Source organism: Mesocricetus auratus, unplaced genomic scaffold, assembly GCF_017639785.1.
Source record: "Mesocricetus auratus isolate SY011 unplaced genomic scaffold, BCM_Maur_2.0 Super-Scaffold_100003, whole genome shotgun sequence".
Classification (NCBI taxonomy): Eukaryota; Metazoa; Chordata; class Mammalia; order Rodentia; family Cricetidae; genus Mesocricetus; species Mesocricetus auratus.
The window spans coordinates 118,384,175-118,454,725 of NW_024429188.1; the positions used below are offsets into that span (position 1 = coordinate 118,384,175).

Sequence of the window (70,551 nt, forward strand, 5' to 3'; positions counted from 1 at the left end):
GTTGCCTTTGCCCTCCGCCTTGTTCTCCATGGTTGCCAGCACCATGTGCCTGCCCTTTTCTTTCAGCTCCAGGTGCCGCCTCAGCTGCCGCCAGGAGCCCAGAGGGAAGCGGGTGGAAAGAGACAGGGCCTAAATCTCCAGACAGGAGACAAGAGGAGCCAGGCCCTGGGGTTGGCTGGGGGAAGGGACACAGTGAGAAGTAGTAGGGCCAAGGCAGGAAATAGGCCTGGGTAGAGATGCAATTCAATCATAGCTCTGACCCTAAGCCTGTTTCATAATCTGTAAAATAGCAAGGGTCCCAATACCCTCAAATGCCCTTCTGGAGAGCTCCCAAGACACAGAAGTGCCCCATAAATTTCCCTAGCCCCAGGAGGGTTGGTCAGGAACCCTTTCTCCCCAACCCAGTTTGGTCCTAGATCTGAACAGAATGACCATGACTGCCCCTGACCCTAGTAGTCCCTGTCCCTCGGTAGAAAAAAGCTCTTCCTACTGTCTCTCCTATTCCACTTGCAGGCTTCTTCCCCGGACAACATCCCATGGCCTCCTCTATGGTCAACCAACGCCATACCCATACTTGTAGGCTTAGCAAGTGAGGGAAAGGGGGACTCTGACTCCTACCTCTATAGCCAAAAGGGCTGAAAATCAACCTTGGCCTTGCCTCCAGCTACCACTGCCCCTGGAGTCAGAGGTCTTAAGTAGCCCCCTTTCCCAAGTACAGAATCCCCTCTACTGCTGGAATTGCTGCCCTGGCCTGGTTGAACTCTTACCTCATCAGCCATCTGGGTAAGGTCCCTCTTCATGGCATACGCATCTTCGCCATCTGCATAGTATTTGGGCTCCACTTCACTGATCCTGGGGGTAGAATGGAGACACACCTGGTTGTTAGGCTACTAGGGTGGTTGTCATCTCCCTCTGCAAGGGGGAGGCAAAAGCCTGCGTGAATTGACTCTTTTCCAACAGCCATAATGGCTTTCTCTGCATTCTCCAGCAAAGCCAAGCAGCAATGTAGCATTCAGGGTACTTCCCACCTCTAAACTTGCCACCACTCTGTCCCTAGCCTGACTAGCAAGGACTTGTGTCTTTTGAGTGAAGCCCTTAATTCTGCCTCTTCCTTCCTCTCTCTGACCTGCTGCTCCCTGTCATTTATGGAACATATAGCTGGGTCCACTGCTAAGAAACAGGGTCGCTGTATTTGCATGTTGGTGGTCATTACAGATAACCTGGCTACTGCTGAGAGATGTGTGTGCACACTTGAGTAGCACTGACACTGGAAGGGAAGTCATTTGATAGCCTAGAAAGGTTTTTCTCAGCCTAAGACATTAAAGACAGAGAACTGGTATGTGTGTACATATCCTCATGTGCAATGTGGAAGCCAGGGCATCTTCTTCAACTGCTTCCCACTTTATATTTTCAAAATAGGGTCTCACTGAATCTGTACCTTGAACGTTCAACTAGGCTGACTGGTTAGTGTACCCAGGGATTCTCTTGTTTTAACCTCTTCAGCACTAGGATAATAGGTACAGGGTTCTGTATGTGGCTTTTATACATGGGTGCCAGGGATCAAACTCAGGTCCTCACAATTAAGCTATCTCCTTAGCATCCCCCTTTTGAGACAGTGTCTGCTGTGTGGATAAGACTGACTTGGAACTCCCTATGGCAGGCCCTTAACCCACAGTCCTCCACCTTCTGAGTGCAGAGATTAAGACACATGTACCACAATACCTAGCTGGGAATTGCTGCCTTGCATGTGAAGCAGTCCCCACCAAAGGCATACTTAACTATGTCAAAGATGTCCATGAATCTGGGTAGTGAACTCAGAAGGTCACTGCCCTGTCCCAATAGTCTCATCTTCACTCTATTGTGACTCAATGGGTCCTCCAATCAGTTCACTCCAGACCTACTTTCAAGTGGCAGCAGGCACTACCAGGTCCTTTCTCTAATCCTAGTCTCATGGAGATGCCTGTGTCCTGAGTAGAACTGCCGCCAATCATCAGGACATCCAGAACTATAGGTCCCTCATTGCTTTTCCTCATGGCCCTTTTTCTCTGCCATCCCCTTTCATCTGCTCTCACCCAGTGCTTCCTGGTGCCAGTCATTCTCAACCTTTGCTCATGCCCTAACCTATCTGTCTTTACTGTCTTTACTCCTAGACCAGCACTAAGAAGCCTTGTGTGTTCTTCACTACACTTCCTTTCACCAGCCTCACTAGTAACAACCCATGCTTCCTCTACCCAGCAAGATGTGTTGGACAACTCCTCTACCACACACAAAGAAAGCAGGTGCCTTCTCCATGTTAGCTTGTCAGTGAACAGTCATTGAGTATACAGAAGGCCCCCTAGCAATGACTGAAGTTCCGCCACCCCTTTCTCAGCTAACCTAAGCTAAATGGATGGATCATGCCACTTAAAAAATATCTTGATCTGACAGGAGGTGGTGGTGAGTTCAAGGCCAGCCTGGTGTACAGAGTTCAAAGATAGTCAGGACGGTTACACAGAGAAACCCAGTCTCTAAAGACAAAAGAAAACAACAAAAATCTTGATCTACTTACTGAAAGTTGAGGGTGTTGGAATAGAGATGCAGGGCAGCCCGGTTACTGCAGGGGAATAAGGCACTGCTGAGCTTCACAAACTTGGCCAGGCAGGTTGGCAGGCCATATCTAGGTCCTGCCTTTCTTCCCAGTCCTTCTTTCCCACTAATGCCACTTCCCATCTTCTGAAGGCAGTAAACCCCAGAAATCATATCAATCGGGTACCTCTTCCTCCCCACTCCCCAGCACTGCCTTTCCCCAAGTTTGTCTTTCACCTCTTTCTGACATGCAGGGAGACATATTTGGCATTGAAATTCTCTATCATGGCTCGAGAGGCCTGGTCCATCAGCTTCTGAGCCAGCCCAAGGCGCCTGTGGGAACGCTTCACAGCCTGAGAGAAGAAGGATGGGTACAAGTGGGACCTTGGAGGCTACTTTCAATTACCTCCAGTCCATCTCTGCCCAACCCTCAGTAACTCTACTCACCAGTGAGGTGATATGTCCATGGGGCACGTCATCTGGGTCCTCTTCCCTAGAGGAGAAAGCTAGAAAGGAGCCTGGTACAGGTCCAGTTTATCTGGGACACCTGTACACATCAAGTGCACAGACATGTGGTGGGCCCCACAGCACTTCAGATCCAGGCAGAGGAGAACTAGGAACTTCTGAATCAGAATAACCAATTATGCCTGCCTCAAAGCCCCCCATGCTACACCCAATAGATATGTGCAGTGTCAACAGAATATCACCCTGTGATCGACAACAAAAATAGTCAGCTTCCAAGACACAAAAAGTATAGCCCTGAATGGAAAGCACTAAGTGAAGGGAGCCAGGCTGAAAGAGCTATAAGTTCCTATTTCAACTCTGCAGCCTTCTGAAAAGGCGACCTTGTTGTGGGAGAGATGGAATACTCTAAAGGTGGATAGATACCATTCACTTGTCCACTTCAGACGGTGTGCAACCCACAGAAGCCCAACAATGAAAACATGAATCTAAACAAAATCTGTCTCGGTTTCTCACTTCTAATAAGTGTACCATGCATGGTAGTTGGAGAACAAATGTGGAGGAGGGGTGTGTGGAAACACTCAGTACCTTATGCTCAATCTTTCTGTCAATTTAGAACCACCCTACAAACAAGCTGTTAATTAAAAAACAATCCACCCCAAACTGGGCATAGTTAATCCCAGCATTCAAGAGGCTCAGCATTGAAGACTGATGCAAGTATGAGACCAATCTGGGCAAAAGAGAAGCCCTCTAAAACGAATCCACAGCGTGTTCACCAGATACAGATGGTGTTGGTTTCCCATTCCCTTCTCCAAAGCTTTTCCCTCAGCTACTCAATCCCCAGTCTTAGCATTAGGCTCTTTTCTTCCTCCTTGGTGACTCACATTTTGGCCAAGACGTACCCCACAATCTTCCCATTCTCATCCTCAGCAATGTAAGAGAGCTGGTAACAGAGAGGAAAAGGAAGTCAGGCAGAGCAGAGAACAGGCTAGAGCTCACTGCCAGTCTCCTGCTGTGTGTAGGATGGTGGGTCCTGTAAGCTGTTTACAAAAGGCAGTGGGAAGCAGCAAAAAATGAGTTGTGACAGCTGGTGGCCTGGAATGCAAGGGGGCCAGTTTCCCCACTCCACAGTTGTGCCCTGTCTTGGAAGAGCACAGACACAGGTGGGAATCCAATCTCCAACCTTTGTCTAGTCTACAATCCCTACATCGACCTTTTCCTTTGCCAGGCTGCCCCATTAGCCAGGGCGTCACGGTACCAAGGCACTGTACCTCACTGCCCACTGCTTTTAGCCCACTCAGATGTATGTGTTTCCCTCCTGTTGTCCCTTACACCCCTACAAAACGCAAAACCTGCCCACCTGTGGCCAAGAGAGACCATGATAGAAATAGTACTTCATCTGGTAGTTCTCGGGCAGGCAGAGGAGGTTGCAGTGCTGCATGTTCATCAGGTCCTCGGGCTGAATGACAGGACACGGTTAATCCAGGACTGCAGTAACTAAGAATGGCCTAACGCACGCGGGACCCCTGTTCTCTGTTAATCTCTGGGCCTCCCCTTCCCCGGGCAGGACAGGGTTGTGACTATATAACTTTGCACAAGCCTGATTTCTATGAGCCATGCAAAACGCGCCAACTCAAGGACCGAGCAGCAGCGCCTGTAGGTCGCGGAGCCCACTTGACGGAGCCCTGACATCAGGCAAATGCGGGATAGTATAATCGCGAAATGTCTAGAGCATGTTGCAGCAGCCTTAAGGTCCAGCGGCCGCAGACGTGGAGGGCAATAGCACCAGGTCCCTCGGTAGCATGCGCACGCGGTCACCCGGCAAGGCGCCCACAGGGTGTGCATAGGCTAGCTCCCAATCACCTCACCCTAGCATTGCGGATGTTCATCACGGCGGCGGAGCTCGCGGGTCCTCGTGGGTTCTGAACGCGCGCGCTCAGCGGCCACTTAGAAGAACCGCAAGGACTATACGGGACGGACCGGGACTGGGACTGGGGCCAGGCTCCCAGGGGGAGGTAGCGGAAGAGGAGGGCCACTCCAACCCGCTTGAAGAGGAAGTGAGTGGTACGGGAACCGCCTCCGAACCGCACAGCCAGTGAGCACGCCCAGAGCCAATGGGCGCGGTGGATCAGTGTAGAGATGGCGCCTTCAGGGAATTGAAGGCCCAGCAAAGCAGACATCGTGGGGGAGTAGCTGTTCACTCCCGCGGAGCCCACAGAGGTGCGCAAACAAGCAGATGGAGCAGGGTCAGATTTATTTTGAACCTCCATGGGTGGGTACAGCGGGCGACGACACGACGTAGGTAGGCCGAAGGTGACAGAGCTGGGCTTCCAGAATCTGCTCGCACATGGCCAGGCACCGTGGCACGTAGAAGCAACCTGTGAGGAGAATGGATGCCGGAGTTAGGAGGGCCTGGGGAGCTGGGTGCCACAAACCTTTGCAGTCCCGTTCCCTGCTCACCTCTAAAAGGACCTCCCTTGATGGTGAAGGCCACCTTTCCCTCTCGGTTCAGATAGCCAAACCATTCCCCAAACTCAGGATCACGAAACTAGAATAAGGAGACAATGACAGCTCGTGTGTCTGGCAGGACCCACCAGAGGTGTCCGGCTGAGGAAGGGGCCCTCGATGTCCCTTTTGCACTTCCACCAGTGGTCAGAGTTCAAGTGGCATGATTTCATTACTTTTAAAAGACCATGGTATCTCTCATCCTTGCTCTCCTCTATTCTTCCCCTGACTCAAACTACCTGCTCCCCCATGTCCTCCTCTCCCCTCTTCTCCCCTTCTCTTCTTCCCAGCTCCCCCCCCCATGCTCTCAATCTGCTCAGGAGATCCTGTCCCATTCCCCTTCTCTGGGGTAACATGCATTTCTCTCTTAGGGGCCTCCCTGTTTCTTAGATTCTTTGGCACTGGGATTGTAGACTGGCACTCTCCTGATCCATGTCTAAAATCCATATATGAGTGAGTACATACCAAGTTTGTCTTTTTGTGACTGGGTTACCTCACTCAGGATGGTTCATGAGTGAGGGAGTGGGAGGCTGGGGGTGTGCGGGAGGAGGGGAGGGAGAGGGACCTGGGATTGACATGTGAAGCAAGCTTGTTTCTAATTTTTAAAAATGTAATAAATAATAATAATAAAAATAAATACTGTAGCATTCATGGAAATGGAAAAAAAAAGAGAGAGACCATGTCCTGGAAAAGAATGAAAGCTGAGAGAACTGGCACTTTATTTGTAACTATACTCAAAGATTTAATTTCTAATAATTTAGAAATAAAGGGAACAGACCCTCACCCAGCCCCTGTTTTAGCAGCCATGACAAACTACAGAAAAGACACAGGGAAACTCCAGATCCTCTGGCCTCCTGGAGCCTAGGGCTAAAACTGAACACAAAGAAACTCCAGACCCCCACCCCCAGCCTCCTAGACACATGGTTCCTGGGAACTGTTTGGCCACAAAAGAAACTCCAGGGGAGGGACCAAAACCTCCCCTGTAGTCTCCAGGATATAGTTCTGAAAACTACTGGTATCTATGTGCAACAGGCCACCTGCAAGTAACAAGATAATGCCATAGACACCACAGAATGTTCCCTCTCAGCACTGACCAATGAAAATAATTGTTCCCAATTGTCAACCAATCAGAAACCAACATATACCTACTGATGTAATCCCTCTTTAAAATCTAGCAATAAACCGGGCATTGGTGGCGCACGCCTTTAATCCCAGCACTCTGGAGGCAGAGGCAGGAGGATCTCTATGAGTTCAAGAACAGCCTGGTCTACAAGCCCTAGTTCCAGGACAGCCTCCAAAGCCACAGAGAAACCCTGTCTGAAAAAAACAAAAAACCAAAACCTAGCAGTAGACAGGGAACTCCATTCCCTCTGGAGGCTGCTGTGTTAGTTTGCTAGATGGGTGGGTCCCTGTCATGGTTGGATGAACAATCAATACAATTAAAACTTTGCTTTTACAGTTTGGTGGATCTGTCTTCCTGGTGGTATATGGGGACTTTGTGACTTGGGTACAACAATTTGATTGTGGTGTGTTATCTAACACTATGAATTAAATACTTAAAAACAGACACACTTTTACCTAATCTCAATGAAAAAACAAAACAAACAAACAAACAAACAAAACCCCCGAAGAATCCTAGATTGACCTGCCAGCAAACTTTGCAACATGTCCTCTACTTCACAGGCCTTTAGTCTAAAAGTCCTTTGGATTACCAATCAGAGACACCTAACTCCTGTCCTTGCATACTGTGGTTTTATAACAGGGTCTCTGACTTTCCTCTAACCCTATGTGATGGGGTATGCCTTTAGTCCCAGCCCTTAGGAGGTAGAGGCTGACACATTTCTGTAAGTTTCAGGACAACCTCGTCTTCTGCCTGCTTTCACCATGGGTTCTGAATGTATCTCTCTCACTTCTTCTGACCCTGTCCAGTGGATCTGATGCTTCAAATAAGGGTGGGAACAGCAGCTGAGCTGACTAGACAGACTCACTGTACACCCCATGCCATACCTATCTCACTGAGGTTTTTTTTTTAGTTTCCCCAAATATAGCCCAGGTCCTTATCCTAGGTCCTTTCCATTTTGTTCTCACTGATAAAATAGTTAAGTAGAACCCTTTCTTAGAAGGCATTCTTAGAAGTTTACCATCAAAATGCTCCCTTTAAATTGTGACATGCGAGTTGTGAATTTTTAAATCATAATTTTACATTATCTAGAATGGAAAGGCAACAAGAGAAACTTGTAAATGGTGTGCATTTGAAGTTTTGGGTCACTTTTCCTGAGGGCATACTGGAGCAGGAACCAGCCAACTTCTAGTGTGTGACCTAGTGTGGGTTGAAAGAAAGTAATGCAGGAATCAGAATCCCCCCACATACCCCAAGCATGTGAGGGCTTGAGTTCTTGGAACCTCCCTTCCTTCTTAAGGAGGAAAGATGCTTGAACTCTGTCACAGGATACCCTGCCTTTCTGCCTGAGCTCCATTCCCTAAAAAACATGTCCCCCAAAACAGACATGTAAGCTCCTGCAGTCAATGCCCAGTCCCAGGCAGACGATCCTCTTCCTCTGCCTGGTCCTTGGTGGAGGGAGGAAGGCAGCCCACTCTCATATGAGGCCACAAACTGAAATCTGAGTTCTTTTTCCTGTGGGCATCCAACCCTATTCAGTGTTTTACATTCTTCATTTGAGAGACCCAGACCTAAAGCAAGGGTTGGAACCTATAGACACATGGGAGACAATCGGCCATTCCAAAAATGTTCTGTAATTCCAGAACTCCAAGGGTAGGGGTGTGAGTATCTAGAGTCTAAGGTCAAGTTTGCACATAGTGAGTTTGAGACCAGCCTGGACTACCCAAGACGCGCATGAACCAAAAATACCCCAGGTCGATGATTGGTACCCAGGGTGGAGGGCAAGCAGGGATGTATCAATCAGGGCCCTGTGTCCAAGTAGAAGAGGTTCTCACTTTCCTTCCTGGGCCTTTCTGCCAGAAAGTGGCCTGAATCCCAGAGTCCCCCAAGCAGTGTTGGCTGGATCTGCTTGGCCTCTGTGCCTGACTGTAGGGCTGACCCTGGAGAGGTACAGAAAGAGTTGGCATCCTTGAAGAACAATCTCAGACTGGGTCCTTCCTGGGGAAAACAGATGAGACAAGACTTGCAGTCTCTGCCTGGTCTCCCCACAGAATGAAGTTGTAGAGATGAAGGACCAGATCATCCGCTGGGTGCAGGGGGACCCTGGCCACAGAGCCCGTGGCAGTGACCATGATGCTGCTCAGCCTGGTAGAGCAGCTTGGGGAGAAAGACAGGCGCTGACTGGCAAGTACACAGAACTAAGGGACTTGTGTGCCCACAGGATTCTGCAGCATGTCCAGGTAGGCACAGAGAGAGGGACAGAGTGAACCCCATTCTCCCACTCTGCAAGGGCCCCTCTACGTGAAATGTGTTCTTCAGCTTTCTACACAGGTGGGTCTAAGGAAGCACATTCATTTGAAATACAGCCCAGAAAGGGGGAGTCCAAGTGTTTTGGTTATTTGCCTCATTGTTGTGATAAAATACCCAATAGAATCAATTTAAGGGAGAAAGGGTTTATTTTTGTCTCACAGTTCAAGGGTACAATCCATCATGGCAGAGACAGTACAGAGATAGGAATAAGAGGTACCTGGTCACATTGTATCCACCATTGTAAATCAGAGTAATAAATACTGGTGTTCAGTTAGCTTACTTCTTTTAATGCAGTCTTGCATCCCAGTCTAGGGAATGGTGCAAGCCATAGTTAGGGTGGGTTTTTACACCTCAATTAACCCAAACTAGAAACTCCCTCACAAACGTGCCCAAAGACTAACTTAAAATAGATAATCCCTTATAGGTATGCCCAGAGTCTTGTCTCCTAGACAATTCTATATCCTGTTAAGTTGAAAATATTAATCATTACACCAAGTATGTCAATGGTAGAGCTGAATAAAGATGAGTAGGATCAAGGGCTGGGGTGAGGGGCCAGGGACCTGGAAAAGTTCTGAGACTAGGAATCCAATCCCTGATCCTTGTCCCTTCCTAGCTGGCTGCTAAAGTAGAGGGCTGTCAACCTGTTTGAAATATGTTCTTCAGCTTTCTAGACAGGTGGATCTAAGGAATCACATTCATTTGAAATACAGGCCAGGTTGCTGGGCAGTGGCAGGGCACACTTTTAATCCCAGCACTCGGGAGGCAGAGGCAGGTGGATCTCTGTAAATTCAAGGCCAGCCTGGTCTACAAAGCAAGTTCAAGGACAGGCTCCAAAGCTATAGAGAAACCTTGTCATGGAAAAAGAAATACATCCCAGGGCCCCCAGGAAGGTGGATCCTGGCATGCTGGGAGCAGAGATGGATTGGTCCTAAGGCAGAAAGATGCCAGAGCCCCAGACACATCCTGATGGGCCCAGCACACATCTTTACCTGGGTTCTGATGTCTTCCAAGGTAACCAGGGAGTTCTTGGCCATCCTCTGATACATTCTCTAGCACAAGTTGTCCATTCCTCTGCCAGGAAAGGGACAAAAGACAATTGTTTCCAGTTCCCTATCATCCAATCCAAAGCTGGGCATGGTGGCTTATATTTTTAATCCCAGAGGCAGAGACAGATGGATCTCTGTGAGTTCAAGGCCAGCCTGGTATACATAGTAAGGTCAATTTGGTCCTTTAGCTATTTTAGCTATCAGTATCCAGTAATTTACAAACATTGGCCCTGGTTGCCAGTTCCTAGATACTTCACCCCAAAGGATGCTTCTGGGAAAACAGTTGGTAACCATGCAGAGAAGAGTGGGCATCCTTCACATCTCTAAGCCTGCCTTTGAGCTACCCAGTATTGGTTGGCTCTGAGACAGGTTTGTTCATCTGTTCTCCCATCCTTTTTTTTTTTTTTTGGTTTTTTGAGACAGAGTTTCTCTGTGTAGCTTTGGAACCTATCCTGGCACTCGCTCTGTAGACCAGACTGGCCTTAAGCTCACAGAGATCCACCTGCCTCTGCCTCCCTAGTGCTGGGATTAAAGGTGTGTGCTACCACTGCCTGGCTTTTTTTTTTTGAGGCAGGGTTTCTCTGTGGCTTTGGAGGCTGTCCTGAAACTAGCTCTTGTAGACCAGGCTGGTCTCAAACTCAGAGATCCACCTGACTCTGCCTCCCGAGTGCTGGGACTAAAGGTGTGTGCCACCGCTGCCCAGCTGTTCTCCCATTCTTGCTACCCACTGAGCACCCTCATTGATCAGCAGAATTGCTTGGAGGGAGAGTTCCTGCAAAATGTATGTGGTACTTTGGGGAACTTGAACATGTTCTGAATCTTTTTTATTTACATTTTATGTGTCTTGGTGTTTTTTACCTCTATGTATGTTTGTGCACCACATAATGCAGTATCCTCACAGACCAGCAGAGGGCACTGGGATCCTTTGGGGCTAGAGTTACAAATGGTACAAATGGTTGTGAATCTTTGTGTGGGTGCTGGGAATCAAACCTGGGCCCTCTGAAAGAAAAGAGGGTGCACTTTACTGCTGAGCCATCACTTCAGTTCCTTGAACATGTTCTTTTTTTTCTGTTTTTGGTTTTTTGAGACAGGGTCTCTCTGTGGCTTTGGAGGCTGTCCTGGAACTCGCTCTGTAGACCAGGCTGGCCTCGAACTCACAGAGATCCGCCTGCCTCTGCCTCCCGAGTGCTGGGATTAAAGGCGTGCGCCACCAACGCCCGGCGAACATGGATTGCAACCCAGGAGTGTAAAGTAACTAGACCTTCTGCCTCACCAATGCTGCTCTGGGAACTGGTAAAAAAAAAAGAATCCTGCCGGGCGGTGGTGGCGCACGCCTTTAATCCCAGCACTCGGGAGGCAGAGGCAGGTGGATCTCTGTGAGTTCGAGGCCGGGCTGGACCGATAGCCTCCAAAACAATACAGAGAAACCCTGTCTCGTAAAAACCAAAAAAAAAAAAAAAAAAAACAAACAAACAAAAAAAGAAAAAAGAATCCAGTGATATTCTTGTGTCACCCCACTTCCCAGCTGTGTGCTGACCTTTGATTTCACAATGACTACTACCTTCCAGGCTATGGCTGCTGGCTACTTTGGCCAGGTTACAGTGACTCTTTCAACCTGAAACACTTTACCTTGGTGGTGCTTGGAGTAAGCCTGGTCCCCATGTTGGTTAGGTAGGTATCTACTCCAGCGACTCTGTTCATATCTATCCACAGCTAATCTCATACCCAGGGACCCTGTATCTGTATCAAGGAAGGCCTGGGTGACTTATCTAAACTGTATTCATCTGTGTCCATCATCCCCTTCCTCACTTGCACATATCACCCTCAAGCTCAGTCAAGGATAAGCCTTGGTGTGATACTCTAGGTGGTTCTCTGGCCCTGGATTCCACAGGAGCAGGGTGAGGCAAGGCTGTGATGCCTCTTTCTGCCCTCAAGTTCAGTTGGCTAGTTTGTAACTATCATGTATCCCAGGCTAGCCTTGAACTCTTATTAGCCAATTGAACTCCTGATCCTTTTGCTGTACCTCTCAAGAACTGGCACTACAGGTGTGTTGCATCACACCTAGCTTCAAGCTCAGTATTTTTGTTTTTCAAGACAGGGTTTCTCTGTGTAGTCCTAGCTTTCCTGGAACTCACTCTGTAAACCAGGCTGCCTCGAACTCACAGAGACTCACCTGCCTCTGCATCCCCAGTGCTGGGATTGAAGGCGTGCGCCACTACCACCCAGCTCAAGCTCAGTATTTTGAGATCTGCACCAAAGCACTTCTGGTATAAATCCTTTTAAAAAAAGGATTTATTTTTAATTATGTGTATGTATGTGTCTATGTGAGTGAGGTGACCAAACTCTGATCCTTTCCAAGAGCAGTATACTCTTAACCACCGAGTCATCTCTGACCCTGCATATTCCTTAAGTTCCAGAGTGGTATGAGATCAGCACAGGGAAGGAGAAAGGGTGACCCATAGGTAATGACTATAGGAATAGTGTGGGAAAAAACCTTTGCACTTCTGCCAGGCTAAGTGTCCACATGTTTGCACAGGTCTCTACATTGGACAATTCACCTCTGCTGACCCATGCCCTCCTATCCCTCGACATTGCTCCCACAGCTACTATCTGAAGGACAATTTATTGTTCCTCTTCTTGGGCCTGAGGCAGGTTAGTGGAACTTTCACTTTACTGATGGGATACCCTCAACAAAACAGATCATGTGCCGAATGCACACATCTAGTTTGCAGCAGCACTGGGTCCATAGGAGGCAACTTTTGGTACCAAAATGGCTGAAAGGGAGAATAGCAGCACAGTGGGCTGGAGAGATAGCCCAGTGATTAACACTGTGTATTGCTCTTATAGAGGACCCAAGTTCAATCCCCAGTATCCAAGTTGGTCAGCTCATGGCTGCCTTTAACTCCAGAGAACTGTCTTTGATGTCTGAGGGAACATAAACATATTTACCCACCCACCCACACATAATTAAAAATAGATGCTGAGGAAACATGTCCCCACATCCCTTCTTTCTCTAGTTCAAGCACCAGGGACCTGGAGAAGCATGGAGGAGGTATGCTCGTTATTCCGTCTGCTGGCACCTAGACCTGCCATCACTGAGCTCTGGTTATAGGCCAGGGTTGCCTTATCTTCAGGTTTTCTTAGGCTTGTGCCCAAACAACAATATTCAACCAAATCACAGCTGTACCACCCAACTGGCTGCTCCACAGCCAGGGTCAATGATTCTGCTTCTCCCTCTTTGGAGGCTTGACTTGTATACAAAGCTAGAGGATTTGGTCCTGCAACATCCCTCTCATGTCAGATACACCTGTCCTACTAGAACTGACACCCTGGAGTATCCTGAGCTTATGTTGGGAAGAATATAGAGGCTGTGGCTTGCTTACATGTCTGCCAATCGTCAGGCAGGCCTTTACCTTGGTCTGTCTCTTAGTGGGAGAATAGGTGACCTGGCTTCCAAATGCAGAATCAGCAACAAGTGCTCAAGAGGCCCCTCAGCCTTGAGCCTATAAAGTAGCATGGCTGTAGAGGCCCAGGCTCCAGTGGCGTACCTTGCTCTGGAGTCTTCTTAGAAAAGCAGTTGAGAAATCTCTCACCTATGGTTCCTGGTAATAAAAGGCCTCCAGTGACTCAAGCAAACCTTGGGGAGGTCCCAGCTCCCCCTTTCCAAAGGTTGCAAGACACTCATGACACAGGGGTAGACATCAGATGGTTATTTCAAAAAAAGTCTTTTAATTGTTCAAAATAGCACAAAACAACATCGCACTATGGTAATATTGAGTCACAGGGATTACTCTACAATAGATGAATGGGGTAGTACTGTTCTCAGAAGAGAAATCAATGGGTGCTTGGGAGAAAGGATAGGGAAAACAAAGGGGCCAGGCGAGAGGGCTCCAACTTGACTAAACATGACATTTTCCACAGAGAAATATGATACAATACACTAGAGGCCTCAGGGGGTATGGGCCTGAGTGGCTGAACACATTGGCTGTCCATTTCTAAATTCTTCAGTAACTTGCTTGCAAGCATTACTCACCGCCTAAAACTTGGGTCCTGGAGAGAAAAAAAATCCAGTGCTTGGGGGCAATGCTATGAAATTAATTACTGAGTTTGTGTCATGTACCTACCCCCAGCCTCTGTGGGATACATGGCATACCCACCCCCTTCCTGGGCTGCTTTCAAGGTGGCCAGGTTCCACTTGTTTCCTTCCCCTGCTGTATTGTTCAAGGTCAGTCTCTGAGAGTGATGCTGATGAAGGTGGACTCCACATTCAAGGCCAAGCCTCTACATGTCAAGTGCTAACCCACAGGGAATAAAGGTCAATGTCTCACACTGTTCCAAAAGTAGGCAGGGTCTAGTAACAGGAAAATTGAACTAGGCAGTGTCTACCAGGTCCTACCCAGGACACTCTGTTTCTCTCCTGCCCTAGCTGCTCTCTCAGCTTTTCCGCAAAAGATCCCTGCCAATGATTAGCCAAGGGGGGAAAATGGAAGAAAGAAAATACGATACACATTCTGTACACAGCTAACAAAAAGGGATAAGCCCCCACACACTAAAGCTAAAATTACAATAAAAAATGTTAACTTCATTAATTTCAACTTAAAAATACAACAAATGCAGCAGTTGTTGATGTGGCCCCCAGGCTCAAGCAAGGTGGGCCAAAGCCAGGATCACTGGGGGCCACTCTGTGCCCATTGGGAGGATTTCACAGCCACTGCTCAGACTAATCAAGGCTCCTTCTTTCTTTCCCCTCATCTTTTTGTAAAGAGGAAGGGAGAGAGGTGTTAAGTGGTAGCAGAAAGGTCTCTGAGATGTGTTAAGCTTCCGATGGGTTTACTGGGCAAGACAGATCTGACTAAGCCTGAAGAAGGGATGGAAGGTGCCTGGAAATCAAAGTGATAGAACAAAACAAAATAGAACCAGACAGACTTTGCTGGGGAAAGCCTGAGGGAACTTGGGGGATACTCCTCCCCCCCTCCAGCCTTTGGCTGCCTCTCAGGCCAAGGGCGATGAACTGCAAACAAGTGCAGGCTTAAGTGTGGGTACTATCTTCTTTGTTTTCAGCTTTAATTTCTCTTCCCAAAGTCTCCGAACTGTCTAGTCATACTCAGCTCAGGGAGGGCAGCAGGTGGGGAAAAGGAAGGAGCACAACTTGCACTCATTTGCTTACTCATCGCTCTTTCCAATCTGCCTTCTGCTTCCTCCCAACAGCAATGATAAAATGTGCTTTCTTTATTGTAAAAAGAGAGGGAAAGGGGGGGAGATTGAATGGTAGCCAGTGGCTGGTGAGGGTGAAGTGCAAAGGCTGGGTGGGCAGGGTGGGAGGGTGGGCCAGGCCCTATAGGGCGTTCCTGAAGCAGAGGGGTCTGGAGGATCCAGATGCTGGCCAGCTTCTTCACTGACCATCAGCCTTAGACTTCTTTGGAGCAGATTTCCTTATGTAAGAAAGAAAGGAGAAACAGTCATAGAGGGTCCCAAGAATATAAAAAAAAAAAAAAAACACTGATTCAGGACCCTATGTGAATATAGTCCCAAGCAGCTTTGATGAGAGGTGAAGCCTATTTCTATTCTAAGTAGCCCCTACAGAAGATTCCTGAAAGATACCCGCTGCTTACATTTCTGGAGACGACATGGGCCGCTTGCTGGCTGGCTTGGTGCCCGAGCTGTCTTTACTGGTTTCTGAAAGAAATGGAATAGACAGTGAGCAACCCAGCAAAAAGCAGGGAACACTTGGGTGTACCCCACTTGTCATGGTCCTGATTGTCCATGTCATTCTTCAGGTCCCTGATCTTTCTCTGCAGCACAGGAGTCAGAAATCCTTTCAGCTCAGCTCCTGCCTGCAAATGCCCCTCCTGAGACAGATGCTTCTTAGAAGCTGGCCTCAGCCTAGGCTACCCATTTTAAGGGCCTTGGGTCATGCTGCTCTTGGACCTAACAGCTTTTGCCTTCTTCTAACCTTCTAAACCTTTCTCACTTTTTAGACACCCCCCCAGAGCTCAAGAGGCTCCTCTATAACACTTTACACCCTTCTATCCCAATTTGTAGGCTCCCTAATCTAGCTAGGTAATTTGGCTCTCCGTGCCTTTCCTAAAAATTGCCTCAAGAGGCTTATGAATACTTACCTTGCAACCACCTCACTTGTGTAGCAGGGCCGTAGCCCTTTTCATTGCGGGCAGCAATGCGGAAGATGATGGCAGGCTTGGTGGTGTAGTCAATGTGGGCATTGGAGAGGCTGGAGGACTGCACGAGGCAGGAAGGGCTAGGCCCACAGTATACTCGCATGAAGGCTAGCTGGGCTGGGGTAGAGCTCTTGGGCTCACCACCAGCCTGTGAGCTCTGGATGGCCAGGTACACAGAGTACTCGATGATCTTGCCGGAGGTCACAGACGGTGGCTCCCAGGTGAGGTGAGCACCATCTGGGCTCTAGAACCCAGGACATAAAAGTCAAGCTTTGTCTTCTTCAGCCACTGTGGTTTTAGCCCACCTTGCTTGTAGCCAGAGTAAGAGGGCTAGAAGTTTCTAGAATTGCTAATACTCCCATAAACAACCTCCCCCAACACAACAGATATTCCAGGTGTTGGTGAGATGGCTCAGCAGTATGGTAAAGATGCGTGCTGCCAAGTCTGATGACTGAATTCGATCTCCATGACCCATATGACCTCCTCTGACCTTCACATGAGCACCGAGGCATACCTATGCTCCCCCCACACAATAAAAATTGTAATCAAAATGTAATCAAAACAACCCAGATATCCTATATCAAATTTCAAGTCTTTAATACTCCCAACTCATCACCTAATCCATAACTTGTCTCTTAGCTTCTTGGTGCCTCAGTTTCTGCATTTGAAAATAGAATTAACAGGACCCAGACCTCCCTGGGATTTTCAGGATTAGACAAAAGATTTATGAGAAGAGCCTGGCATACCTTGCCCTTATCTGGTACACTCTTGGTTCATCCACTCCCTGGCTCTGTTCATACGAACCTCCTTAGGTTAAATACAGCAGACCAATAGGGAACAGAAAGGCAGTTCATAGAAAGACTCACCTTGCTGATTTTAATGGCACAAGGAGCCCCTGGGAAACCAGGTAGACACGTCTTGAAGGCTGAGATCTCACTAAAGGGCCCCCGGCCACAAGCATTGATTCCAGCAACACGAAATTTATACGCAGTGCCTGGCTGTAGCTCCTGCTTCTTCAGCTGGTTATAGTCTGGGATTGTGCCTGAGTCATCCTAGGGTAAGAGGTGGAAAACCAGGAAAGAAAATGGCACAAGGCCTGCAGTCAAAAAAAGAATTCTTTAGAAACTAGGAGGCAGCCGGGCGTTGGTGACACGCGCCTTTAATCCCAACACTCGGGAGGCAGAGGCAGGCGGATCTCTGTGAGTTCCAGGCCAGTCTGGTCTACAGAGCGAGTTCCAGGACAGGCTCCAAAACACAGAGAAACCCTGTCTCGGAAAACCAAAACAAGGAGGCAGTTCAGGGCTAGAGTGTTTGTCTAGAATGGCCAACATCCTAGGGGACCATGGGACCAAGACTTCCATTCAGTGACGGCTGCCCCTTTATAACAAGGCCCTAGGAATGTGGTGAGGTTAACTTGGTGCTGTTTGGAAAAAGTTTTTATTGTCTTACTTTCTAGGGAGAAGGTCTCCACCTGGCTGCCCTCCCATTTCCTAATAGTTCAAGTATTGCAAAGGTAGAAATCTCCTGAGAGCCCTTAGTAAAACTAAGTTTGTTTGTACGATAGTTGTCTCACAGTCAGGGCAGGATCCACCCCACCATCTAAGGGTGCCAATTACTGGGTGTACTTACATCTGACTGAACAGCATCATCTGGTGGCAGAAAATAGTGTGTTACCATTACACTGGTACCCTTAATGACCCCCACATCAAACCACTGGTTCTCCTTTTTCACAGGGGCTTTGCTGGGTGGGGGTGGCAAGTCCGGTTTCTAAAGAACAGAAATGAGATGACATTAAGTCCTTGAGGTCCAAAGGCAGGGTTGCTCCTATCCCTTGGGGCCCACTGCACTAAACTCACCACACCCAGGGACTCGATGCCATTGGCCACTTCAGTTAGGGTAGCTGCAGCCTGCATCTTTGCTGGGCTGGCTACAACAACAGGCTGGGGAGCCACAAATGTGTTAGATGGAGCCAGGCCTGGGAAGAAACAAAAGTATCAGTGGGGAGGAGGTTCTGTGTTGAGCCAGAACCTCTTGCAACTTCCACACCACCCTTGCCACAGTGTCTATCTCCCACCAGTTCAACTCTGTCAACAATTTACCCCTGCCAAAAAGCAGCCCAGCTTACTCTCAGTGGCTGTTGAGGGTAACAAGGCCACAGTGCTAGGTACAGCACTAGCTAGCTCGTTGAGGCAGTTGCTCTCGATGGATGGGTCATTGAGACTGTCGGCTGGGGCCAGAGCCTCAGTAGGGAGGTGGTGCTGCTGCTGGGCTTGAGCTTGGACTTCTTGGAGCTGCTGCTGCTGCTGCACAAGGGCTGCAAGCTCCTGCTGTGTCAGCACAATGGGTATGGTGGTGGCCTGACCCTCTTGGCCCTCAGCTGAAAGGTGACCCAGTTCTGCTTGTGTCACTGCTGCTGCTGCTTCAGATGTATCCATGGGCTCCCCAGTGCCTGCTCCAGGACCAAGAAAACTACCATTCAAAATGAATACCAGTGTGCCTGGCCCAATGGACAGCAATGGTGTTCCTAAGACTTTTGTTTTCCTTAGCTTTTATCTTGCTCACACACTATTACACCCTTTCCACTGGGTCCCGTGTCTTCTTTCTAGGACCACCCGTCCTACATAGGCCACCTTTTGAGGTACACTATGTACTCTCACAGGAAGTAGGTCTTCATCTCAAGTTGTCCCACTACATGGTGCCTTAGCCCTCCCTATTAGGCTGCCAATTATCCCAAGGGGCTTATCTCTCAAAGCTCTGGGCTGATACCTACCCATGACAGCTTGCTGTGCAGCCTGGAGCACAGCCTGGATGGCTAAGGCTTGAGCTTCTTCAGTGGCTGCAGCTTGGGCAGCTGCTTCAGCAGCAGCAGTCACAGCCAGCTCCTCTGGGGTGAGCCCTGTTACCATAAGGGTGGTGGTACCCGCCTGGGCCTCAGCCATCAGCTCTTGGGGAAGTGATAATTGATCTACTTCAGACTGTGTGGGTGGGGGTGGCTGGACCACTACAGTGGCCACGACAGCAGAGCTGGTAGGCTCCTGGCCTGAAGATGGGTCCCCAGTGCTGCTCAGATCCACGGCGGCCTGGAGCTCAGGGGTCTGGGAGGCTGACAGGACCTCGGAGGACTCCCCCATCAGGGGGGTAGAGGCAGACTGCAGGAGTTGCCGTGGTGGCAGCTGCTGACGAGGCCCTGGTGAGACCTGGAGTTCCTCTGGGGGCTGCAGGATGTCAACAGCAGAGAAGGGCATGTCAGAAGTTTCTGTGTTGGCTATGGTCACTGTTATCGTGGCTGGGATGGGGACTTCGGAAGTCAGAGCCCCTGGGGTCTCAGTCAGTGATGAGATGTTCTAGAAAGGGAGAGAAGCCCCCGTCAGAGGGAGAGGGGAGGAGACGGAGGCTAGTACTAGGCAGCAGGGATGAAAAACAAGATAGCCTTTGTTTTTTTCTGTAAGCCTATGGTATCATCCATGACAGGCTACATGTAGATGAAGAAGGTGAATCAAAGAGTAGGGTGTCAAGTTTTAACTCATGCTCAGAGAGGCTTTACTGTAGACACAAATGATGGAAAACAGCCAAGATGGAAACCAGAAGCAGAGATAAAGTACTCAGGCACCTCCAAGGGACTGTCTGCCTCCTAAGAACCAACACTGCCCTTTTATGGTCTGGAAGAACCAAGGAGCAATACCATGTTTGGTACAAGGGCGACATCTGGTGTCCATCTCTGGAATAGCACAAACAAAAGGCATAGTGGTCAAAAGGCCACATAAGGGTGGGTACCTTCTGGGAATCTTACCGGAACAGAGGGACCTGGCACTGGTGTAGACTGTGTCACAGTGGTCACTGCTCGTGGCAATGTGGATGACACAGTTGTTGTGATACCACTGGAGCTGGTGATGTTTGCGCTGTCACCTTGGGTGCTCACCACCTCTCCCTGGTCACTGGCAGCTGGTGGAGGGTCTGTGGGTATCAAAGGGGAGACTAGTTGACTTACACTTGCTTTTACCACCACAGGTTTCCTAGAAATTAACCCCTCCACTATAGCTAATACAGCCAGAATATCTGTACCCTACTATACTGGACACTTTTTCACTTACCTTGGTTTGAGCTCATGTTAGAGGTGACAGTGGTGGCTGTGTGCGTGGTGCCTGTCTCGTGGGTCTCGCAAGGAGGGTTGGAGCATACCCTCTGTGTTGGGAAAGAAGCCAGCAATGTGGCACCAGCCTGGGAGGTGACGGTGGACACTGCTACCACCTCTAAGCCAGACTCCAAGGTTCCATGAGAGGGAGTGGCATCAGGAAGCAGGGCACCCACACTGACTGACATAGTGGTGCCAGTGGAAGTGGTCTGGTGTGTCTCACAGGGACGGCCACCGGCAGGCTGTTGTCCACCCTCAGGCTGGCCTGCACCTCCATTTGATGTGGCAGTGGTAGCTGTGTGTGTGGTTCCCGTCTCATGAGTCTCACAAGGCGGGTTGGAACATACCCGCTGGGCACTGCCCGCATTGGAGGTAGTGGCAGTGTTGGTGGTGCCCGTCTCATGGGTCTCACACGGTGGATTGGAGCAGACTTGGGTCACGGTAGCCGAAGGGCACAGCAGTGCCTCTAGAGCTGTCATAGTCATGGTGCTGCTGGGAGAGCTTGCCTGGAGGCTTTCATAAGTAGATGTGGGGATCAATCGAGCTGTACCAAGCTCCCCAGCACCCATAATAGAGAGGGCTGTGGTTGGGGTATTGGTTGTATAAGTATGATAGGTCTCCAGCTGGTGCCCTGTGGGCATGTCCTTGTTGCTGGGGCCACTCAGCCCAACTCTAACACTTGGAAGAGCTAGCTGTACAAAGGCAGGGCTATGGTTCCCAGCCTCCAGTGCCACACTTGGCCTGAGCAGTGGGCCAGCTGGGCACGGAGATCTGGTAGCCTGCACAGTCATGGTGGTGTTGGTCATATTGGCCTGCTGTGTTTGGCACTGAGGCTTCACAGTACCCTGGGTTCTCTCCAGTGCCCCAGGAGCCACAGTGATCCGCACTACAGTGGGATTGCTAGAGGTATGACGAGTGTCTCGCTGTTGCCCAGTGCCCATGCTGGACATTGCTGTAGTGGCAGTGCTGGTGGTGCCTGTCTCATGAGTCTCGCAAGGGGGGTTTGAGCAGCCATGCTGCCCAGCCATGTTCGAAGTGGCTGTTGTGGCAGTGTTGGTAGTGCCTGTCTCATGGGTCTCACAAGGGGGGTTTGAACAGACACGGACCACATTACCATTCTGTTGTCCCACAGCTGAGGTCACAAGAGAAGCAGCTGCCTCTTGTCTGTCACAAACAAACTGCACCTGGGTAGGCTGAGGATGTCCTCCAAGGTTAGCCACAACAGTGGTAGTAGCTGTATTGGTGGTGCCTGTTTCATGGGTTTCACAGGGTGGGTTGGAGCACACCAGTGTCACAGTGCCAGGCTGTACGTCACCCTGGCCTGAGTCAGCGATGGTGACTGTTGCTGTGGGCTGCTCTGTAGTAGGTGAGGCCAAAATGGATACAGGAAGGTCATGTACAGGCTGGGCCTCAACCCCACTGGGTGCTGTGATCAGAGTCACTTGGGTAGGCTGGGAGACAGGCTGGGGGACACAGTAGAACAGAAGAATTAGTGCCAGAATTATGTGATTTCTCACTTGCCTCTCCTACCATCCCATGCTTACTGCACTGGCTGGGACCACCAACTCTGCTAACTAGCTTAGGCAAATCTAAGATTCACTTGCCCCATGATCTCAATGACCTACTGAGAGGCTAACATGGAGGGGCTATGAGGCAGAACTGGGGCTGGGAAAGGGGGTTGGTCTATTTGCTGGTACAAAGGCCAGAAACAGATTCCTTGAGCACTTCTTGTCCAGTTTGAGAGAAAAAACATGTCAAGAGGACAAATAACATATGCACATACAATAATACAAGATCCTAGTGTCTGCAAAGTAGACATAGCTCAAATAAGATATGCCACTGGGAAAGACTGAGACAGAGACCACACCACGTGTGGAAAAACTGTCACAGCTGCACAGGGCTGCAGAACAGTATCTGGAAAGGGGAGAAAAGTCAAAATGTCCCCTACATGTGGGAGTGCTGCTGTACAGTGGTATATCCTTGGAACCCACTTACCTGCATTGTGATTGTGGGTGTCGTAAGCCCACCAGCAGCTGTCAGTGTGGTCTGTGCAGCTGATACTGTGATGGCAGTAGGATTGATCACCTGGCTTGAGAGAGTGGCAATGGTGCCCAAGGTAGTGATAGGTGTGGCCAGAGAGGCACTGGTGCTATGGGCCCCAGCTCCTGCAAGGCTAGTAGAGACAGTGCCTGTCACTGTGCCTAGGGTTGTGACACCTAATGGGAGGAAGAAGCAGAAGTATTACTACCACTTTCTATCTAGCAGCATGTCTCTGGAAAGGGCTGGGGAATGGGGGCTCTGCCATGTAACCACCAAGGACAGAAGGCTCTGCAGAGAGCACCTGTCATCCTCCCTCAGCCAGATTAGAGGTTATGACTAGAGGAAGAGCCCAGTCACTGCCAAGGACCAGACCTGTGGACTACACACCTGTGGTGCCCTTCACAACCAATGTGGTGACAGCTGGCTTGACAGCAGAGACAGTGACAGGGGTGACCAGGCGGACGCCACTCATGGGCACAGTGCGGAGGATGGCGCCTGGCTGCCCAGGGGCTCCCTTCAGCACCACCTGGAACATCAGAACAAAGTGTCACCAATGTCACTTTCAGGCTAATGGGAATATGCTGCCCCTCTCAAGTCTGTTAGGATGACACATGTGGTCTGCACTAGACTGAGGTGAAAAGGGAGCATGTATGCCTCACCTGGGTCACTCCTTGCTGCCCATGGCCAGTAGCAATCTTGGGGACAGCAGTGATGATTTTGGCAGGTGCTCCTGTTCCAGAAGTCATCACCTTGGTGGTGATAATTGTGATGGGGGACTTAATGCCAGGAGTGCTGGTAACACCTGCATAGGGGAAGGATCCAGAGAAAATAAGCTCTGTGAGAGCTTCCCATCTTCTTCTTGATTTACACTCATCAGCAAGGGCCTTTTGAAAGCTGTTTGTTTACCTGTGGCGCCTGCCTGGGTGATAATGGCTGACATGGGAATGGTCTTGATGATGGTAGTCGTACCAGGTTTGGTGGTGCTGGGAGAGACACTACTGATGCCCAGGATGGTAGGCTTGGACCCAGCCCCACTAGCCTGTGTGGTGGTGATGATGGTTGTGGGTTTGCCATCTGCTGATGTCACCAGCTTCAGGATAGTCCCTGCTGGCAGAGGCCCTTTGGTCTGAAAGGGAAAAGCTGTGAATGAAGACGAACTACTGCCAGAAAGAAATAGGTGTAGCTACTCTAACTCGGAGAATACTCTAAATACTGTGGGTGCTATGATATCAGCAGATCTTTGAGCCACTTGTGCTCATGGGACCTCCTGTCCTTATCTCCCAGTACCCATTCATCCCTGTATCCTATAGTTTAGGGATGATTTCTGGAGGGACAATGAGAGCTCACCTGGATGATCTGAGTCACAGGGCCTGTAGAGGCTTGGCCTGTGACTGCTGAAGTCTGAACTGGTTTGGTCTGGACCACTGACATCACTTTTCCGAGATTGGAAATCTAAAAAGGAAAGAATGGAGCAGGCAGTGATCTGGAACCAAACAAGGGCATGGTCTGGGCTAGGACTACATTGGAGTTAGCCCAAGACAGCAAGTCACTAGTGGCATTCACCATAGTCTGGCACCTGTCACACACAGCCAGATGGTGCCTGTCACTCACCAGGGCACTGCCTCCTGGGACAGAGATGGGGCTCTTCACTAAGGTGATGGTCTTGGTGACTCCGCCGACCACTGTGGTCACTACCTGGGCTTGCTGGGCCACTGTCACGGTGCCTGATTTGTGTACCGTGATGATAGGGCGGGTAGATGTGTTGGCAGCAGAGGACACAGATGTCCCCACTTGGGCAGCTGCAGTCTTTAGCATGCGAGTGGCTGGGTTGCTCACCTGGAGAAACAGAGATGAATGATGAGAATAGTGGCAACATAATGGCTATAGCTTTGATGACCACCTGTCCACCTAGCTTGGTTGGCTGAGCAGCAAAAGAGCAGCCTGAACTCCCCCACAGGTCTAACCCAAGGCTGCACACAATTAAAGTAACTGCATGTCCCACAGCCCATGCCAGTACCAATTATAAAGCAATGGCCTGAAGGGTTAGTACAAAGCCTGGAACAAATGGCCACTGCTTGTTCAATCACAGTGACTAGAAGTCACCAGCCCCAAGGCTACAGGCTCAGAATGCTCACCATAACAGGGGAGGAGGCCACCTTCACAGTGGCTGGAAGAGTGGTTGTGCCAGGTGTCACAGCCACTGTCTTGACAATGGTGGTGCCGGCTGGGACACTCAGCACGGTGGGTGCTGAGGAAGGAGGAATCTTCTGTGTGGCAGCAGCGGCAGCAGCCAATGCAGCCATCCCACTCATCTGTGGGTTGCTGCCAATCACCTGTGGTAGGCACAAATTATATGATCTGCAAGGGTTCTATCTGCCACCTACCCCCCAACTCCATGACCCTTTTAGAACCTTTCCAAGGGGTTCTCAGTATCATTCCTTCATTTTAAACTAATGCTGGTTCCTCTTTCTTAGTGTAAGCAACAAGTAGGCAGGTGTTTACCAAGTACCTAATTTTTTTTTTTGAGAAAGGGTCTCATGAAGCTCAGGCTGGTGTCAAACTCATGAAAGTGACCTTCAATTTCTGCTCTTGCTTCCATCTCTCAAATATTGAGATTACTGACACGTAACACCACACACTTGGCTCATATAGTCTTAGGAACTGAACTTAGAGTTTTGTGCATACTAGGCAAGCACTCCATTGAGTTATACCCTATAGCTCCACAGATTTTTTTTTTTTGGTTTTTAGAGACAGGGTTTCTCTGTGGCTTTGGAGGCTGTCCTGGAACTAGCTCTTGTAGACCAGGCTGGTCTCAAACTCAGAGATCCTCCTGCCTCTGCCTCCCGAGTCCTGGGATTAAAGGCGTGCACCACCAATGCCCGGCGAGATTTTTAATCAAATAGCATAGTCAAGCTATGCCCTGGGACATATGCTTGTAATCCTAGCTATTCAGGATGCTGAAACAGAAATATCACAGCCTAGTGAGATCCTGCTTCAAAAGAAAAAGCTGAGAGTGTAGTAAGTCTGTAAAATACTTCCCTAACGGGTTCTGTCCCCCATACTGCAGAGGCAAAGAAAGAAAAAGACCAGAGCCAGAACTGGAGATGTATCTCAGTACACAAGAATGCACGCAGGCAGTAATAGCTTTCACATACAACACCTACCACTGCCACGGAGTTATAACTCCAACCATACTTATAACTCCAACACTCAGAAGGCTGAGGCAGGATAATCTCTCTAAGTAGTAGATAGTCTAAACTACAGAATTAAGACTGTCAAAACCCAAAACAAATACAACCCTTGAGTTAGATACAGCTCATTCTTATAGGTCTGGGTCAAACCCAGCTAACCAGATTTTCCCCTTGGCTTTCCAAATCAGGACGTCTACACTAAAAATTCCCCAAGGAATACACAGAACATTAGTCCCCCTCGAGGCATTATTTTTCAATGCAGCAACACTTTACAAACAACAAAGGCATGTTATGTACAGTGTGGGAGCTGGTGGGCTCCATGCAAGCTAGGCAAGCATTCTATCAAACAAGTTACATCCCCAGTCCCAGAGCAGTTATATTTTTTTTAAAGATCACATGAGAACTCTGTTTATGCTACTAGGTTACCACAAAACCCCACTCAATAACAGATTCTCACCGTCCCCTGGGCACTCTGTGTGGGTACAACCATTCGCACACTAGCAGGCAGGGAGGTCACAGTGACAGGGGCTTTTCCAGCCTGACCAGCAGGTCTCATAGTAACCAGTGGGGTTCCTGTTGTAGCCTGAGGACCAGTCACTTTGAGAACAGCAGGAACACCTGATAAGAAAAGACGTATGATCAGCAGGAGTTCCTCTTTCACACATTATCCCTACACTCTGCCAAGTTTAAGGCAAACTTGAGCTACTCCTTGCCTATCTGTTCTTTATGTGTGGTTCTTCTGTGTCCTCAATACAGTCCCTGCCAGCAAGGCAGAGCACTCATATCTCCTAATCCTCAATAAGCATGAAGCTAAAATCCACCAATGAACAAAGCAGCATCTACTACTCGAGATATTCAGTGATTAGGCCCTACTCCAAATGTCTTTAGCCCCTGTGGCTTACCTTGAGCCCTGGCTGCAGTGGGCACAGAAATGGAGCTGCCTGGTACTGTTGGCAAGACCTGGATGGTGGTAGTGCTTGGGGGTGCAGCGGCAGCCTGGGGCACAAGTGTGATGCCTACTTGGGTCAGTGGCTGTACAGCAGGTGCAGCTGCTGCAGGCGCAGGGCTCTTGGGAGGGTTGGCAGGCACAGATGGGACTGGATTGGGAGTAGGGGAAGTGGCCGTAGCAGCTGTGGCAGGAATGTCATATTTCTGGAGCTGCAGAAGGTAACTGTCGGCTGTTGCCACTGCACCCCAGCTAACCTCCAGTGAATTAGTGTTAGCTCGTACGAGTTGTACTCGGGCCGGGGGTGGTGGCTTTTCTGTAATACAACAACACAACTGTTAAGATAGGGAGTGGAGATGCTTCAGTAGTGGGAATGGCAGTGGCCCAGTACTTACCTGTCTCCAGATACCACAGGTCCTTGCAGCAGACCTGGTTGTTCCAGGCCTTGCGGTAGCCATCACGGCCACTCCAAATATACAAACGAGTATTGATGGCAACAGCACAGTGACCAGCTCGAGCTCGAGGAATGTTGTCTTCCAGTGTATCCATCAGGATGGTTTCCCAAGCCATGGTATCTAGAGGTGCACAGATGTTGGAGGTTACACAAGACCAAAAAACAAAACAAACAAACAACAACAAAAAAAACCTTCTCCCTTAACTCTCAAGTCATCCTGTATTCTTTCAGTGTTAGGGATGGTAAAGTTATTATTGGAGTATCAAATTAAAAGTTAACAAAAATAAGGCAAAAACACCATAAAAATTATGGTGGGAAAATTAATTTAGGAGGCAGAGGTAGATGGATCTCTGAGTTCAAGGTTAGCCTAGTCTACAGAGTGAGTCCCAGGACAGCTAGGGCTACACAGAGAAACCTTGTCGAGGGAGGGAGGGAAGAAAGAACGGAAGGAAAGAAATTAAGCATAAACTGGGCAAGTATTCGGAAGATATAACCAAAGGCCTAACTCCTTGTACATAAAACATACAATAAAGAGATAGGAAAAGATTGACACAATATATGGAAAAATTAAGTAAAGATCTTAAGAAAATGCATGCATCTTCAGTCAAAATAAGAGCAAATCTAAATTTTATTATTTTTTTTGAGATGGGTGTTTCACTATGAAGACCTGACTGGTCTCAAACTCAAGAGATCCACCTGCCTCTGCCTCCTGAGTACTAGGATTAAAGCCATATGCATAGCAAAGAATGTAATACTCACTGTGCAGGGGTATGAAATGATCTCCAAGATATAGTAAGGAAAAAGGGCTATTTGGACCTGTGTATGGTAGGTTAAGGTCCTAGAGCTACTGCCTGTACTAAAGAGACCCTGCAATGGGGTACAAGAAACATCGCTTCATTGTATGTGCTTTTTCACTTATGGATGTCAGGCACATATGAAGAAACTATTCAAGCTAAAAGGAGTGCTGTCTGAGAGTTCTCTACCCATTGGGTACTTCTGGTGAATTCTAGAAAGATCCATGAGCCCAGGTTTGCTCCTGTACACCGTAAAAGTCTCCCAGGGCCACACTTACCCCGCCCCACCCCACCCCACCCTACCCCTGGTCACTTTAAGCCTGAGGAGGCCATACCAAGGTTGAGACAAGCCAGTGTGTTGGTACACTTCCACTCCTTCTCGTGTGTGGCCACTTTGACATCGTCCATGACAAGAGGCACCCAGCCACCAAATACATACATTCTGGGAGGGTGAAGGAAAATCAAGAGAAGATTAAAGAGGAAGTAACATGCTAGAGGTTACCTCTTTCACCCAGAATATACTCAGTTCTCTAGAAGGCCCCAGAAGTCCCTGAAGATTCATGAAGCTGTTTAATATGGCACTTCCTACCTGATGGTATAACTTTACAAAGAACTGTCATTTGAATGGCAGGAGAGTAGTGTTTGGCTCATTTAAGGTGCATTTGAATCTCCACAAACCCTACACCTCAGCATTCATTAGGAATGGTATTTGTATGAGGAGCTATAGCAGTCTTACTGGTCAAGGAAGGGTCTTCTCAGGTTGAGTTACATGCAGTCCTTTATCACCCTAAATCTGCCTTCTCAATGCCATACGGTGGTTATGGGGCAGTTGAGCAACAGACTTGTCAGAATGAAGTCTCCTTGGGATTGAGGTGAGGGACAGTTCAGGACAGGGAAGAAAATAACAGACACTCACTTGTTTCCTATGGTAGTTGCAGAATGGAGGCTTCGAGGAAGGGGTGCCACCCCACTAAGGCTGGGCTTATTCCATGTCAGTGTCTCTACAGAGATGGAGAGAAAGAGATTACCTATGCTGGATCAAACACCATAGTCCCAGGACTTGGACCAAATGGGCCCTAAACCAGCATGAGAACTACATTCCTGTGGGCCTAAATACCTTAGCAGGCTCTCCAATTTATTGCCCTAACAGCTAGGTTTCAGCATTTCTAAAGCGGTTTGTATGATATGGTCAAGGTTTCTCCTCAAATGTACTGGGTACCTGCTATAAGGCAGTACTGCTCTCAAGGATGACATAAAGGTGTCAAGCTCACCCCAGTTTCTCCTTTATACCTCTACTCCCTGTAGAACATATTTACACTCATGCCATCTTAGCACTGGACAGACCACACTTTAGGAAACAGTGCTACTCGAGTTTTACTTATGTTCAAATGCTTGCGTGCTCTGATCCACAGGGCAATATAACCAAGATCTACCCCCACCCAATCCATCACCTACTTTATAGCTAAAAGTAAAAGGTATAATTGGTCTATGGTAACCAATTTTACTGTGCTAGCCATATCAGAATACACCAATTCACATACTGTCCATTTAAGAGTTAATAGGGACTCTACCCAAATTGAGAGAATTCTATTCTAAAAAGATTGTACTTTCTCTCTATTCTCATGACAAGTTCAACTGAGCCTTAATCTGTTTCCTATCAACTGACAAAGCTAAGTGGGGAGACTAGCTCCCTAGGAACCCCACCTCACCAGTCACTCAAGGGCAGCTACCCAGAAAACTGGCTTTGCTCTGAAGCCTGAAGCTACTGGAGCAGCAGCAGCTTCTTACCGATGTCCAGGGTCCAAAGATCCCCTAGCCTGCAGCCACTCATCCCTCCATAGATCACCAGCTTTGATTTCTTATTATCCTTCTCAGTGTACACCACAGCAGTATGCGACTCCCGAGGTGGAGGCAGGACTCCGTAAGTGATGGGGATGTCCCAAGCTACCACTCCAGAGCCTGGCCGCAGTTCGAGGATATATAAGTCATTCAAGTACCTGAGGAAGATCATTTATAGCAAACCTTGAGCACATGCACCACAGGCTTTACTGGGTATCTCAGTGAGCAGTAGATTTTTTAGAACATGAAAAAGCAAAGGCTAAGACCAGGCATGGGGGTGCACACCTTTAATTCTAGCACTTGGGAGGCAAAGGCAGGTAGATCTTTGTTAAGTTTGAGGTCAGCCTGGTCTACAGAGCAAGTTCCAGGATAGACAGAGCTACAGGGAGAAACCCTGTCTCAAAAAATAAACAAAAAAGGAACAAAGACCATGGAACCCTTGCACCTGAAGAGGGGACTGACTGCCAGAAGCTTACAAGGTGAGTAGAGTTGGAGCAATGAAGAGGTATAGGTGTGAAGTGGCAGGTCCCTTCAGGATATACACAAAGTCAGACATTATACTTGGGCCTCTCTAGAGCAAGGGGATGATAAGCTTGGAACTACCTTCAGACAGTAAGGCCTTAGAAAATATCCATCAGGAAATGTGTAAGCAACAGTAGTTGCAAAGGAAGCAATCAGGTCTAATTTCTGTCTGAGGGATAGGGACCAGTCCAAGGTAAAGCAGGCTTCTACCTCTTGTCCAGTTTTTTCCTATAAGACCTAACCAGGAGTTCAGATTTCAAAGCTGGGAACTTCTGGGGCAAGTAGACCCACCTTAGTGGTGTTCTCCAGAAAAAGGACCAAGTCTTACCTCGGAATGTTGTTCTTGGGGTCCTCACTATCATTGGCTAGACCCCCAAATAGGTAGCATTTGTTGCCCACAAGGGAGAAGCTGTGTCCAAGCCGAGGACATGGAGGAGGCCCATTTTTGGGTGTCTTTGCTTTCAGTCTCTTCCATTCCCAGCGACTGGCCTGCAAAACCAAGACTTAGAGAATGACTCCCGAGATGAGAAGGCCTAGGGCAATTTGTGGAATAAGGAGAAGATGGTCTGGAATGAGGGATCATATTGCTGGAACATGCAAGTCCTAAGGAATTTGCCCTGTTCTCTCCTTTGACACTGTTCAAGGTGAGAACAGCCTTGGTAAACTCTTAACTAATCCCTTCCAATGCTTCTCCTGTCCTAACCCTCAAACCACTATAAGGAACACTATGGAGAATCCCATGGGGGCTGAGGGAGTGTAAGAATCCAAGCCCAAGCTGGGTGGTGGTGGCACACACCTTTAATCCCAGCACTCGGGAGGCAGAGGCAGGCAGATTGCGGTGAGTTCGAGACCAGCCTAGTCTACAAGAGCTAGTTCCAGGACAGCCTCCAAAGCCTTGAAAAACCAAAAGAACCCAAGTCCAAATGGGCTCTACATTGTTGTTACCTGGAGTTCATAGAGGTCGTTGCTGTATTTTCCATACTCCACCATCCCACCAAATACCAGCAGGCGAGTACCATCACACACAAAGCCATAGGCTGCACACCCTGGAGGAATATCCCCTCTCACAGCTGGGATGAACCACTGGTTGGTTGCTGAAGAATAAAAGGAAACAAGTCATAACATCCAGGGGCTTCTAGAACTGGAGCCCACCCCCCATTTTTCTTATTCCTTAAGTCTTGAATTTTCCAACTCCTAGTCTTCAAATGTAGCCAAGAAAGGAGAGGCTAAGCTGGCATACTGTCCCTTAAGAGAACTATCACTCCAACTCTCTAGTCACTCTAGCCAAGTCATCTGCAGAGCCCTGGTTTTCAAACTCATCAAGGCCATCTCAGAAGGCAATAAGTCACCAACCAAGATAATTCATCAGCCTCCGAGAATGTAGTAGTCCCTTGTGGTATGTAGAATCATTCCCTACAGTCCCTGACTTCCTTCCCCTACTGTTCACATGATCACAAGCTTCTATACCCAAATACCCTCTAGGGCTTATGTTCCTCCTCTTCAGAGCCCATAGCTGCACCTGTAGGTGGTCCTAGAAACATCAACTGTTATGGGCTGATATCTTCCCTCCATGTAGGCAGTTAACAGGGAACAGAGGTCATAGCTTGCTGGCTCAGAAGAACATGAGGCAAGAATCAGCATCTGCTGACTTCCCAGGCCTAGCTGTCTCTGCTTTGACTTCCCTATTGGCTTGTCTCCTAGGTGATGATCTACAGGCAGTGGCCCCCTCTCAGAATATTCTCAAGCATGAGGTAGCAACTGCAGCAGAGTGTCTGTGACAGAAACGTCTCAGGAGTACCTCAAAGTTCTAGCTGGCAGTGAGATCGGGAAGTCACTGAGAAAGGGAAAATCACACCTTAGGCACCTCCTGGTTCCCCTAGGATGATACAAGACAGTGGCCAAACCTTCAGCTGGCACAGAGCCCTTTCCTAGCTTGCCTGACAGTTTGTTCTTTCACATCTGCAGTGGCAAGGGTTCCAATAATGTTATAGATAAGCATGCTCTTCTGCCATGTCACATATTTAAAGAATAAGATACTTAGCCCGGCGTTGGTGGTGCACGCCTTTAATCCCAGCACTCGGGAGGCAGAGGCAGGCGGATCTCTGTGAGTTCGAGACCAGCCTGGACTACCAAGTGAGTTCCAGGACAGCCTCCAAAGCCACAGAGAAACCCTGTCTCGAAAAAACCAAAAAAAAACAAAACAAAACAAAACAAAACAAAAAAAAAACCAATAAGATACTTTCTCCAAAATTTCCAAGTTTGGGGCCCAGAGGCAGACCCGCCACATGCATATGTTAGTCAGGCGAAATCTGAGAGGATTTCCAAGTCAAGATCATTCTCCCTCATAGGAGTTGATGGGAAGTCAGGTTATATTTTGGAAGAGGTGACACAGGAGGCATTTGTGAACCAGTCTAAGCTGTTTACCTGCTTCTCAGCCATACTGTCCACACAGAAAAAGATGGTAAATACTTGTTTTGCTTTTTCCCCCTTTATTCAGATTCATTCGAGAAAAGCCCCCACCCCCCATTTATAAGTTCCTGTGTTCTCAACTCCTATGCTCCATAAGCAACAACTGCACCCTGTCATGCCTTAGGGAGGAGGGTCTCCCCAGGTGCACAGCTATTGGACTCCTCAGTGGTTTAGCTGAGTCACTGAAACAACATGCAAACATGAACCAAGAAATGAGGAGCTCTCAATATTGAGGCAAATCACAAGTTGGGAGAGATGGTCTTAATCTGTGGAAGGAGTTTTTCATCCAAGTTACAAAGGTAAAGCTAACAGGAACCTCTGAGAAAGCCCCAGTCCAGCTCTCAGTCAATAAAACAAGAGTCCAGAGCATGCCTGTAATCCCAAAACTTCAAAGATGGAAATAGGAGGATCATTTCAGGGATAACCTGAGCTATGAAAGACCTTGTCTCAAAACAAAAACACAAACAAAAGACTCCAGAACCCAGGAAAGGAAACTTACCTGAAGTCAGAGTAAAACCCAACAGGAACATGAACCTGATTCAGTGTCTCTCTCATGTATGGACAGTCCCTCACTTAGCTGAGAACTCTTGTGTTAAAAGCATATAGGTAGTGAGTCATGAGGCAAGACTTGGTTGAAAGCTAAATGGCAAATGGGATTGGCCTACAGCTTTCCCACCATGCTGATTCACTGACCAACTGGCCAGGGTTAGGGTTAGCTAGGATGTTCCTGGTCTCCCATATCACCAGCTTCTCCTATGAGACGTAAGAGGTTTTAGTCTGGTTCTAGAATGTTCCTTCTGGCAAGGCAGAAGCCCTTCCCAACTCTCATAAGGAGTCTGTCAGGGAGTTCCTGGTATGAAGATTAATTAACACCACCTCTCCTTACCTATTCTATGAACCCCTGTTTTAGTGTGAAAGTATATGAATTCCTTTCTCCATCTTACAAAATCTAACAGCTGCTCTTCCTTGCCCTTAAATACCCAGTGGGGTATCATGTAACCCAATTGCTGGGTCCCTCATTCTTGACATGCCCTGGCATATCCCCAGTCCTCAAGCCTGACCCTCACCAAAAGAGGGGAATTGAGGAAAGGAGGTCACTTGTTTGCAGGCTCCTGAGTAAGATACTTTTTACCTTCCCTTTCTTCAGCCCAACTCCATTTGTATCTTCTGCCTTCCAATCACCACCTAGACTAATACCCATGCGACAGAGAACACACCGGAGTTCAAGGAATTATCTTCCTTTCAGTATGATTGGTCACACAAAAGCAATCATTTCTGATGTGGCATTCCCATGTTGGAAGGCACAGAGGACTCCTAGCTTCCTATTTTCCACCCAGTAGGTAGGATGTACATCCCTCCAATGATGGGAAGAAAACTGGGAAGAACCTGGGACCATGCCCAACCTTTGGGAGCAGAGGAAGGGTGATGAAGTTATCTAAATAAGGTTTCTCTGAGTAAAAAACATTTTAGCCAGACCTTTAAAAAGTAAACAGGCTATTTCCTAATAACAGGTCAATCAGGAAATGAGCCTGCTAAGGAGGGCCTAAAATAGATGGGGGGACAGAAATGATACCCATCTTAGTGAAATTTAGGTACATGGACAGAGGAAAGGGTTGTTTCTAAGCCTATGAATTGAATTAAGAAACTAGTGGTACAGGCTCTGCGGGAGACAGCTGGATCTCTGAGTTCAAGACTAGCCTGGTCTACAGAGTAAGTTATAGGACAGCTAGGGAGGTTACACAGAGAAGCCCTGTCTTGAAAAACGTAACAACACCCCCCCCACACACTCTACAGTAGTCCCCATAAAGGCTCACACTCTGGTCCACCTCTATCACTAGTTAGTGCAGTGTCCCTGAACTTGTCATTTCCCCTCTTGGACTCCAATTTCCTTATGTGTAGGAAGTCCCTTTAGATATTTTCCAACACCAACCCTCAAGAGTCTATGGTAGGACTGGCTCAGCCGTACAGTACTTGCTCAAGGCTCTGTTCTACATCCAACAGTGGAGTTGGTGACATCCAATATCCACCGAGGCAAAAGCAGCCTGGTAGAAGGAACAATCATACACACCCAGCTTTAGCATAACACAATCCACCCCAGACTTGGGCTTGAGGCCTCTTGAATAATCTGCATTGCCTCATGAAAATAAAATTCCTCCATGGACAATTGCAACTGTAAGACCTACCAAAAGACAGTAAAGGGTCTCTCAGCTTTTGGTGACTGCCACTTAAGGGGCAAAGCCATGTACATAAGCACTCTCTAGCATACACAAACCCGGTTAGTTGTCTGGGTAATCCCTGGGTGAATTATATCCTACCCCCTGCAAACCAAAGAGTTGACCAAGATAGCCAAATGCACATATACCATGGATTTGTTTCTTCTTTTCAAAGAAGAATGTTATCAGACCAGCCCACTGTATAAAGTGGTAAGGACCAATTCCACACAATCAAAGGAAGACAGGCAGAGAGAGGCATGAACAGATTATGAACTCAAGCCTCTTTGGAAACAAAACCAAGGGAAGTACAAGAGGCAGCGGGTGGGAAGGATGGGCAGTCAGGGTAGCATCAGGACTGTTAGAACTTGGAGCCTGCCAAATACATGACACACCCTGAGTCCATCAAAACAAGGAGTACGCCTTTTAAGGTGAGAAAACAGGGTAGCAGGGTCAGCTAGCTACTCTCTCAAGTCACCTAAAAATGATTAGAAAATTGTTATTCTTGGAGGATTCTTTGCTGTTAAGCCGACTTTTAGAAGGTTGATGACCTCCTAACACTCATCCTCGGTTGCAAAATGGTAACAAATTAACACCATAGTAGTCAATTGGTTTAAAAAACAAATGAGTATGTAGAGATCCTAAGAAGCCAAGACAGAGGCCTCCAATGGACTTTGGAGCTGACTGTAATTAGGCCCCTGCCCTACTTTCTAAAATTGTATTTCCCTGCCAGAAAGTCTGCTCCAGGCCTTAGTAGAGAAAGGCATTCCAGAGAAGGAAGAAGGTGCTGCTGCTCCTGTTGAGGGCATCTCTAAAAACAGCTCTACCACTTCACAAGCTGCATCCTTGCCCTTGGCCTTACCTTACTGGGCTAATTCTTGCCACCACAGCTGCCTGGGCTGACACAAGCATCACCACCACCACCACCACCACCACCACCACCACCACCACCACCACCACCACCACCACCACCACCACCACCACCAACCACCCTTTTCTGCAGGGGCCTTGAGAAAAACCCTGGAGGCAACAGGTGCTGAGAGACAAGGAACTTGGAGGGTCATGAAGAAATCACCTATCAACTTGGAAGGGGGAAGAATTCAGAGGTGCAGAGGCAGGCCTTCACACTCAGCATGGTGGGGGAGGTGCTGGGGAGCTGCCAGAAGTCTGGTTCCAACCCTCACTACATGAACTACCCCAGACCATGACCTCCTGCCTGCTTCCTACCTCATCAGACCAAGGAGGCAAGGGGGGGGCGGCAACAGAATGGCCTTGTTGTACACTTGGTCCCGCCCTCACATGAAAAGAAGGTGCCTGGGACTGCAAGGGCCCAGAAAGGATGAAGGTGTATGTATATAAGAGGCTAAGGAGCTGTCAAGGAAGCCCTGCAGATTGCACCTACTGCAGTAGAGGGAAGCTTCTAGTCTACCACAGGCAAGGGCTCTGTCTGGCCACACTAATATTCCAGTTTCTCACCTGGACACAACTGGCACATATTTCCAGTCTTAGCAAGTCCCAGCACTCTCCCTTAGGGCAAGGCTAAGGTCCTTTGGGCAGTCAACCGGCAACTCAGGACAATCCCCTGTACTAGATGTGCAAAAAGTGCTATCACAGGGGAAGGATGCGACAAAGCTTTCTGCCCTAGAGGCAGAGCAAAGGAAGCAGGCAAGGAACAACATGTGGCTCCCATAAGGGAGGGGGCAGAGGCCAGTCTGCAGATCAGCCATACCTGCAGACAGAGAGGCTCCTCCCAATTTGCAAGGGTTTGGGGAAGGAGGCACTAGAAGGGACTGTTAACCCCTTCAATTTCACAGGAAAGGAGTCACTGAGCTCTCCGGCCTGCTATTGGGGGTGGAAGGGAGAACCTCAGCTGTTCAAGGGACATTAGGAAAAGAAACAATTCGAAGAAAAAATACAAAAAAATCCACAATTCGTACAAGTAATTACCCCCAACTGTGTGTGAAAGTCGCATTAGGCTGTTAAAAGTCGGCCCCTAAAGAGTGCATCCCTCTTTTCTGGGTACATAGAACAGATCTGTGATGTAGAAATTGTCTTTTCTCCCGAATGAGCATGGGCGCTGGAGATGAGAACCAGCGCGGGGGGGGGGAGGATTCCGCCTGCGCCCAGAGAACACATCCGCCGCCGCGCCAGCCCCAGCCCGCTGGTAACGGTGTACGTCTGAAGTCACCATCGCCGGCGACATCCCCTCCCCCTCACCAGTCAGACTAGAGGGTTTCTCTAAGGACCAAATGCAACCTTTAAACGAAGGAGACTACGGGGGCGTAGAACGGGGGTTGAAAAACTAGGGAAAAGTAGAGATGGCAAGCAAAGCAAAGAGAGGAGGAAAATACATCAGGGGAGCGTGAGAGAGAGATAAAAGGAGGGCAGAAGATTGTGAAGAGTGAAGGAGATGAAGGGAAGGCTGAGAACCCAGCGGGCTTAGACTCACCAGTGTTGTACACGTGTAGTTCGTCCACTATTCCTTCGTTACCGCCGCCAAACACCACTATGAGCTCCTTGATAGCCACGGCACGGTGGCCGTGGCGGGGTCGGGGCACCGGACCCGACCAACCCACCACTCGTTTCCAGCGGGGCTGCAGAAGCACCGCTGGTAAGTTGGCGGGGGACACAGCCGAAGCCATAGTTCCGCTTAAGGATGCAGTGGGAATAAGTCACTGAGCGGGAAGGAGACCCTTAATTCTTCACACACCCCCTTTCGTCTAAGGCAGCTTTCACGGAGAAGCGGCTCCTTAGACAGCGGTGGACGACTCCATGGAGGCCGCCATCTTAACTATCCTCCTTCCCTTTGGCTCTTCCCCCCCTTCTCAATCGGCTCGTGTCCTTTAAAGCTTCTCAAAACTGCAGAGCACCTACTCCCGAGAATCTGGAGGCCACTGAGCGCTGCCGCTCTAACTATTTGCCCGGATGCTCCCGCTTAAAAGCTCGGGCAGGAGGCTCTGGGAGCCGCCATCTTGAGACGCCTCTCTCTCCTCCCTTCCTCAGTCGTAGCCCTCCCCCGCCGGAAATGGCGGAGCCCCGGCCCGGTTCCCACACCCCCCAGTCCCCAGCCCTGGCTGGCTTCCGGGGCGGGTGGAAAAGAGCCACAAATGCCGCGGTTGTCTCAACCCCGTCGGCAGTCAGACCACAATTGTGGAAGCCGCCATCTTGAGACCGTCCTGCTTCCCCGCCCAGCACTTAGTACAGCCGTCGATAGAAGAACAACCGCAACGTTCCTAAATAATAAAGGCGCGTCAGAGGCTGGCGGAACCAGCTAGAACTCTTGGGGCTCCGCGTCGTACGGCTCGTGAGATTTCGCACCTCTCCCTTGAGTCCGCCTCTGCTGTTCAGACTGTGCCTGCCGCTCTGGGAGCCGCCATCTTGAGACTAGCTTCCCCTTCCCCCTAGTCTCTTCCTGGACAGCTGTTCCACAGCAAGCCAAACGCAATGCAGCATACAATCGTCGCTCCCCTTCTTATGACTTCTTCCCACAGGACCCGCTCGAAAGAGCAGCAGTTAGGCCCCGAAGTGACAACTGTACGGCAGAAGGAGCGGTAACGGCAGGACGCTCATGCCTCCTCCCTGGGAGCCGCCATCTTGTGTGAAGAAGTAACAACTAAACATGGCGGCGGTCGGGCGAGGGGGCGGAGTCAGAAAACGTCACCACTCCCCCGCTCTCACACGTCTCCGCCTCTGGGCCCGAGCCTCTTAAAGGACCCAAGGCTTATAAAGAATCAAAGCTTCTTAAAAGTGCAATCCACTATCTGATTGTAGGCGAGTTGGCGCTGCTGTGTAGTAGGCTAGAGACAGAGCTGCGGTCGAGTCAGGTGCAATACCGCCCCGCCCTGCGCCCCCCTCAGCGCTCCTCCACGCCTCCTCCCTGGGAGCCGCCATCTTGCCACTTCCCCACGCCCGGCCGTCTGCAGGCGTCAATAGCGACTTTCAGCACAAAACAAAGATGGCCGCGGCTTATGGGAATGCCCGGATGAAAATGTAACTCCCCTTGACTTGCTCGGCCCCGCCCCCCTGGGAACTGTCTCCCGGGTCGCTGAAGGGACACAAGCCTGAGAAATAGCCTTAATCCAGCCGTGGAGATAGGGCACAAGGTAGTTAAGGGTGGCAGAGAGGAGACACTGTGATTGCACCCTGCCTGGGAAACAGGTGTTTTCCTGCCGCGAATACTCAGCAGATAGCCAGAGCACGGTCACAGTGGGAAGCTGGAGGCGGGGCGAGAGCCGAAGATGACGCCATGAGCACACGGGGGCGGAGCTACCGCCCGCTCCCAGGCCTGCCAGCTCCACTCTGGGGCGTCGCCGCCTTCGCCCCCGCCTCCCGAACGAGCCCAGCTGAGCGCTCATATTCGTAGCGCGCGGGCCACCTTCCCGCTGCAACCTGCCGAGGCTAAAGGCACCGGAGTCAAGCCTGAGCGGGAGCAGCCTCTGCCACTCGCGTCACCTTGCGTCATCCGACCCGCCTGCTTCCCAGGGCTCCTCGCCCCGCCCTTGCGCAGGCGTATTGCAGCTTTACGGGTCCGCCCTTTTTCGAGATTTGAATTTTCACTAGAGAAGCGAAAGAAGCAAAATACCCGGATGGTGAGCTAGCCTTTTCGCGCCAATATTGTAAATTTCACAACAACCTTAAAAAAGGAGCGTTACCGTCTTCATGCCTACGTTCCAAGGAGGCCGGTTAGGCATTGCAATGTCATCATTATCGTCATCACGTTGTAGCACAGTGGTCTTAAGCTGATGTCCCAGAGCCTAGACCAAGAACACATTATTTCTCCATGTTAGACTCTCTTTCATCCTGATTTTAACTAACTTCTGGTGGAAATTTGCTATTTCCCATAATTACAGATATAGGAAGCAGAACACGGAGTATCATACACACCTGTGACTTTATGTGTGATCAAAGGACGTGTACAGATCATTACAGGTCCTGTAACTGCTTTATACTGATCTAAAAATGAAATTACAAGGTCTACCAGCAGTCTGAGTAATTTTAACTTTGATGTTACTGTATTGAGCCTACCAGCAGATCATGTAATTTGTTAGCAATAAGGCATGAATATTGCCATATTACACTATAAAAATCTTGTTTTAAATTTTATTTAGTAATTCGCAGTTTTAGTGTATCCAGTTGCAAGTACTCATTTGGCCAAGGCCAGAGAGGAACCTCTGCTCATATGGCTGTAACACCAATAGCTCTGTGATTTGGCCAGTCTCTTTTATAGCCCTACATCCTCCCTGTAAAATAAGGGTGCTGACCTGCTAGTCTCCCAGAGGTTTGGCTGAAGGTACTGTGTTTTGCTCTCAAATTCAGAAACTACTAGTTCCTCTGGGGTCTGTGGCTTATGATGGCTAAGGTTATTCAAATCTTCTGTTAAGTGTCTCATGCTATGTCTTCATATCTGCAGAAAGATCATAGTCCTGGGGCACAACAGAATGTTCTCATTAATGCTGCAGGCCAAACTACCACCTCTGTTCCACTGCCTGGAGGTGACAGTGGCTGCTGCTTAAATCTATACAGCCACAGTAAAAAAAATGTAAGGAACACATATTTTTAGAAAGGAAGCTCTGGGAAATTGTTACACTTAGCTGGACATAGTGGTGGAAATTTGAAGCCAATACCTGCTACATAGCTAGTTCTGTAGAGAAAAAGATGGAGGGAGAGGCAAGATACCTTATCATATTTTGCAGGATGCTTCTAAAACCTAAGAACCAATGCTGTGAGCCTTCCCTGTCACTTGTGAGGGGGAAGCTCTGAAGAGCTGTTCCACTGGAGCAAGGGTCATAGCACTTCAAGGGTATAGAGAGTTAAGCAACAATGTAGCCACCCTGATTTTCCTGGGAAACGTGGGCATTTGGTTTCATTGTATGTTACTTTCATATTAGACCCAAACAGACTTTGATCACATTGCAGAAAAAATTGCTTTATCTATATACCCTTTCTGGATGTCCTCCTTTAGTCAGTAGACAGAATCTGACTCCTAACTCCAGTTCACCATTATGCTTGCTGGAAGATAGAAGAATCAGGCTAATATGGGTGTCATGGAACTCAATGTGGGTACAGAGAAGGATACAGAGACACCACATAGGGTTTCAGCTTGTGTCCCAGCTGAAGCATCTTCAGGCATATGTGTGGATGGCGCTTTGAATCTGGCCTGGAGGTTGCCTAGAAGGAATAGGATGAGATCCAAGTGTTCTTAAGGAAGATTCAGGTTGTCAGAATACAGACCATGTTAATCCTCACTTAAAGGTGAGAATCCCAGAGCAAAGGTGGCCTCCAGACATGGTGAAAAATTCAATGTGAAAGCTTCAGTTCTCTGGTGGTGGTAATGAGTTTGAGAGAGCAATGGGACCCACATGTACGAGACCCGGTAGTCCTTCTTAGCAACAGACACCCAAGGCAAGCAAGCTTCATATTAAGCCTAGCAGCCATGTCCCCAGAATCCAGGGGAATCCAAGGCATATCTGAGAAGACAAAGAGGAAATGGGTCTGGTGAGAGGGTAAGGGAGGAGAGTAGAAGCCAACTGTGCCCTATATTAAACTTCATTAAGGAAGTTGGACACTTGGCCATGAAACTAAACAATACTTGCTCATGCCTGTAATTCCAGGATTTGGGAGGTTGAGGTAAACAATACAGGCTCGACTACTGTAGGAGATTCTGTCGTAGAAACAACAAAATATATATTTTTCTAAGTAGTCTAGCTTATTCTTGGGCTGAAAGTGAAGCTCATTTGTAGGGCTCTTGCTTACCTAGCAGGCATTCGTAAAACCTTGGGTTCCATCCATCCTCAGTAGTACCAAAAAAAAAAAGGCAGAAACAGAACCAGTTCTATATAAATAATTTTGTAGTTTCCATGTTTTATTGTCTATTTTTATTTTTATAAAACAGGGGATATTATCCAGCACCTCATATATTTTAGGCAAGCATCCTACTACTGAGCTGCCGATTTTAACTTTTTGAGTCAGGGTTTTATTTAAGCAAGCTTCCCTTAAACTTTCAATCCTCCTGCCTTAAGCTCCCTGTCAGCTGGGGTTACAGCCAGGAGCCATGAGGCCACACTTTTTTCCATTTTTAATTTAACTTAGAAACAAGCTTCTATATCTATCTATCTATCTATCTATCTATCTATCTATCTATCTATCTATCTATTATGTACACAGTGATCCGCCTGCATGTATGCCTGCAGGCCAGAAGACATAACCAGATCTCATTTCAGGTGGTTGTGAGCCACCATGTGGTTGCTGGGAATTGAACTCAGGACCTCTGGAAGAACAGTCAGTGTTCTTAACTTCTGAGCCATCTCCCAGTTTTTTTCTCTCTCCTCTCCTCCCTTCCCCTGCACTGACCCACCACCATCCCATCCCTTCCTGTTCCCCAGGGAGGATGAGGCCTTCCATGGGGGATCTTCAAAGTCTGTCATATCATTTGGAGCATTGCCTAGCCTAGGCCTTCCCATCTATGTGGAGTGGGCTCCAAAAGTCCATTCGTGTACTAGGGATAAATACTGATCCTCTACCAGAGGCCCCATAGATTTCCAAACTGACATCCTTGTTCAGGGTTTCCCAGCTATCAGTCTGGGGTCCATGAGTAACCCCTTGTTCAGGTCAGCTGTTTCTGTGGGTTTCTCCTGGTCTTGACCCCTTTGCTCATCACTCCTCCCTCTCTGCAACTGGATTCCAGGAGTTCAGTTCAGTGTTTAGCTGTGGGTATCTGCTTCTGCTTCCATCAGCTACTGGATGAAGGATGGTATATAAGGTTGTCATCAATCTCATTATCAGAGAAGGGCATTTAAGGGAGCCTCTGGACTGTTGCTTAGATTATTATTTGGGGTAATCCTTGTAGATCTCTGGACATTTCCCTAGTGCCACATTTCTCTTTAAATCTATAATGGCTCCCTGTATTATGGTATCTTTTTTCTTGTTCTCCTCTATTCGTCCCCAGACACAATCTTCCTGATCCCTCCTGTCCTCTTCCCTCCTCTTCTCCCCTTCTCTTTCTCCTAAATCCATCTCCCCTCCCCCATGCTCCCAATTAGCTCAGGAGATCTTGTCCCTTTCCTTTTCTCTGGGGGACCATGTATGTCTGTCTCTCTTAGGGTCCTCCTTGTTTCCCAGCTTCTCTGGAAGTGTGGATTGTAAGCTGGTACTCCTTTGCTCTATGTCTAAAATCCCACACTTTTTTAAGTACTAGGTTTTCTTAGACTGCCAGCTTGCAAATCATGGCTCAGAGACTTTTAGTTATGAATGCTTGGCCTTAGCTTAGCTTGTTTTTAGCTAGCTTTTTAATTTACCCTGTTGGTCTTGATGTACATTTTGCCTTGGTACCTTTTACCTTTCTTTCATTCTGTATGTTCTACTTTCCTGTTTCTTTTGTGTCTGGCTGGTTGGTGACTGCCTGGCTGGCTGACCTGTGGAATCTCTCCCTCCCCCCATATTTGTCCTCTTATTCTCTCTGTCCTATCCCTCTCTTGCCTAGCTATTGGACATTCAGTTTTTTATGAGGCCAGGCAAGGTAAAACAGCAACACATCTTCACATAACTAAACCAATACAGCATATCTGTACATAGCTAAATAAACAAGTGTAACATATTTCTACATAGTTAAACAAATACAACATATATTTACATAAAGTAATATTCCACAACTTTTTTAAGTTGAGTTTTTGTTTGTTTTAAAATTGTATTTAATTTATGTGTATGGCTGTTTAGTCTGTGTGTATGCCTGTGCATGGCACACATGGAGTGTCAGGCTAGAAGAGGGCATCAGATCCCCTGGAACTGAGGTTATAGCTGGTTGGATGCTGAGACTCAAACTCTGATCCTCTGGAAGACCAGTCAGTGCTCTTCATTGTTGAACTATCTCTCCAGCCCAGGTTGAGAGTTTGTTAAATACATAAGGGATAGTCTCAAACTGCAGAGTTGAGGGCCAGGGTAGAGGTGGTGACACTTGTGACTGTTAGGAAAAGAACAGTAGTAAATTGAGTACAGTATATGTAAATTGTAGCACTCAGCAAGTTTAAAGCCAGCAGCCTTGGCTATGTAGTGAGATTCTGTCTCAAAGAAAATAAATATTTTAAAAATAAATACATAATTTTTAAAAATTCAAAAACCTGGGTGTGGTGGTTCATGCTTGTAATCTCAGGAGTCCAGAAGATGAAGCAGGCAGATTATTATCTACTTGAGGCCAGCCTGAGTTATAAATTGAGTTCTAGAGCAGCCTGGACTACAGAGACACACCCTGTTTCAAGGGGAAAAAAGAATACTATGCATTGCAAACATGGGTATAGGCTTCTAGAAGAACTGCCAATTTCCACAGTTTATGGGTAAGCAAATTGGTTCTGGTCCATGGTCACACTTGTGAGGAAAAGCCAGGACTGGAAGGCACATAGCTTGGCATTAGATTACAGAGAGTTTGAGGCCTCTCCTTGTGTTCTCCTCGACTACCTCTCTACCTCTTGGCTGTGACTGGCTGTGTGTATCATTTTCAGAGCATTGAGGTGAGCCTATTCTCCCTTCTCCCTTCAATGCTAACTAACACATTTCTCACTGGGAGTGGTGAGACTTCCCTCTAATCCTGACACTTGACCTGTAAAGGCAGGAATAAGTTTATTAAGTCAGCTTGAACTATAATGTGAAAATGCTGCCCTCCCTCCCCCCCAAAAAACCAAACAAACAAAGCAAGGACTTATGGATTTGATTGAGATACACTGTATAGATGTATGAAATTGTCAAAGAATAATAAAATATTAAAAAAAAACAAGGACCTGGCAGGGTTTGATGGTATACCTCTTTAATCCCAGCTCTCTGAAGCAAAGGCAAGTGGACTTCTGTGACTTTGAGGCCAGTCTGACCTACATAGCTAGTTTTAGGTCAATCAGGGATACACAGTGAAATCTTGTCTAGCCAGGCGTTGGTGGCGCACGCCTTTAATCCCAGCACTCGGGAGGCAGAGGCAAGCGGATCTCTGTGAGTTCGAGACCAGCCTGGACTACCAAGCGAGTTCCAGGACAGCCTCCAAAGCCACAGAGAAACCCTGTCTCGAAAAACCAAAAAAAAAAAAAAGATATATTTATCTATTACATATACAGTGTTCTGCCTACATGCCAGAAGAGGGCACCAGATTGAATTGTAGATGGTTGTGAGCCACCATGTGGTTGCTGGGAATTGAACTCAGGACCCCTGGAACAGCAGTCAATGCTCTTAACCTCTGAGCCATCTCTCCAGCCCCTGTGTTGTATTCTTTTATGTTGCATGTATTTAATTCTGTAAAGCTGTGTTACTTTGCCTGTCTAAAATACCTGATTGGTCTAATAAAGAGCTAAATGTTCAATAGCTAGGCAGGAGAGGGATAGGCAGGGCTGTCAGGCAGAGAGAATAAATAGGAGGAGAAATCTGGGAAGATCGAGGAACAAGAAAAGGAGAAAGAGAGGAGGACATTGGGCCAGCCACCCATCCACCAAGCCAGACATGGAGTAAGAAGTAAAGAAAGATATATAGAATAGAGAAAGATAAAAGCCCACAGGCAGCTGGGTGTTGGTGACACACGCCTTTAATCCCAGCACTCAGGAGGCAGGTGGATCTCCGTGAGTTCGAGGCCAGCCTGGTCTACAGAGTGAGTTCCAGAACAGCCTCCAAAACAATACAGAGAAACCCTGTCTAAAAAAAAAACCAAAAAAAAAAGCCCCAGGCAAAAGGTAGATGGGATTGAAAGACCTCCGCATCAAAGCGCCGGGCACTGAACCGAACCCTCTGCCCAAGAACCGGGGCCAGACCACTGGCTGCAAATGCAAGAGGTGATTTATTGAGTACACAGGCGCCTGCGGATACTACTGCAACTCGGGTGCAGAGCATACCGGGCTTGTAGGGAGTACAATATTTATAGAGTTTTTTTTTTTTTTTTTTTTTTTTTTTGGTTTTTCGAGACAGGGTTTCTCTGTGGCTTTGGAGGCTGTCCTGGAACTCGCTTGGTAGTCCAGGCTGGCCTCGAACTCACAGAGATCCGCCTGCCTCTGCCTCCCGAGTGCTGGGATTAAAGGCGTGCGCCACCAACGCCCGGCTTATTTATAGAGTTTTAATGGTTACATAAGTAACAGGCATTTCATTGGCTCATCTTGGGGGCAGGGGTAGTTCCCACGGACTAAGTTTCCTGGTATTACTTTATGAAAGACCCCGGCACGCTTCAGCAATTATTATCCGGGTCCCATGACTACTATGGTGATCGTAGACACAACTGGGGGCAAGGGTAGTTGCCAAGGACTAGGTGCCCTAGTATTGCCACATAAAAGACCCTGGCACGCTTCAGCAATTATTATCCGGGTCCCATGACTGCTCTGGTGACCACAGATCCTGTTTGACATCCTGCCAGCTGGGCGAGGCACCTGGTCTGGGTTTTTTCATTAGGCAACGGCCTGGCCTTGTTTTTCTTTTCCTAGGGGGTCCTGGGTAGGGGTCTTTCAGGATAATTAAGTCAAGAAAAGCAGGCTAGAGATAAGCCAAGCTACAGCCAGGCATTCATAAGAAGGAATAAGCCGCCTGGCATTGGTGGTGCACGCCTTTAATCCCAGCACTCAGGAGGCAGAGGCAGGTGGATCTCTGTGAGTCTGAGGCCAGTCTGGTCTACCGATCGAGTTCCAGGACAGGCTCCAAAACAATACAGAGAAACCCTGTCTCAAAAAAAAAAAAGAAAGAAAGAAAGAAAGAAAGAAAGAAAGAAAGAAAGAAAGAAAGAAAGAATAAGCCTCTGTGTATGTATTTGGGAGCTGGGTGTCCGCCCCCCAAAGAGCCAAAGAGCCAAAAGAGTAAGAGTAAAAAGTAAACAAAACAAAACACTACCAACAAGCATTTGCCACCAAGTCAGATGACCTGAATTAAATACATTCTTGAGATCCACTCAATAGAAGGAGAAAACTGACTACTGCATGTTGAATCTCTGGCCTTTACATGTATGTGTATGCATGAGAATATATGTGCGTGCGTGTGCGCACGTGGACACACACACACACAGCCTCTGGTTCTGTGAGTGCATAACTACAGGAAGTAAAAGGTCATTTGGGGCTCAGCACTTTGGGTAGAGTAGGAGGGGAAATCATCATTGTCCTCCCTTAATTTGGTCTAGGTTCCCAAATTCAGACTTCACTCAATGGTATTTGGTTTCAAAATGCTTTGGGATTGGACAGACTGGAAAATCCTACACGTGAAATCTCACCAAAGGGGAAGGCTGTTCCGATTTGTAATGATGATCTGTGAAATGTCACGCCAGACATTTAAAGCAACTAGTGCAATGAACAGCGTTTTTATTATATATAGGTGAAAAATAACAGCTCAGGCACAAGGAGAGACAGCTCCAAAGTCTTCAGGAAATATAAACTTCCAGAGCCTTCTAGAGGCTGTGAACTAGAAGGTGAACACACTGTGGATACTGTTTTGTTTTTATTTACTTTTTCTGGTATGAAAACTTGGTGGAACTTGAGGCTGTGAATTGGGAAGATAGGGGTTCTTTTTTGTTTTTTTTTCTAAGCTCATTGTTTTTGTAACCACAGAGGAAAAAGGCACACACCAGACCTTCTTGTGCCAGCCAATCAGGAGGTCTCTTGCCTTTTTCATCCAGCCTGTTGCTGCCACTGTGGGGCAAGGTCACAGCATCTACGGAAATCACAGAGACTTCTTAAATGCTCAGCCAGGAAGGCCGATGCTTTTCAAGGGCCTTTTTCTGAATTATGAATAAACAGAATGCTGCCATTCTTAGATTCTCCCTGCTTCTGTCAAAAATGAAGCCAAAGTGTGAGGAAACCCTCTTATACATGGTTGTGGCCAGCTGCCTCTGTGTGGCTACTATCTACACCAGCGTTTTCGAAAGTGTTTTTGTAGAAATGGGCTATTAACACTCTCCAGTGCCCAGTCTGTCCATCTTCCTAGCCCATGCCCTTCAATTCAATCATTAACATAGCCTACATGGTCCTGGGAGTGTACTGGTTACAAGAAATGCCAGCACCCCTAGATGCCCCATGTAGCTACAGAGAGCTCCTTACCTTAAGAATGTCTTTGCTAGCATGGTCCTGGTCTATGGCTCTTTTCAGTGGCTGTGGATCTGGACCCAGGCATACCCCACTGTCATGCTTGATCCTCACTTTATCCATTTTTTTTTTGCATGGCCAGTGACTTAGTGCTTCTCCCTATACAGAGGTTGGAAGCCCTGGTTGTTGCTCTGCTTTGAGTGTCTCCCTATCAAGTTACAACCTTGCCCTTTGTCCACAGGAGTTTGAGGTAGCAGTGGGCACTCATGTGCAACTGTTGGAGATGCCCTGTGCACCCATAGACAGTACAGTAGTATCTCCATAGCCACCTATTTAGTTAGCTTTGGGCCTGCTGTCATACCTGAGTTTTGTGGTCCTCAAGATGCGTGAATGCCGGGCGTTGGTGGCGCACGCCTTTAATCCCAGCACTCGGGAGGCAGAGGCAGGCGGATCTCTGTGAGTTCGAGGCCAGTCTGATCTACAAGAGCTAGTTCCAGGACAGCCTCCAAAGCCACAGAGAAACCCTGTCTCGAAAAACCAAAAAAAAAAAAAAAAAGATGCGTGAACATCAGCTTTCACAATGGCATCTAGTCCTGCACCTCACAGGCCACCTCTGGTCTAAGGTCTATAATGTTCTCTAATTCTACTTTTCATTTTTGTTTCTGATAAATTTAAACACTTGCTCAAGACCACATCCAAAGGAGAAAATGTGCTAATGTATAAGTAAACCCTGCCCAATTGATGAGCCTTGCCATTCAAATGGACTCTGAGATGACATTTTAATATCAGAGTTAGTTACTCTGGTTGTGCCTTATATAAGGACTCCATAAGAGGTGTCTGGGCCTCAGATTCATTCCAGGTGTCAATACTTAAAGGCTAATTAATCACGGTCCTCTGTGCAATTTACTTGCAGACATGATGCAAAGATGTAGTACAAGGCAAGTGAGTTCATCATACTGGTCTAGTGTGGGAACACCAGACCTTGAGCAGAGACCCACTTCCTCGTGGCCTGGGAGTAGGTAGCTGTAAGACAATGTTTACTAAAAACATGTTTACTAAAAACAATACAATGCCCGGGGCAATATGTTCCTGAAAAGGGCTTGCCCCTGGGAACCGCCCTGTCCTCAACCTTTTCCAAAGACTTCAGACCCACCCACATGCATCTCTGGTGTCAGGGTATATAATAACCAGCCAGAGTAGGAATAAAAGAGAGCCTTCTTGAGGAGCCTTCAGGTCTATGCGTTGTCAATCCCCAACATCCTCCGCAAGTTCTCGGACACAGGCTGCGCAGCAGGTGCGACTCTTCTGTAGTTTGAAATATTTAAGAAATAAAGCATCAGGAGAAATCACCCCAAGAATTCCACTGTATTTTAGGTTACAGAGGATATTGTCTGCAGTATCTTCTGGGTGTCAGTTAAAGGTATAGGGTGATGACAGCCATCCATTGTGAATAGAGGTAAAGCATGGTATAACAGCACACACCTGTAATCCTACCATTTTAGAGGTGGATGTAGGAAGATCATGACTTCAGGGTAAGCCTGAGCTCCATGGGGCTCAATTTCAAAAAACAAAACAAACTAAATCAGGGTTGGTGATCCATGCCTACTATCTCAGTACTTGGGAAGGAGAGGCAAGAGGATAACCACAAGTTTCAGACCAGACTGGTCTACATAGTGAGTTCCAGGTCAACATATCAAGACTTCTGGGAAGTCACTTACCTGTTGGGAATAATGGTGGCTATCCACTCTGGCTTAATACTTTTTCTGAGATATCACAGGTATACATGAAAATGTTAAAATACATTTTTGAAGACAGGGCCTCTTTACATGCTTTAATGTTGTGTTGTACACTATGTGAAGATGTATTGCTGTGCTTGGTGTATGAAGCTGGTGGGACTTCCATGCAGAGAGAGAACTCTGGGAAGAAGGTGAAGTTGCCAGCTAGACTGGAGGAAGCAGAATGGGCAGTATGGAGATGAGGTAACATCACAGTGCAGAATGTAGATTAGTATAAATATGTTAATTTAAGTTATAAGAGCTAATGGGACAAGCCTAAATTAAGGCAGAGCTTTTATAATTAATAATAAGTCTCCATGTCATTATTTGTGAACTGGTGGCCCAAAGAAAAATCTGTCTACAACTCTGTCTACAATGTTGTTCTTCAAAAATTATTTACTCTCTCTCTCTCTTTCTCTCTCTCTCTCTCTCTCTCTCTCTCTCTCTCTCTCTCTGTGTGTGTGTTTACATACATACTCACATGTACTGCACATACTGTGGCCCATGTGGAGGTATGTAAGCAACTGTCCAGAATCAGTTATTACCTTCCACCTTGTTGAGCTAGGCTCTCCTGTTTCTGCTGTAGGAGTACCTCAGATTATTAAACTTGCACAGCAAGCACTTTTACCCACTGAGCCATCTCTCCCCAGCTAAACGTTATATTCTTTTTTTCCAAAACAGGGTGTATAAACCCTGGCTATCCTGGAACTCTGTCTGTAGACCAGGCTGGCCTTGAACACAGAGATCCTGCCTTTGCCTCCTGAATGCTGGAATTAAAGATGAGCATCACCACTGCTGGGCTCAAAAGTTATATTCCTCACAGAAAGTTGCATGTCGGTCTACCCTCAGGTATGGTTTAATGTCCTTAGAGCGTTAAGCCACCTAAGGGTCATGGGCCTGTCACCACTGGAGAGACCTAGAGTATGCAAATATCGGGAGTTTTGTTGCTGCTATTGTTTGTTTCTAAGTTTTATTCATGAATTCATAGAGAATATTCCAGATCAATGAGAGTTTTATTCCTCTTCCTCCAGTTCTGCTCCTGGTTAATGTGGAAGTGTCATTAGTTGTGACTCTTTGTTGTTAGAAATTATGCATAATCAGTCACATACATGATTACTCAAATATTTTTGCTGTTGTTGAGATACTTAGCCTTTTGGAAGAAGGCACTTCAGAGATTACAGTGATCGTATTCTTACCCCTTACAAAGGTTATAACCCGTCCCAGATGACAGTTTTGAACCTACTAGCTAAGTAGTCAAACTGTTTTGAGTCAGGGTGCTCACTCCCTTGGGTACAGCAAAGGAGTCTGACTTTGGTCTGTATGTCAGTTCTCTCATTTTGCTCATTTCACCATTTTTCACCTAAAACATACCTAGTCTATAATGGAGGCTTTCTTTAAAATTACACATTTTTATGTGTTTTTCATGTCATGCATGGAGGTCAGCGGACAACTTGGGGGAGTCAACTCTCTCTTGGTATGTGATCATGCGGATCCTAGGGAGCAAACTCAGGTTGTTGAGATTAACAATCTCACCAGCCCTGTAATGAGAATTTTGTTTGTGACAAGGTCTCACTGTGTAGCGATAGTGGCACACACCTTTAATCCTAGCACGGGGGAGGCAGAACTCTATGAGTTCAAGGCCAGCCTGGTCTACAGGGCAAGTTACAGGACAGCCAGAGCCACACAGAGAAACCCTGTCTCAAAAAAAATACACCAACCCCCCCCAAAACAAAACAAAACCCACCACCACCAATAAAACCAGATTCACAGTCCTTCTGCTTTAGTTTTCTAACTGCTAAGAATTACAGGTGTGTTTCTCAACTCCTCCTAATTTATTTCAGGATCTCTCCAATTCTAGACCCCAGGGGTCTTGTCTCTGTATCCTCAAATACTGTTTAAGCATTTGTTATTCACTGGTAGACAACAATGCAGGCCTATCATGCACAAATCAAATGGATAAGTGAAAAGATCAAAAGAGAGGACAGAGGAGAAAAGACACCTTGTCCCTGCTAAATGGTCTGTGAGGCCAGTGTGCCCAAAGGCACCTTTCTAGCACCCCCAAAACCTGATCACCAAACTAAAGCATCTTGGTCTGGCATGTGATCTCTAAGATGCTTTAGGAATTGGATGCCTAGATTGAAAGTTCTGTCCTGGCTTGGAGCTTGCTGGTGAGTTGTAACCAGACCCACATGTGAAGAACCCTCTGGAAATGCCAGCAAAGCTCCCAGATTCAGTGCCTTTGCCCACTTCTCCCTGTCTTTCAGGATATGGGTTCAGTCATGATGTTGGAGGCTGCAAGTGGTACCTGTTTCACAAATAGCATTGCTCAATTAAGAGTGATAGCTTTAAGGTGCCAAACACCTTAGACCAAGGCTTCTTAAACCTTTCCACTCATAGCAGAATGTTGGTGACACACACTTTTAATTCTAGAACTCAGGAGGCAGAAGCAGTCAGGTCTCCCAAGTTCAAGACCAGCCTAGTCTACAGAGGGAGTTCCAGGATGGCCAGGACTTGCACAGAGAAACTCTGTTTTGAATAAACAAAACAATGACAAAAAATTTGCCACCCTTCTTACCAAAGACAATTCTATACAACACTGTGTGGTTGGGGGGCACACAAATAAAACATTTACTGATAAATAATAAATTTATTCTAAAACCGTTCTTGGGGTATACACAAAATTTTTAAAAAATGTATTTATTATGTATACAGCCTTTTGCCTGCATGTATTCCTGTACACCAGAAGAGGGCACAAGATCTCATTATAGATGGTTGTAAACCACCATGTGGGTGCTGGGAATTGAACTCAGGACCTCTGGAAGTGCCATCTCTCCAGTCCATACACAAAATTTTTAATCACTTTTAAAGAAGAAAGCTAATTTGATACTACTGAAATGAGCATGCTTATTTTTTTTGTTTTTGTTTTTATGAGACAGGGTTTCTCTGTATTGTTTTGGAGGCTGTTGGTCCAGCCCAGCCTCGAACTCACAGAGATCCGCCTGAGCATGCTTATTTATGTTACATAAATAATTAAATTTTGGCCAGGCAGGGTGGTGCATACCTTTAATGTCAGCACTTGGGAGGCAGAAGCAGAAGCAAGCAAGTCTCTGATTTTGAGGCCAGTCTGATCTACACAGCTAGTTCCAGTTTAGATAGGGAACATAGTGAGACCCTATCTCATAAAAAGGGAGAGAATGGCTGGAGAGTTGGCTTAGTGGTTAAGAGCACTTGTTGCTCTTGCAGAGGACCCCAGGTTCAATTCATAGTGCTTACATATTGGCTCACAACTATCCATAACCTCAGGTACAGATATGGTACACATACACACATTCATACACATAGTGTAAAGTAAACAAACCTTGAAAAATGTAAAAATAATTAAATCTTGTCCACATCTGATGCTACAGACTACAGAACATATTCAGCATTTTTATCTTTTTCTTCTTTCTTTCTTTCTTTCATTTTTTGAGACAGGGTTTCTCTGTATTGCTTTGGAGGCTGTCCTGGAACTTGTTTTGTAGACCAGGCTGGCCTCAAACTCACATAGATCTGCCTGCCTCTGCCTCCCAAGTGCTGGGATTAAAGGCATCCACCACAATGCCCAGCTAACATTTTTATTTGTTTGTTTGGTTGGTTGGTTGGTTTTTCGAGACAGGGGTTCTCTGTATTGTTTTGGAGCTTATCCTGGAACTAGCTCTTGTAGACCAGGCTGGCCTCGAACTCACAGAGATCCTCCTGCCTCACAGGTGACAGCTTCCAAAGCCACAGAGAAACCCTGTCTCGAAAAACCAAAAAAAAAAAAAAGGTGTGTGTCACCACCACCCCACTTTTATTTTATAATTATCAATGCTGAGAATTCTTTCTCTCTTAATCACTTAGTATGTATGAGATGACAGAAGTCTATTTCAGAAATTGTTGGAAATCCTATCTTAATCTCAAGCAAAAATTCATTGAATATTTTTGAAACTCAATTCAGCAACTTAAACAGTAATTAAAATAGCTGATTTAGGAGGCAGAGGCAGGCAGTTCTGTGAGTTTGAGGCCAGTCTGGTCTACATCATGAGTTCCAGTACAGACAGAGCTTCATAACAGAGAGGCCCTGTCTCAAAAAAATAAATAAGAATAAAGATACCAAATATTCTTTCAGGCATGCTGGTATGTGCCTTTAATTCCAACAGTCTAATCCCAGCAGTCTGGAGGCAAAGGCAGGGAAATACGTATGAGTTTGAGGCCAGCCTGGTTTACATTTGAGTTCTAACCTGTTATGGCTATATGAGACACTGTTGGAAAACAAAATATCCTAACAAGATGCTATCCATAGACATAATAATTTTATACTTACATGCTGAGTATTAATGGCAGGAAAATATTCAGTCTTTATTTTCTGTAATTAAATCATTGTGTGTCTATAAGAGCAGAAAACCTGCTGAGTGTTGGTGGTGCACACCTTTAATCTCAGCACTTGGGAGGTAGGGGCAGGCAGATCTCTGTGAGTTTGAGACCAGCCTGGTTTACAGAGCAGTTCCAGGACAGCCTCCAAAGCCACAGTGAAACCCTGTCTTGAAAATTCAAAAAAAAAACCAAAAGAGCAGGAAACTTGTATGTACAGTAGAAACAATTCGGTTCATGACATTCAGGAGTTTTGAATCATGGCATGGATGCTTTAGGCATCATGAGTTGGTGTTGTAGGGCAACACACACACACACACACACACACACATATTTATATATAAATCCAGTGAACATATAAATCCAGAATGGTACTGCATACCTGTAATCCTGGCACTTGGGAGACAGAGGCAAGAAGATTGGGAGTTAAACTGTGTAATTGAAATCGGCCTCAGGTACATAGAAAATTCAAAGTCAACCCAGTCTACATGAGATCTTTGTGTGTGTGTCTGTGTGTGCACACTCACATGTGCCACAGCATGTGTGTGGAAATCAGAGGACAGCTTGCAGGAGTTGGTTGTCTCCCTCCACCAGGTAGACCCTGGGGATCAAACTCAGGTTGTCAGGCTTGGTAACAATTGTATTTACCCAGTGAGCCTCCCACCCTTCCCACTGTCAAGTCCAGAAGAAACTCAGGACAGATGGCTGCGTTGTCTATTAGCATACCAAAGCATAAGTTGGTGACCAGGTGATCAGGGTCACTCAGTACCTCTGGATCCTCTCTGCTCTTCTCACTCCCACCCACTATCCTAAACCACCCACTACCATAATCCTCTCCAGGTCAGGGCCTTGCTTTCTTTCCCCCAGCTTCTGGTCCCTATAAAAACTTGCCATTTCAGTTACATTCTCTTTTTGCCTTCTCTCTTAATGCTCTTGGCTCCTGGTCCCTTTTCTTGCCTCCCTCTATTCCCTTTCTCTCTCTTCATCCCTCCACCTGCTCCCCTCATGACCCACATCAGTCTACTACTGATCATATTTAATCTACTACTTTCTCTTCCTGCTCTGGACTCTTTCAGATATCTTTGGCTATATTCTTCCTTCATGTTATGGTGGAAGCTTCGCCCCAGCCCCTGCCATCCACATTCCCAAAGAGTCTGGGAACCTATGGTGGAAGTTCCACCCAAGTCCCTCTCCCCTGTCTCCCCCCAAACCCTGCTACATCTCAGAAAGCCTGCCAAATGATGACCCCTCCCCCCAGAGATGCTCAAGACCACTCCCACAGGGTATTTAAACTGCCCCCTCCCAGAAAATAGACTTGAGGTTTTCCAGTCTCCCTTTCCTGTCTCCTCTCTCGGGGACTGGAAGGCCATCCAGGAGCGCTGTATTCATTAAACGTGGGCTTTTTTCTAATTCTGTGTGATATGGTCTGATTTGGATTGCTGCATCGGTGGAGAGGCTTATTGGGGTATAGAAACTTTTCACCTCATATCTACAAAACAAAAACAAAAACAAAACCTTCTTTAACCATACCTTGAAGCAATCATGTCCTCATTTCATTCATCACAAGCCCTTACCTTGCTTTTGTCTGGCCTGGGGCATGCTGATTAGGCTAGGCTGACTGTCCAGCAAACTTGAGGAATCCTCCTGTCTCGCCTCCCCAGACCCGGGATTACTACAGCTGGCCTTTCACTCAGGTCCTCATGCTCTCACAGTAAGCACTTTACTGATTGAACTATTTCCCTAGCCTTCCTTCTTTTTCTTTTTATTTTTTAAACAGGGCCTCATGGATCCCAGGCTGGTCTCAAATGTGCTATGTATGTAGCTGTGGATGACATCTACATTTCAAGTGTTGGGATTATGGATGTATGCTACTGTGCTTGGTCATTGAATGTTGAGAAACCTTTTTTTTTTTTTTTTTTTTTTTTTTTTTGGTTTTTTGAGACAGGGTTTCTCTGTATTGTTTTGGAGGTTGTCCTGGAACTAGCTCTGTAGACCAGGCTGGCCTCGAACTCACAGAGATCCGCCTGCCTCTGCCTCCCGAGTGCTGGGATTAAAGGCGTGCGCCACCTGTTGTCAATTTTTTTTTGGTTTTTCTTTTGTTTTGTTTTGTTTTTTTTTTGGTTTTTCGAGACAGGGTTTCTCTGAATTGTTTTGGAGGTTGTTCTGGAACTCGCTCTGTAGACCAGGCTGGCCTCAAACTCATAGAGATCCTCCTGCCTCTGCCTCCCGAGTGCTGGGACTAAAGGTGTGCACCACCAACACCCGGCTGTTGCCAAATTTTTGAGACTGTCACATTCAGCTAATTAACTCCATATGGGGTCATGATCCATAGTTTTAAAGAAGTTGTGCCCTAGAAAAAGAAGGCTGTGGGAACCCCCAGGAAACTACCCATATCTCACATCTTAGGGAGTGTGCAGTTGTGCCTTCTTGGTGGTCCACAGATAGATTCCCAGGGCAAGAGAACCTAAGTCTTGTGAATTGAGATTTTCATCTAGGATCTAGGGGGCCCCCCTCCGGGTTTTAGGGGGTAGATCTGCTGAGAACTGTCAGGCCTTGTTTATTCCACACCTTTGAGCTGCAAGGACAAAGTACAAATATCACTATTTCATTCTAGTTTTCATTGTTACTAATATGTAGTCAATAATTCTGAGAGACTTCTGGTTTTCATTTAGCTCCTGTGTCAGGCAGAGTCCTCACCAGAAACAGGTGGCATGCTGAGATTTGGGTGACTCAAACCAGTTTCACGAGAACTACAGGGTGGACACACACATACACAGATCGGAACCACATGGGGCCTTAAGTACTCTAGGATCCTGAGGGAGGTGTGGCCACAAAAGACAGGAAGGTCAGTAGTCTTGGGATAGCCATCCCCCTCTCCTATGTTTTCCAGATTATATACAGGCTTGGTGAGTAACATTTTATCATGTGTCTCAAGGATTACAGGAAACATGCTATGTTGAAAAACTCTTCAGTGCCCATCTGGGCTCTCCTGTATTTTTCTTTGCTGAAGCCAACAACCCTATAGAGAGCCAATTCAAATGTAGGCAGAAGCCCTATAACCTATGTAAACTGAACAGAAGGACTGAAAGGGCTTCTGGTAGACCAGGGCCTAGGAACCCCACCCCATTTTGATCGGAGTTTTTCCAGGTGTGATCTGCTTTAGTCATGAAGCTTCCTTCATTCCTCCTAAGCCTGTCCCAGCTGCTATAACTGGGCCCTCACACTGCCTCAATCAGCCCTGGCCTGGGACCAGTAGGTCCCAAAGAGCTGGAGAAAGCGAACTTCTGGCTAAGTCTCTCTTGGCCTGTCTTCAGTCCTCCATCCATAGTGCCTCCACAGGGCTCATCTTTGCTGGAGGAAGGGGCTGCTGCTGAATCCTTGTGACTGCTGATTTCAGTCTTGCTGCTCTGTGTGCTCCCTGTACAACTAGTGAGCCAATGGTTGGTTGCCAGATAGGCCCTCTCCCATTTTTGACTTAACAGTTTAGAGGTTCCTGAGCTAGTAGGGGGAGATCTCAGAAGACATCTGCACAAATTTCTTAACAGAATGAGAAACTGAAACTAGAGTGCTTCCACTTGGTTTGAAAAGCCACGGCCCAGATCATCTGAAGGCCAGGTGTCTGCCATGGAGGCTAACAATCTCTGCCTGGAAAAAGTGTTTTTAGATGTTATTGATGAATATTTTTCTCCCCAGGGGAAAGAAATGTTTTCTTGCCTGGGCATGGTGGCACACATGTTTGGAATCCCAGCCCTCAGGAGGCTGAGGCTAGAGGATTGAGAATTTGAGACCAGCCAGGACCACATAGCAAGACCCTGTCTTAAAAAAACAAACAAACCAAGTTTTATTCTTTCTGCTCTAATTGTGTGAGTGATACTGTAGCACAAATCTTAATAGGTCTTAATAATAAAGACCTGGAGTCAGATATAGGGGTTAATGGTGAAAGATCAGAGAAGCAAAGTAGCCCCTAGTTCTTACTTCTACTGAATCCTCAGACCAAAGGGATGATCCTGTCTCTAGGAATCCTCAGAATGAATGCATCCTCAGATTGACTGTCTAGATTGCTGCCTCAGACTGACTACCTAAATAAACTACTAGACTGCCATGAGCTCCTGTCTCCTCCCACCTTATATTCCTCTCTGCCCAGCCATACCCCTTCCTGTCTCCACCTCCTCTGTGCTGGGATTAAAGACATGTGATTCCCAAGGACTTTGCATTAAAGGTGTGAGCCACCACCACTTGGCTCTGTTTCTCTTTTGCACTGGATCAATTTTTGTGTAGCCCAGGGTAGCCTTGAACTCACAGAGATCTGTCTGCCTCTGTCTTCTGAGTGCTTGGGTTAAAGGTGTGTGTCATTATGCCTGGCCTCTATGGCTAACTAGTGTGGCTAGTTTCACTCTCTGATCTTCAGGCAAGCTTTATTTGTTAGATCATAAACAAAATATCACCACATAATACAGGCTCACAAGGCAAGGAAGTAAACAACATATAATTTAAACATTACCCACAACACCTAAAATTACTTCCAGGATTCTGGTCACCTATTCACACACATCATTCACAGTTGACTGGCATACATGCAATCTTAAGGAGCATCCAGGGTCTGTGTCGCTGACTCAAACGATCCACATTGCCTTGCAACTGTGCCTCTAATCTCAATTTGCCTTAAAGACACATGGTCCTGGAAACTGCACGTGTCAACTTTGTATCCTGTATATATTACCACTTCCTTGAGTAGAAGGAGGCAGATTGCAGGTGGGTGGACAAGTAATTATGTTTCTGATCCATGTATCACTTTCCCCAAAACTTTCACAATTCACATGTCTACCAGCAACTTTGTGCACTGCTTCTAGCTCTTACCCAATAGCAAAGGGTTGGGACTCTTTTCATGCCATGCCAGTTTCAGGGAGAAGTTTTATTTGATTGTGACTAACAGCCCATAAATAAAGGTAGACACATTGGTGTGTTGTGGAATATTCCTTTACACTGTTTGAAGATCTGTTACTGTGAATGGTTTAAAAAAGCTAGGCAGCCAATAGCTAGGCAGGAGGTATGTCAGGAACTTCTGGATGGACAGAGAGCTCTATGAAGGAGGAATCACCAGCTAGACATTAAGGAAGCAGAATGGTCAGTGTAGGAGGAAACAGTGTTCTGCCATTAACCATGTGACTTATTAGAGGCGCATACAGATGAGGTAATAAATGGGCGGTTTACCACACCACTAACCACACCCACTTTAGGCATGACTAAAGACGTATACGGACACAGGCGGTGAACTATGTCACTAGCTAGGCCCACTTTTGGGCATGGCTAGGGGCATTACGGAGGAAGGTATAAAAGACTGAACAGCGGAAGTCTCGCTCCCTTTTTCCGAGTTTCCGGCTTCCAGTTCGGCGGTGGAAAACTACTCGGCTCATCTGGGTTACTTGTTTGTCTCTTGTGAGTAATTTCTACAACAAATACTTATTTTTACTTTCAGTAAGTGTGCCGTTTATCGTTGCAGCATCAGGTCAGTACAGAGTAAAAGTAATTGAGCCACATAAAATAAGGTAGATTAAGCCAGGTGGTAGCACACACCTTTAGTCCCTGCACTCAGGAGGCAGAGGCAGGCTGGTTTCTGTGAGTTCAAGGCCAGCCTGGTCTACAGAGTAAGTTCCAGGACAGCCTCCCAAACAATACAGAGAAACCCTGTCTTGAAAAACCATAAGAAATAATGTAGATTAAAAGATATGTGTTAATTTACATTATAAGAGCTAGTGGTACAAGCCTAAACTATTGTCTGAGCTTTTATAGTTAATAAGTCTCTGTGTCACTTTTTTGGGGGGGAGGTAGTGGCCCCAAATCAATTTACACTGATGTGTATACATTTGTCTGTTTCCAGTTTGTTCTTCTTGAAATGTCTTTATTGGGGAGAGTTTTGTTTGTTTTTCTTCTGTTATCAATTTGCAGGCACTCTTATTTTTTTTTTTGAGGCAGGGTACCATGTAATCCAGGCTAGCACAGAACTCACTGTGTAGCTGAGGATGACCTTGGACTTCTGGCCTTCTTGTCTCCACTTCTTATATGCTGGGATTATGGGTGTCCACCACACCTGTCATTTGGTGCTGGGAATGGAACCCAGAGCTTCGTACATACTGGGAAAACCATTCATGCTGGATCCTTTTATACCCCTTTCCTACCAACTGAGGTATGTTCTGAGCTCCAGGAGCTCTTTTTATATTATAGACATTAAGGTTTAATCTCTGATAAAAACAAATGTGCTTTTTTTGGTTTTTCGAGACAGGGTTTCTCTGTATTGTTTTGGAGGCTGTCCTGGAACTCGCTCTGTAGACCAGGCTGGTCTCGAACTCATAGAGATCCTCCTGCCTCTGCCTCCCGAGTGCTGGGATTAAGGGCGTGTGCCACCAATGCCCAGCAACAAACATGCTTTCTTTTTAATAGCTATCTTAATTTTAATTATGTGTATGAGTTTCTGTGGGTATGTGCATATGAGTTGGTTCACGGAGGCCAGAAGTTTTGGATTCTCTGGAGTGTAGTTATAGGTAGTTTAACCACTGACATGGATATTAGGGATGTGAACTTTGGTCCTCTGGAAGAACAGTATGTGCTCTTAATTTCAGAGCCATCCTTCCAGCCCAAATGTGTTTTTAAAATCTACTGCTGGTTATTTGGCTTTGTAGGAATCATCTCTTTGTTTGTTTTTTGAGATACCATCTCACTAAGTTACCCATGCTGGTCAGGATCTGAGTGTGAGGTACGAGCAGGCCTTGAACTACTGAATCTTTCTGTCTCAGCTTCCTGATGAGTCTGACACCAGGTCCAGCTGTGGATATCTTAAAGAAAAGTGGTTGAAGTTTTAGATAATATAAATAGAGGGCTGTTATGGGAAGTTAACACTTCTGGCTTAAGTATTAACCCATGACTACTAATACATATATTTCTTATAACGACTTATCTTTCTGAGGACGCCATCCTGATGAGTCCTCTCTTCCCAGGATCACATGGTGACACTCTGCTCTTCACTACATTTCCCAGAATCCTCCTAGACTCCTAGTCGCACCTATCTTGCTTCCCAACTGGCCAACAGTGCTTTATTTATCAACCAATAAGACAAACATATACACAGAAGGATGTCCCCCATCATCTCCTCTTTTCTGTCTAAATAAAAAGAAAGGTTTTAACTTTAACATAGTCAAATTATATATAACAGAACAGTTATCAAGAAATATAGTTATAATATTTAGTCCATTAACATTTAGTAAGATTTAAAGAAAGTATTTTATATCTATCCTATCTGTGTGAGTCTAAAGTCTTGTATATAGCTTATCCTTTATCATAACTAAGGAAAACTATAACTATTTGTCTTCAACTCCATTAAAGACCACAGAAGGATAATATATAAACACTAGAATTGACAGAGACATCTCACTGCCTGCACAGTCACCCGAAGTTCCTCTGTAATGTTGGGGCATCCATCTTCAGCCCATAGGCCACAGTGTGTCTGGAACACTTCTCAGCAAAGCAGGAAATTTCACACTGTCCATCTGCATCAACAGTCTGTCAGTCATTTTTCTGTGTCCTGCATAATATCTGGCAGACTCTTCATTGAACCAGGAACCTTTCAGGACTGTCCATCTAGTTTTGCAAGTTCAGTAGTCACTTTCCTGTGGGTCCTGCATGTCCAGTTTATACAGCAACAATCAAACAGTCCAGGCAAGAGCGGTTTCTTGCCCAAATGGCTAGTCTTGCCATGTCAAAGGCAAATTCCATGATGAGTTTCTTCGATGCCCATCTTCCTCTCAGACGTAATTGGTGTGCCAGGAGCAGTTGTGTCCATCATGAAAAACCCTAAGCCATTTAAATGCCATTTTCAGAAGGTCTTTGAAAAGTTTGAAGAATATCCATCTCAAATATATCTTTGTATATCTAGAAAACCTAACTAACCTAACTATAAGTTCTGACTATTACAGGTGACTATATACAATCTGTATTAATTATGCATTACATTTAAAAGATCAGTATAAACACAATACTTAAACAAGAGGAGAAATATACATATCACAAAATTGACCTTAAATTTGTATCAATAAATGAAAATCCATACGAATACAAAGTATTCATTTTTATATCATAATCTTACTTTACCTTTAAAAAGAGATTTGTTGTGACCATTAACCATTTATAACCAACCCCATTTAAATGAAAACAAAAATTCATAAATAATATTTGGGAATTTGAGTATTGTTCATTCCAAACTGCTCCCTACTGGTTGAGGGTGCTATGCATACCATGGGGATCATGACAAAACACAGAAACCTGGCTAAGTCCTTGTTTTTGTAGTCTGTAAGGCTGCATCATCTCAGCTGTTTTAGATGTTGGATCACCTGGGCCACTGTTTAGGGGTGTTGTTTCATCAAACCATATTAGTCTGGAAGGAATCCACAGATTTTCATTTTCTGTGGAAACACAAGCAAAAACTCTTTTCTCAAGTAACCTGTCCTTATATTTAGATTTAGAAGTCAAAGCATTTTCCAAATATATAAGTTGGATTAATTCAGCAGCATTGATAATCAAATGTCTTTTAGCAGTTGTTGCTCCTTCCACAGCAAGTAAACAATTCAAAGACAACACAATAGCTTACAGCATCCAGACTCTCTGTATTTTCCATCTTTACGTGGATTTTTTATCACTCTATTTCTTTTACTTTTATTTATTTATTTTTTTCTCTGTGGAAATCCGCCTGCCTTTGCCTTTGGAGTGCTGGGATTAAAGGTGTGGGCCACCAATGCCCAGCTACTATCGAATTGTTAGCAGGTCCTCTTAAAAAAGCCCTGCGGTTGTTTTTGCCACATATGCCAAGTCAGTCCTTAAAGGAGCCATGTGAGTTTCTGCTTGTCTCTAGAAAACCAGAGCATATCCGAGAACATGCTGCTATCAAGAAGCTGTGCTTGTCTCTGTTCCTTTGTTTTTAAAATCCCTTTTTAAGCTTTTTGAAGTTTACATGGAAATTCATGCAACCATTGTTGGGCACCATTTTGTTAAGAGCATTCTTCCCGCCAGCCTGGTCCCAGTGCCACATCAGTCCCAAATGAACATGCAGGATGCCAAATTAATTATGAAGCTGTTGGTCGTTTGCTATGGTTTCTTGTTAGCTAGCTCTAACTTAATCATTAACCCATAACTACTAATCTGTATATATATATATATTTTTTTTTTTGTTTTTGTTTTTCAAGACAGAGTTTCCCTGTGACTTTGGAGGCTGTCCTGGAACTAGTGTAGACCAGGCCGGCCTCGAACTCACAGAGATCCACCTGCCTCTGCCTCCCGAGTGCTGGGATTAAAGGCGTGCGCCACCAACGCCCGGCTTAATCTGTATATTTTTATAAGGTCTTATTTTACCGAGGACACCAGCCTTGTGTCCTTTCTTCCCAGGATCACATGGTGACAACTCTACTCTTGACTACATTTCCCAGAATCCTCCTTGACTCCTAGTCCCACCTATCTTGCTTCCCTACTTGACCAACAGTGCTTCGTTTATCAACCAATAAGACAAACATATACACAGAAGGACTTCCCCCATCCAAGGGCTAGAGAGATATCTCAGTGGTTAAGAACACTTACCAGAGGACCTGGGTTTGGTTCCCAGCATCTACATGGTAGCTCACAACCTTCTATAATTCCAGTTCAATAGGGTTCAATAACCTCTTCTGACCTCTTTGGGTCCCAGGCACACACATGTTACACACACATACATATAGGCAAGACACTCATACAGACTAAATGGAAATAAACCAACTAGGTAGTGGTAGTGCACACCTTTAATCCCAGCCAACAGCTGGGAGGCAGAGGCAGGTGAATCTCTATGAACTCAAGGACAGCCTGGTCTACAGAGTGAGTTCCAGGATAGTCAAAGCTGTTGCACATAAAAACCCTGTCTCCAAAAACAAAAACAAGTAAGTAAGTGAATAAATAAATAAATCTAAAGAAAATAGTAGAAATAAATCTTTTAAAATTATAGTTATTCTTAGGGTTGAGCTGTCTGTACAAAGTATGCTCCATCTCAGCACTCAGACAATAATTCTCAAACAGTAATTGCTCCAAAGAAGTCACTATCACTATCGTCTTGAGATCATGATTCACAAGAAAAAAGAGATGGTTACACACTGCACCACATCCTGGGAGGGAAAAGGAGGTGTTTCTTCCCTTAGAGCCAGGCACATCAACCAGGTATGTAAGGCCTTGCCCTTCCTTTGATGGTCTTTACTGGTAGAAACCACAGATAATATGAACAAGGCAGTTTCTGCCCACAAGAAAGTCCCTAAATAGTCATGTGTTTGGGGAACACTTCTTTCCGTCACCACAGGTTTCAGCCCAGGTGTCTTCTCAGCCTTGATCTATTTTTACACGCCTGACATTCTGCACTGGCAAGAATCCTCCATTCTGGGTGGCATGTCTCTGGTAAGTGACTCTGTAGCTAGTAGGCTTGTGGCCATCTTGATACCAGTACTGGACCTCTGTGGGTCTGGAGAATCAGGGACCTGGTGGGTGTAGTGGCAAGCCTAGTCTTTTTTTAAATTTCAAGACAGAGTTTCCCTGTGTAGATTTGGGGCCTGTCCGGGAACACACTCTGTAGACCAGGCTGGTCTCAAACTCACAGAGAACCTCCTGCCTCTGCCTCCTGAGTGCTGGGATTAAAAGGATGTACCAGTACCACTCGGCATGCCTTCTTGTCCCTTTCCCACCTATAATGTAAACTCTCTGATTGGTGTCCACCATGTCAGTATCTTCCTAGCTCTTTATTTGTCACTACTGTTCAAGCATGCAAGGAAGGAAATGGATGGACCCAGGGACGCTGGTTGTTATTTATTTGTTTTATAAGTATATTTATTTTGAGACAGGGGCTCATGTGTCCCAGGCTAGCCTCAAACTGGCTATGTAGCTTAGGATGACCCTGAACTTTTGATCCTCCTGTCTCTATCTCCCAGAATGGTAAAGTTGCATGTGTATGCCACTACTCTTGGTTTATTTAGTGCTAGGGATAGAACCCAGGGTCTTGTGCATAAAGATTACTAGTTTTATGTCAACTGACATAACCTACAGTCTTGTGCTTATGAGTGAGAGCACTAAAGTTTAAGCAGAAGGTGCTAAGCCCCTTCCCAATAGGCTTACTGAAATGACTATCCCCAAGTTTCTAACCCTGGTGTGGGTGCAGGAGTTACCATGAATTGAGCTGGTGGGGGTGACCTCAAATTGCCTTTTCTTGTCTGACTGTCTCAGCTTTAAATCAAGGTAACAGGTTTTCTGTGACCTAATAATGGGCTTTCCAGTCCCAGAGATTGAGGCCAGAGAAGCTGCATGCACAAACAAAAGTGGGAGACTTTATAGGTTGTTGGTAAGGGGTGATGATGTGTCTATCACAAACTAGGTTTGTGACCAAGTATGGTCAAAAGCTGAGCACTTTAGATGGGGACTTGGGTGGCTCGTAACTTCAGGGGAGGAAGCTGCAGTAGCCACAAAGAATATGGAACCATGCTTTTGGGCACCCTTCCTTTGTTTAGAGGGTTTGGAGAAAATAATAGGAATGGGGCTTTCCAGAACATGCAGAGTGAACTACAGGTTCCAACTGAACACAAGATTGCCTCAAAACATTAGATGTGTCCCATGATATAGCAATTCCACTTGTGAGAAGTTTCCTGAAAGAAAACTTGAGTTGTTCTGTCCTTTTAAGGCTGGGACTTCTCATAACAGGGATGACCCTTAAGGACACCATGCTCAGTGAAATCAGCCAGGCACAAAAGGACAAATCCTGTTCTGATGCTTCTTCTGAAGATCCCTAGAATACTCAGATTGAGACACACAGAGTGGTTGGTAGCAGGGAGTGGAAGGAGAGATGGGGATAATCAGTGATGAATGGTCAGAGTTTCAGTTTTGCAAGATGGAAGAGATCAAGTTGGGTATGCTGACTCACACCTAGGAACTCAATGTTGTTTTGTTGTTTTTACTCTTACTCTTTTGGGGGGCCTACCACCCAGCTCCCAAATAAATACACACAGAGATATATAATTTATAAATGCCTGGCCTTCGTTTGGCTTGTTTCTAGCAAGCTTTTCCTTCTGTTTTAAAAGATTTATTTATTATGCATATGTTGTTATACCTGCAGGTCAGAAGAGGGCACTAGACTTTATTACAGATTGTTGTGAGCCATCATGTGGTTGCTGGGAATTGAACTCAGGACCACTGGAAGAGCAGCCAGTGCTCTAAACTTCTGAAACATCTCTCTAGCTCTAGCCAGCTTTTCTTAACTTAAATTATCCCATCTATCTTTTGCTTCTGGACTTTTATCTTTCTATATACATTTCTTTACTTCTTACTCCATGGCTTGCTGTGTAGCTGGGTGGCTGACCTCTGCAGTCTTCCTCATTCTCATTCTTTCATCTTCCTCTCCCTAGATTTCTCCTCCTATTTATTGTTACTGCCTGCCAGCTCCACCTGTCCCTCTCTTGTCTTGCTATGGACCATTCAGCTCTTTATTAGACCATCAGGTGTTTTAGGCAGGCAAAGTAACACAGCTTCACAGAGTTAAACAACTACAACATAAAAGAATGCAACACAGCCGGGTGTTGGTGGCGCACACCTTTAATCCTAGCACTTGGGAGGCAGAGGTAGGTGGATCTCTGTGAGTTTGAGACCAGCCTGGTCTACAGAGCAAGTTCCAGGACAGCCTTCAAAACAATACAGAGAAACCCAGTCTCAAAACCAAAAAAAATCCCAAACAAAAAGAATGCAACACATCTTTGCATTATTAAAATAAATGTTCTACAGCATACACAAATGTAACACATCTTAAGATAATATTCTACAACATATCAGTGCTCAGGAGGCTAAGGTAGGAGGATTGCCATGAGTTTAAGGCCAGCCTAAACTTCATAGTGAGTTTAAGGCCAAACTGAATTACAGAGTAAGGTTCTGTCTCAAAAACCTAAAGAAAAGAAAGATGAAAAAGCACTCTAGATGGTGGTGATGGCTGCACAGCACTGGAGATATAATTCATGCCACCAAACAGTATGCACACTTCCAAGGGTTAGGATGGCAAGTTCATGCTATGTGCATTTAGCCACAACACCAAATGTTGAACCCAGGGACTTGTAAGTGCTAAGCACACATTCTATCACTGAGATACATCCCTAGTTCCATTAACTATCTTTTATAAATTGAGATTTGGGCTAGTGAGATGGCCTGGTAGGTAAAGGTGCCTACTGCTAAGTCTGACAACCTGAGTTCAATCCCTGAGATTCAGGTAGTATAGTATGAATAATAAAAACCCAGAGACAGTTATTGAGGTTCAAGCTGAAGATCAGAAAAGCAAAGCAGCCAGCCAGTAGAGAGTTCTTACCTCTACCACATTTGGGGTGATCCTGTCCTCAGCATGACTGCAGAATAAATACAGACTGAGACCTTGATCTCCTTCCTGTCTTATATTCCTCTATACTGCTGGGATTAAAGGTGTGTACCACCACTGTCTGGATTCTATGGCTGTGACTAGCTTTGCATTCTGATATTGAGGCAAGCTTTATTAGATCATAAACAAAATATCACCACAATTTTGTATGAGAAAACTCACACCAATTTGCTTTCTAACCTCCACGCATGAACCATGGAATGTTAAGTATCCCTTCAATAAATGTAATGAAACAATTGAGATCAATCTCTGCTATTCACTAATAGGTGTTAAGTGAGCTTCTTGAGAATGCACAGCCTTACTTTCCTATTTTGTGGGGTGCCAGCTGGAGGTGAGTAGATAGTTTGATAAAAGTGTACACTAAGCTGGATGTGGTAGCATTCAGGAGGCAGAGGCAAGTGGATCATGGTGAGTTCCAGGACAGCCAGGGTTACATAGTAAGAATATGTCTCAAACAGACAGACAGACAGACAGACAGACAGACAGACAGACAGACAAAAAATTGAACACTAAGGCACACCTTCCTATCCCAGTTCTGCTTCTTGTGAGGAGGAAGGCCCCTCCACCTATGTGGCTCTATAACTGATAAGGGGATCCAAGTCAATCTAGTAGCAGCTTATAGTGATTGTGGATTTACAATCAAAGAAAGTAAGTTTAGAGAAACTAAGTGATGTTCAAGTTCATGGAGGTAGCAAGTGTTGATAGAAGTTTCTGTTTCACCTGGTTCCACAGCCATTAAGTCTCAAATAAACACAGTTTAATAATAAACTGTTTGGCCTGTTGCTCAGTCTTATGATTAACAAACTCTTACAATTTAAATTATCCCATAATTGTTATCTATGTTTAGTCACATGGCTTGGTACCTTTTCTCAGGAAGGCATTCTCATCTTGATTCTTCTGCCTCTGACTGGTGACTGTTTCTGTGCCTTTCTTCTTCCCATCATTCGCCTAGTCTGGCTACTGCCTGCCTGGCTACTGGCCAAACAGCATTTTATTAAACCAATATGAGTGACAAATCATTACAGTGACCATGTGCATTATCCCACATCAAGGGAGTGGCCAGGATGAGGCTCAGCTCGGGGCTTTGGACTTCCATCTGTCACTTTTGTTTGTTATTATATTCCAAAGAGACCTTGATGCAATATACTTGGGTCTAAATTTCACTTGAAAATACATTTTTTCAGTGCTGGGAATTGAACCTAGTGCCTCATGAATGTTAGGTAATTGCTATACCCCTAGTACATTCTCAAAATAAAATACACATAACATAAAACTTCAAAGTCAGGTGGTGGTGGTGCACACCTGTAATCCCAGCACTCAGAAGGCAGAGGCAGGTGGGTCTCTGAGTTCATGGCCAGCCTGATCTACAGTTAGGACTACATAGTGGGAGGAAGAAAGTTGTAATTTCATTAGTAAGGCAGAGGAAGTTGGACGTATAGAATGGAGGAGAGGTAAAGAGCCACATGGCATGGCAAAATGTAGATTCATTGATGAGTGAAGCCCTTTTGTGTATATGTTTGTCCTATTGGTTGATAAATAAAGCACTGTTGACCAATAGGGAAGTAAGATAAGTGGGACTAGGAGAGGTGGAGGATTCTGGGAAACAGAAGAACAGTCAGTCACCATGTAGGACACAATAGAAGAGGTTCGGACCCTGTTCTCTGATAAGAGAAGACCACATGGAAATACTCAGATTAGCAGTTATGTGTTAATAATTAAGTCAGACTTAGCCGATAAGAAACCATAGCAAACGACCAACAGCTTCATAATTAATATAGTGTCTCCTGTGTTATTTGGGGGCAGAGACAGCATCGGGACCCAGGCAGATGGTGGGAAAGAGTACACATGAAAATTCATACAAACAGGTTAAATTATAAGAGCTTGTGGCGGGGGGGGAGGGGGCTGGAGAGATGGCTCAGAGGTTAAGAGCACTGACTGCTCTTCCAGAGGTCCTGAGTTCAATTTCCAGCACCCACATGGTGGCTCACAACCATCTGTAATGAGATCTGTGCCCTCTTCTGGCCTGCAGGGATACATGCATTGTAAATATAATAAATAAATCTTAAAAAAAAAAGACCTAGTTGGGAACAAGCCTAAGCTAACGGCCAAGCTTTCATAATTAGTAATAAGTCTCCATGTCATTATTTGGGGACTGATGGTCCCAAGAAACTCCAACTACACAAAACAACAAAACAAAACTTCATCACTGTGACAAAATGCCTCAGAAAAATAATTTAAGCGAAGAATCTGTAAAATATGGTTGGTGTCTGTAATGTAATTCCCACTCTTGAGAGGTAGAGACAGGAGAATCAGAAGTACAAGGCCATCCTTGGCTTTTGAGTTTGTGGCCAGCTTAAGATACATGAGATGCTATCTGGAAAAAAGGAGAAAAAAACATGATAGGCAACACCAAACCAAAGAAAGAAACCTGGCTTTCTGTATTAATATCAGATATAATGGACGCTGAGACAAAACAAAAACATCTTAGGGATAATGTTAAAAAACTCAAAATAGCTCAAGCAAAGCCAGGAGTGGTGCCACACATGTTTAATCCCAGCACTCTGGAGATAGAGGTAGGCAGATTTCCGTGAGTTCGAGGCCAACTTGGTCTACGGAGTGAGTTCCAGGACAGCCTCTAAAATAATACAGAGAAACCCTGTCTCAAAAACCCAAAAATAAAAAATAAGAATACATTATCATTATGGTGTAGGGAGTATGGCAGCAAGCACCAGGTATGGTGGTAGGAGCAATTGAGTGCTCCCATGTTGAACTGCAAGTACCAAGCAGAGAGAGTGAGCCAGAATGGTGTGTGGCTCTGGAACCTCAAAGTGAAGCATTTATCTAATTATTCTTTATCAATTAAAAAATACGGAGTCAGATATTGGGATAAGAACCTGAATGATCTGAGGAGCAATGGAGAAGCCACCAGTGACCTCCTCTCTCTTCCATTCCTCAATTCAAAAAAAGCTGAGATCATCTCTAAGCCCTGCCTTACTACTTTCTGTCTCCTATCTGTCCTCAGTCCTCCAAGACCTCTATGGCTAATTTTAGTCAGCTAGTGGCTAGCTCTGCCCTCTGGTTCAAACCAAACTTTGCCAGAATGCTATCAAAATATCACACAAAATCAAAGCCCA

General features: G+C 46.3%; 3 protein-coding genes across 8 annotated transcripts in view; 1 reads left to right on the plus strand and 2 right to left on the minus strand.

Annotated features, from left to right (window-relative positions):
* The window catches only part of Naa10 (N-alpha-acetyltransferase 10, NatA catalytic subunit), a 5,284-nt gene extending 233 nt beyond the window's left edge, over positions 1-5,051 (minus strand). The window contains exons 1-8 of one of the 3 annotated variants that reach the window (XM_040744779.1): positions 4,896-5,051; positions 4,388-4,486; positions 3,930-3,970; positions 3,013-3,058; positions 2,803-2,918; positions 2,549-2,593; positions 768-852; positions 1-84 (exon numbers count right to left, since the gene is read on the minus strand). The exon at positions 1-84 is cut by the window's left edge and continues 233 nt beyond it. In XM_040744779.1, the coding sequence (XP_040600713.1) occupies positions 1-84; positions 768-852; positions 2,549-2,593; positions 2,803-2,918; positions 3,013-3,058; positions 3,930-3,970; positions 4,388-4,486; positions 4,896-4,916 (537 nt within the window). In that variant the 5' untranslated portion in view covers positions 4,917-5,051. Of the gene's footprint in view, positions 176-767; positions 853-2,548; positions 2,594-2,802; positions 2,919-3,012; positions 3,059-3,911; positions 3,971-4,387; positions 4,487-4,895 lie in introns of all 3 variants that reach the window. The other 2 variants (XM_005086928.4, XM_005086930.4) reach the window with 2 other exon arrangements.
* Positions 5,052-13,717: 8,666 nt separating this feature from the next.
* Positions 13,718-38,619, minus strand: Hcfc1 (host cell factor C1). 4 transcript variants are annotated; one of them, XM_013125851.3, is made up of 26 exons: positions 37,231-38,619; positions 31,048-31,196; positions 30,431-30,591; positions 29,530-29,738; positions 28,658-28,742; positions 28,077-28,183; positions 26,889-27,068; positions 26,450-26,809; positions 26,005-26,165; positions 24,492-24,689; positions 23,968-24,192; positions 23,704-23,808; positions 23,263-23,482; positions 23,016-23,158; positions 22,744-22,882; positions 22,312-22,532; positions 20,276-21,779; positions 19,975-20,138; positions 18,955-19,399; positions 18,310-18,636; positions 18,041-18,159; positions 17,814-17,951; positions 17,051-17,236; positions 16,128-16,428; positions 15,621-15,684; positions 13,718-15,440 (listed from the first exon to the last, which is right to left on the minus strand). In XM_013125851.3, exons 1-26 carry the CDS (start codon positions 37,421-37,423, stop codon positions 15,401-15,403), a joined length of 6,144 nt encoding a protein of 2,047 aa, XP_012981305.1. In that variant the 5' UTR covers positions 37,424-38,619; the 3' UTR covers positions 13,718-15,400.
* An 8,878-nt stretch (positions 38,620-47,497) lies between these two features.
* Tmem187 (transmembrane protein 187) lies at positions 47,498-48,513 on the plus strand. Its single transcript, XM_005088594.3, is given in 7 exon segments — positions 47,498-47,701; positions 47,703-47,767; positions 47,803-48,000; positions 48,002-48,063; positions 48,066-48,130; positions 48,132-48,200; positions 48,355-48,513. Coding segments are annotated over 7 exon segments (819 nt in total). The 5' UTR covers positions 47,498-47,500.
* The last annotated feature ends 22,038 nt before the right edge of the window (positions 48,514-70,551 follow it).

What these genes read in the sequence shown, in the direction of transcription:
- Hcfc1 (XM_013125850.3), bottom strand. Translation starts at nt 37,423, where the DNA reads ATGGCTTCGGCTGTGTCCCCCGCCAACTTACCAGCGGTGCTTCTGCAG. An exon ending in CACCCACAATCACAATGCAG is followed by an intron (nt 21,780 to 22,311) that starts GTAAGTGGGTTC and finishes TGTGTCCCCCAG; the next exon opens with CCTGTCTCCCAGCCTACCCA. An exon ending in ACCCTCAACAGCCACTGAGA is followed by an intron (nt 18,160 to 18,309) that starts GTAAGCTGGGCT and finishes GTTTCTTCCCAG; the next exon opens with GCCTGGCTCCATCTAACACA.